This window comes from Stegastes partitus, unplaced genomic scaffold, assembly GCF_000690725.1.
Source record: "Stegastes partitus isolate 25-593 unplaced genomic scaffold, Stegastes_partitus-1.0.2 Scaffold1640, whole genome shotgun sequence".
NCBI lineage: Eukaryota > Metazoa > Chordata > Actinopteri > Pomacentridae > Stegastes > Stegastes partitus.
The window spans coordinates 1-71,478 of NW_007579371.1; the positions used below are offsets into that span (position 1 = coordinate 1).

Sequence of the window (71,478 nt, forward strand, 5' to 3'; positions counted from 1 at the left end):
TGTTTGATACATTCAGAGCTGCAATGATTAACTGATCGATTGATAAACTGTTAAGAATGTTTTAATTTTTTTAAAGAAAACTAACAATTTTTTTTGTTGGTCGGACAAAATTAGAGCTGTAATGATTAACCAATCAACTGAAATTGAACATCTAAAGCTATTGTGGTGATTAATTACTCATTTCAGTTTTTGGTTATCTTTGTTTTTTAAAGAAAAAGACAACAATTTTGTGTTTTGGAGTGTTGGTCAGACAGGAAAGCTGATGATGCCCCCTTGGTCATTCAATTATGTTAGAGAGCAGCAGATTAATCAACAAAAGAAGATAATTGGTAGTTGCAGCGCTATTTACATTATTATCAAGAGGTGGAACAATTATTCGATGAATCGATGAGTTGTCTTTTATTAAATTATTGAAGTATTTCAATAACCAAATAATCTGCTTGAGTATTAAAAAAAATAGAAAATAAAGAAGTTCTTTGATTCTAGTGTCTTAGACTAGAATAATTTTTTGAGGGTAATTTCTACCTCTACAACAGTAAACTGAATATCTATGGGTTGTGGACAAAAAAAAAAACAAAAACATTTGACGATGTCATCTTGGGCACTGATCACTGATTACACAGATCTGACATGTGTCACCACTGACTTTTTATAGTCACAACAGTGGATTAACTGGGGAAATACATCAACAGCTTTATTGACAATGAAAAAACATTATTTGCAGCCCTAATGTAAAGTAAAAATGAGATACAAAGTTACGCGAATGAATTAGACAGCAGGTTACACAGTGGACTCAGAATGGACTTATATGACCTCTTTTAAATTCAACCTCCCAGTGAAAAGAAAGACACTTCAGGGATGGATATAAAACACGACCAATAAAAAAAGAAAGAAAGAAGGCCATACTAAGATGTAAATCGATATCGGTCACCACATTGTTTAACATAAATCATAACCTCTCCAGCATTTATAAATCATATTACATATTTTCTTTTTAACTGTCACTGCTGACACTCATTAACAGAAACCAAATCTACCCTTCAAAGGTGATTTCAGCAATTTCTAGATGCTAAATACAGACTGCCCTTATTTGCCCTTGCAAATCAATTAAATTCACAGTCAAAACACATAGACATTATCTAGACAGTTTACCGTAGCCTGTGATTTACAATAAATAATTTACATAAACAAAACTACTCAATAAAGGAATGAACATTACAAGCGAGAAGCTAACTGTTTTGAAGTTATGCAGGTCAGAGGTTCGGGCAAAGACATCTTGTTAAAATAATCGACAATTAACAAAGCTACTTTAAATGGAATAACTAGGATAATTTACGACATAACATTCAAGATATGCAATTTTACGATTAACAGTATTTTATCACATATTTTGTCTCCTCAGGGAGATGCTAATGTTAGCTGGCTAACGGCAGACTGTGAATGCTAGCAGGCTAACCGCGGTCACCGACCACGCAGACTTTTGGACTTTCCACAGACTAATAACAAATTGTCGCCTGCTGCAAACGAACGCAGACAAAACAAACTGACAAGAAAAACTGCTTCCTTACTGCTGACGTTGACTGCAACTTTAGCAAACCGGTACATGTTGTCTCGCCTGGTGTCTTCAGTTACCCTTGACGAACGGAAAAGTAATATGGCCGCTGCACGTAGGCAAAACCGGAAGTTATGTTGCGTTCAATTTCAATAGTAAAAAAGTTATTACGAGAACTAGAAAAAAAGGAATTGGAGAAAGACATGACAAATGTATTGGCAAACCGTTGGCAAAATCGATGGAAACTCAGCACTACTGATAGTTACGTTAAATAAAAAGAGCTAGGCCTAGTAACCATGAAATAATACAACAATGTCTCTCAAACGTGAGAGTAATGGGTGTGCTTGTTACTCTTCCCACGTTTCATAAATGTACCACCTTTATGATTGCCAATGTGAGCATGCGCCGACTGAACGTTAAGGGTAAAAAATGGAGAATAAATTCACACTTTCAGACACTATAAAATCAAATACAAAATACACAGATAGCAATTAATATCAATTTTCAACATATGTCGAACAGCTTTCAAAATATCAGATATCAGTTTAGCGTGTACAATTTGTTACGTATAAAACCCCAACTGATTTCCCGCTCTAGCACCGTGTCAGGATGGCCGAGTGGTCTAAGGCGCCAGACTCAAGGATAAACTCCTTCCGCTGAAACGGGACTTCTGGTCTCCAAATGGAGGCGTGGGTTCGAATCCCACTTCTGACACATAACTTTTTCTGCCTCAACAGTAATAACGAACTAAAAAAATGGCAAACAAATAACTGCAATATAAACTGTGGCAGTATTAGTCATCCCAATACGACTGGGGTTGGGATTCGCAGGAACAATGTATTAGTGTGGCTAAACAAGCTGTTACTAGTTTGGGCTTCTTTTAGAATTTATTTTAAATTGAATGACACTCATTCTTTTGTTTATCTGAAATTTGGGGCTGTTTTCTGTTTCAGTTCACAGATTTTTAAGGTAATATGTCATAAAATTAAAATCTGAAAATAACTATAAAAAAAATAAATAAATTGGAGAATAAAACCGTTAACAAAATTTTGCATGCAAGACCTTACATTTCGCATTCAACAAATCAAATACCTAATTACACATAAACAAAATATTTTGCGTAGCAGCTTTCATGCAAACAGAATCTAAGGGCTTGAAACTAAAAATAGGTGACACCAAGATCATTAGGAGTTTTATAAAATATCAATGCTAAATGAGACAGATGACCATAAACTGTACATACAAGTAAAAATAAGTAAGGGATAATGCCCGACGAGGTGTCCATTATCAGAAATTAATGGACGACGCGGAGGCGTGAACCGTCCGACGCGAAGGACGGTTCACGCCTCCGCGTCGTCCATTAATTTCTGATAATGGACACCTCGTCGGGCATTATCCCTTACATATATTATGTGACGTATAGACTTTAAAACTGGTGTCATGTGTGCTCTTTTTCTGTTCTTAGTCACACACATGCAGCAGAGTTTTAGTTTTGTCTTAGTTTCAGTTGGGCAATATTTAATATTTTTTTATGAACCTTTTTACTGATTCTATCAACTCCAAAACTAAAACATTAAAGCAAATAGAGGCAAAACAATGAAATCAACTGTACACGAATGTGTTTTTTCAGACAGTTAAAATAAAAGGCTCCATACTTTTTTATAGTCCACATTAGCTTCTTATTTATATATAAAACAGGTCACATTATTATTATTTCTATAGTGGTCTCAGTCAATAATAATCTTCGAATGATATGAAAATAAAGAAATGCTCAAGTCCTTGTTTTGTTGTACTTTTTATTTAATCAAAATATCATTTGAGGATTACAACAGTATGACAGTATTATGAGTATTATGTACATGCATACTGAAAATGTTCCCTCGCTGAATCTGTTTATATGGAAAGTTACACAGATGATGGTGGCAAAGAATGAAAAATATTAGCAGAGCATATTTTTCTACAGTCAGAAAAACACCATCTTCTTCCATTTTAACTTCTGGATTATAAATTAACTGCTTATTTCTGCAGGAAGTGACTGACATAATCAGGAAGAATAGCATAACATTTAGCATTTATGCTGAAAAAATGTGGTGGACAAAGTTGGAAAATGGCTTCAAACAGAACCAGAATTTAACCGTTGACTTGCTGTTGAAGGGTCCACTGAGCCTCTTTGGCCTCTTTGCCATCGATTAGTGTTAACAAGAATGTAAACAAATGATCAGCTGAAAGGGGGAAATAATTAAATACGACTTCTTGTGTTTTCTTATTTAAAACAGCAGTTAACTGGCAGCATTTGGCCTCACTAGTGTTTAAAGATGAAGCCATGTCTTCAACACTTTGCTCTGCACCATGTGATAAACTACAGTGATCAACATTAGAAACACAAGAGTGTGCGAACGAGGGCTTCGTGTTTTAGCATTTTTTCTGTTTGTTTTTTTTCACAGAATCATTGCACCTTACTTGTTTTGTCTGACCTACAGTCCAAAACCTGAAAGAAATTGCAAAGAAAAGCAGCAAATCTGTATATTTTGAGAAGCTGAAACCAAAGAATGCTTTAAAAATTTGCTTTACAGACGACTGAACTGCTTTGTTGACTGACTTTTAATGAGATTACACAAACCGCTGAGAAACAGACAACCTCTGCAGGTTGAGAAAACAAAGCAAATATGCTGCTGGATGCAACAGCTAGATTGTCACGGTGAATATTACAGTCAAAGCAGATTAAAACCTGTGAAAACTTGCATAAACCAATGTGAGGGAACGTCACAAACATCCGTGCATTGTCGTCCTGTTATAGTTTGAGGAGCTGACAAAAGAAAAGGCAGCAAACATTTCTTGCACATTCCGAAATCAAGTAATGATCCACTTGGCTGTTTGATGAAAATGAAATGTGATTCAGCACAAAGAAGGAGTTAAAGCAGATCTGTAGCTGTGTTTATCTTTAATGTCTAAAAATATTCACTTCGGTTCATCAATGTTCGGCCCACTTGGCTGCATTCACTCTCCTCTTAAAGGATAATTCTGATTGTGGGTCCTCCTTTCTTTGTATACGAGCCACTTAAAGCTTTTATTTTGAAAAGCTTAAACAATCTTGTTAAAAGCAAATGATTGGTAGATTGGAGCTTTTTAGAGGGAAGCACATTTGTGAAGTTTCAGGAGGCTTGTAATCCAGAAGATGTTTTAAACAACTGTGAGAAAAGCATTCAAACATACTGTGATTTTCCTTTAAACTTGCTCTCTAGCTGCAGACCATCAATGTATTTTTATGAATTTAATATGAAAACTGATTCCTGACATCCTTACATGAAACCTGCAATAAAAGTGCGGTTCATCACCATCCAGCAGAGGCTTTAAAAAAGGCTGGAACTGGTCCAAGGATCAATATTATTCCTGAAAGATGATTTTTTTTTTTCAGGTTTAATTACCAAAAAAACAACAGCAGAGAGACAAGGAGGGGAGGGAATGCAGCAAAGGGCCCAGGCTGGTTTACAACAACTACTATAAACTCTAACAAACTACACAGCTCTACATCAGAACACAGTTATTCAGCTGTTAATGCCTTCAGTGAGGATAAATTGAGATAAACGGAATTCAGTCGACGTAGAAAATCCAGGATTGGTCCAAAAGTGTTTTCTCTGAATGGTCCTAAAAGGAGGCAACAGGAATCAAATTACAAACATTAAGGCATTTCTCTTTTTTTTTTTTCCCCCTTTTGAGTTACTTTTCTAGTCCGCCTTCTTGTCCTTTGTTTCCTCATCGTCGGTGTACTCGGTGGGCTCCTCTCCTGGCTTCAGCAGCTTGCCGATGTAATCGTACTTAACTGGAACGGAGGATAAAAGGAAGTTAATCACAGAAGGCCTCAGTCGAGTGGAAACAGTGAAGTCTTTTTATATGTTCTGCAGCTCTCCCACTTTTTTTAGGGTAAATTTGGTGTTTGTTAAGGACTAAGTTGTTGGAAATGGAGCAGAAAATAGTGTTTATGGTCACTTTAATGGGATCAATTGATTGTTGAGTTTGAAAAATCTCAAAAAACTGCTCACATTTAGACATAATTCTAACCAGTAACACTCACTACTAATAGGAGGCACAGGTAAATTAAACAAGTAACATGCTTGAGTTCATACATTTTGTGTTTTTAACTGGATGTTTCCGCTACATATCAGTTTTAAAAATGACACAACGAATAAACATGATTTTTTTGTTTTTTTTAAAACTTTGGTCACATATCTGCACTCACAGGTGAACTGAGTCTCCCACTCAGACAGACTCTCCTGCTGCATAGCGTTCAGGTCTGACAGGTCGTCGTGTTCGTCTTTCAGGGCATCTTTCTCCAGACAGAAGGTAGCCAAACCTCTGGATGCATCTCTGCCTGCAAACACTCCATACGGTCCCTCTGCAAGACAGTGAAGACACATGATGAGGTGGATGCAAACAGTGAATTTATGATATTCACCAAAACCAACAATGATCTGATTCATCTCCATCTCAGAGCTCCATTTATCTAAAGGTAATTGGATTTGTTAGAGTCACTTGGAGAGGTTTCACCTCATCTTTAGTTGTGTGGAGTCTCATAAGCTTCTGTAGCTAATAAGAAACAATCCACGGATAAATGCAGAGTGAGTTGCATCTAAGTCTAATTGTAACTCATATAACAAATGTTAACTTGGCATGCTGCAATGGAAATATATCTTAGAATCTCCACTTATTTGTGTGCATTGCTTCTGTGCTGTTTACACAAAATCCACTAATGCAGGAAGAACAACACTTATCAAATGTCACATTATTCATGTCTAAGTTTTGAGCAATTTGTATTTGTACATCTAATTTATAATTCAATAATCAAAATGTGCATATTAGCTTTGCATTTTTCAACTGAAATATATTTGTGAATGATGTTTGTGGATCCAGACTGGTGACCTGTCCAGGGTGTCCCCTGCCTTCACCCTAAGTCAGCTGGGATAGACTCCAGCCCCCCACGACCCTAGTGAGGATTAAGCGGTGTATAGATAATAGATGGATGGATGTTTGTGGATCCCTTTGGGACCAGTCTGACACTCTGTTTGTCTCACAAAATTCACAAATGTAGAGAAAAGCCATCGTTTTCCAGCAGGTGGCTGTAACGCAACATTTACAGATGCTGACTATCAGAGTCGTGCTGCTGGGATCAGTGATGAAAGAGTTCAACATGTTAGTCATGTCAAGCTAACTTTGCCCCCATTTAGTCATCAAGCTAACCATTAGCGTAGCAACAGTTGGCTGAGATGCTAATAGAGTGTCGACACCCAGTCATTGTCTGAGTAGCTAGAGACCCTAAAACAAGGTGTGATCTGGAGTAAAGGTGATCTAAATAGAGATCTCAGGACTGCATAGTAAGTAGCTGGTGAGTGGCATCGAAGCTCTTCTCCTCGGTTTAATGATGGTTAGAGTTTTATCGTGGTCCAAAAATGATTCAAACACATCCCTGAGTCACAGTTTACTTTGAGCCAAACCCCAACACACTGTCCTGCTGCTGGAAACACTAACCAGAACACCCAAATGTGTATCAATCCGCAGCTGAAAATAGTCCCCAACAAAGGCTTTATTTCCTCCTGTTGTAGTGAAGTTATCTAAAAGCTGTTTCAGGAAAGAACAGAGTCAATTTACAAAGTCAAAGCATGTATTTGTGAGGCGTTAGCAAAGATTTACATCTTTAGTAGAAGCCAACAGACCAAGTCGTGGCTTTTTAATGGATTTGTTAAATTATGACGAACTATATTATTTATTTTCCTCAGACATTTCTCTAATTATGTGGGTGGAAATAACATTTATTCACTCTTCTGACCAACAAAAAAGATTATGAACTGCCTCCGATAATCGACTGTTTCCAACACTGATAAATAGAAATGAAATCTCTCTTTTTAGTATAAAAAATATATGATGTAAGTAAAGGGTGACTATTTTCAGGATATAATTAGTAATTATTGTATTCATTTGTTTTGAATTTACTGATAATTGTTTTAACCTGCAAAATGACAGTCAGCACAGAAACAATATTTTACTCTTTTTTTTGGATAAGATGTGTCCTGATTTCAATTTTTTTATTTAAACTTCTTGCACAGCTGCTTGTGTCTGATTAAAACCTATAGGCCATTTCTTTTTCTTATGTTAATGGTAAAGTTCTTTCATGAAAAGTCATTACTGTGGCATTTTATATCTGCATCAAAACTAAGCTGTAGCATCCACACCCAACACTTTCAGACAATAGGCCGTAACATTCAGGAAGTTACACATTTAACAGGCCCGAGTGTTGCCAACGTGCCAACGCTCTGAGTCTAACCTGAAAGCCTGAGCAGCCGCCTGAGGTGGACAAAAGTTAAGATCAGCTCCAGCTGAAACAAAACGGAGTATTTTAGGCTTGAGGGCTGGGTGCACAGTGCACTGGGAATGTTTGCATGTCAGGGAGCTATCATGTTGGGCAGAGGTTACACGCAACAGAGGTTACACTCTGAGATAAGATAAAAACACAGAGGTCCAACTCTGTTTCCGTTTCCAGATGACGGAAAAGTCAATGTGAAGCTTCGCAGAGAAGATTCCTACTTTAGAGAAACTGAAAATCCTCAGAGCTGCAGGTCAGGACTTCTCCAGCACAGTTGTTGGAATCAGAAAGTATCACTAATTTCCAGCCTGACTGTGTTCATACTGTTATTAGTTTACTTGTATCCACTCATGTGCGTCTGAGTTTTATTTGACCTTTCATTTCAGTGTCCTGAAAAGCACTTGGCCTGTGTTTTTACACACAATGACCTGATGTGACTTTGCCGACAACAGGATCAACACTTGCAAAAGAGTTTCTAGACAACTGTGCCGGTTATTTTGGGCTATTACAGGATCACATAAAGACAAGGCGACGGCAACAGAAAACATAGTTTACTTCTGGACAAGGGACATCATTTAATGTTGTTTTTAAACTGAGTTAATCGGTGGGATTTTTCTTTAGGGCACAATTTTTGCTGCAACAATTAATCGACAGAAAATTAACTTGCAACAATTTTCCAGACAAAAAAGTCAAACATCTGATGTTCCAGCCGCTCAGATCGGACAGTTTCACAGATTAAAGGATCAATCAAGAATCATTGTGATAACTGACACCTGAAATAATTGTCAATTGCAACCTTATTTGGTAAAAAAAATACCCCAAGAGTTGCAATGGTGCAATGATTAACTGATCAATTTAAATTTAATCTTTTTTATAAATAAATACTAGTTTGAATCACTTTTACAGCAAAAATGCTAAATGGAAGCAAAAATAAACCGTGAAATGAATCACATTTCTTCCATTTTTGGACCAATGAGCACCAAAACACAAACACATTTCAGGACAACACCTTGGCCTCAATTGACAAATTGAAGAATAATCTTTATCAATCTATAATAAAAATAACTGCTTATTTTACACAATAGGCTAAAATACAAATCAGGCAGCAGCCCCAGCTTGATTCATCACAAAATAGCACACCACTAAGGAGCGGTATTTTGGATCTTATGGTTCAGGTCTCGGGGAGAAGCTGTGACAAAATCTATTTTTAAAAACTAAAATGCATTAGTTCAAATTGCAGCCATCTGTTGTACAGTTATTGTTGTTTTTAAATCTGTAAATTAACAGATTAAAATAACACATTTACATGTCTTGTTTTGTCTGACCAGTTGACAAAAAAAGAATGAATTGAGATGAACGTCACACAAAACTAGAAAAATTAAATAGTCGCTTTTGAGAAGATGTTAAGATTAAAGTCTTTTTTGCAAAAAAATTTAAATAAAAATGTAAGTGGGGTATTGACTGTAGTTTTAAAGTTAGTTATTAGTTAGGTATACTTGTATTTTATGGATTAAAATATTATAGTAATATTTAAGGTAATAAGGTAGCTTTTTGTGTCTTAAATCCAATATTTAAAATGTATATACACAACTGATAATACATTACTCCAAACACATTATTTGCATTATATCGCATATAATATTGTCGGGTCATAACCTTGATATTTAAGTTAGTTTTGTAAATGTATAAGTGTAACATTCTAGGATTTTAACCTTAACATTAAAATAATCAGATTAAATTGAATAATATATAACATTATAGGTTCTACTTCATATAGACTAAGTCATATTTGTTTGCAATATATTGTGTCCAATCTTGTAGGGTCTTAGCCTTAATATTTCAGTTAATCCGATAAATGTGTGTAAGCAATAATAATGTAACACTTGAACTTCGATTTATATAGATTTCAGTCAGGGTTAGTTTGTTTTGCATATACTATTGTAGTATCACAACAACAATAATTATATATATATGTATAGATTTTTTTGTTTTACTTATTAGGTAAGTTTTTAACGTCACTATTAACGGTGAGTCGACACTTTAATGTGAAAATAAACTATTTTAAAATCAATGACTGCGATCTTTAGAGCCTCCACAGTGACTGAGACACTTTGTGGTGTGAAAACATGGCGGCGGTCGAGTTATTTTCCCGGAGAGCTGCACTTCTCCAGAGACGATCTCTGGCTCCAAGGCTACCGCAGCCCCTCTGTTATGAAACGGGATCTGAGGAGACTGAAGGGGGTGTGGCGGCCGCGTCCACCGGACTGAGCAGGACCGGAGCCACAAACTACTCACTTCAGCTCGTAATGTCAGTGAACTGCTGTTAGTCGCTTCACTCCAAACTAACGGTGACTTGTTTCTGGCTGTTTGGACGCTGTGTTCGCAGCGGGAGCAGCAGAACCGAACCGTCCGTCAAAACCGCCGGCTCCGGTAACGTTACCTGGTCCGTAGAACTTCTTCCCCCGGGTCACGTCGAACACTTTGCCGTTAACGGCCATGAGGATCCGCGGATCCTGTAGTCCATCGTAGGGCTTCAGCTCCGCCAGGGTGAAGTCCCTCTTCTTCAGCTTGGGCAGCGGCTTCTCCGCCTCGCTGAGCTCCGGCGGTTTGTCGCCGCGGAAGATCTTGTAGAGCAGGAAGAGGCAGAGGCTGAGCAGCGTCAGGTTGAGCGGGGACGTGAAGATCTCCTGAAAGATCCCTCCTGAAGTTAACTCGCTTCCCTCCGCTTCAGCCATGTTGGTCTCTCTAACCCGTGTGTGAGTGTGTTGGATGAGATTGGTAGCGTTCAGGAGTACTCGGCCAACCAGCGGTCAGCGTCACTACCGGGTTCCGTTTGGACCAATCAGCTTCTTAGAACTGCGTGATGCGTTTAGTGACGTGACACATGATTAATTTGTTTGTTGTTTTAACTGGATTATTTGATACAAATATCAAATCTAAATAGTAAAACAAGTTAAGTGCCTGTCAAATTTGTGTATTGATTTTGTTGGTTGACTAATCAATCATTTCAGCACTTGACTCAGTTGCCAGTGAAATAGTCACACCTAACTAATGCGGTGAACTCCAGCCTACATTGTTCTTGTTTGAACTCTGGTAGACTTAGATAAACTTTAATGACCCACAAGGGAAAGTGTTTTATCACAGTAGCAAGCGCACAAAATGAACTGTCATTGATGAAAGTCTCTTTAGGTGATCCAATCAAAAGCCCTTAGTCACTGACACTGGTCTAATCAATGATCACAGACTGACAACAATGGCCACCGATCCACACAAAGTAACCCCAAAGTGATTAAATCAAACAAACAAACAAAAAAAACACATACAAAGTCAACACAAAATAACCAGGAAGTGACATAAGGATTAACACAAAATGACAAAACAAACAAAAACAAACAAACACAACTAGCCACAAAGTAACAACAAAAACTACAGATGGTCAAAATGTTAACAAAGCGATGAAAAACCACAGGCACACACAAAATAACCACAAAGAGACAAATAATAGTCACAAACAACAACAAAGTGACAAAAATAAGAACCCCAAAGAGGCACAAAGGGACCACAAAGTGATATAAATTAACTGCAGAGACTGGAAACATCCACAAAATCATGACATATTACCACACAGAGACAGAATGTGACTACAAAGTGACCCCAGTCACACAAGTCAAACACAAAATAGTGACATAAAATAACTACAGAGAGACACAAAATGGTCGCAAACAACAACAAAAGCACCCTGTGGTCATTTCAAGTACATTTTTGGTAATTTTTGTGTCTCTGCAGCTGTTTTGTGTGTTTTTTGACACGTTGATTCTCTTTGTGGTTGTTTTGAGTAGTTTGTGGTTATTTTAATACTGTTTTTTTTGGTTGTGTTGTATATATTTGCTGTTATTTCGTGGCTGCTTTTGGTAATTTTTAGTTTCTTTATGGTTGTTCTGTGTCTCTTTGGTGTTTTGCTATTGAAGGCCTGCTGTTTGTGGTTTTGTATTGATTACATTTTTTTTTTTACTAAATACTTTTGTTTATTTTGCTTTAAGTTGATTATTTATTGTATTAATAGTTGACGTGTCCTGAGTTGAGCTGTGATGAAGTAATGTCTCGGATGACATGAACTTTATCCAACATAGTGAGGAAAAAAATATCCGGTTCCCAACATCCGGTGATTGCCTCATGTAATTCAGTCCCCTCCTCCTGCTGGAAACAGCTCCTGCGACTCTTCGGTTCCACCCAAACAAACAAAGCTCAGCTGGAGGGTTCTCCCCACAGAAACGTTGCACTGCTCGGCGTCCGGCCGGCCGATCCCCCGGCAGTAAAACCGGACCAGCTCTCAGAGGACAGACCTCCCGTGTACCGGAGACGATGCCAGTCGGTCTTCGTTTCTAACTGACGACTCGCATGTAATTTCGGTCGTTGCGCAACATTGGCAGCAACGTTAACGGAGCTAGCTGCTGCCTTCACAGTCCGGAGATGACAAGCGAGCTGCCGGTTACCGTGTCCGCCTCACAGCAGCTTCGGTAGGCGGGTGTCGGTCCCGGTTTGTCTGCTGCTCGGAGAAGAGCGATTTGTTGAGTCAAGCAAGTTACTCGGTGAGTTTTCAGTGTTTGTGAGCGAAGCTGGAGGCAGCTAAGCTAACTGAGCTCCCCAACCCCAGTTAGGACTATTTGTACCGGACTGCTGCTGCTTTTGGCTGTGTCATGTTGGTCCCGGAGAGCTAACGGAACGATTTCTAGCCTCATGTCATTTAAGTAAACCTAATTTTGTTTCTTTATTGGGAGAAAACACACCAATCTGCAGGCACAACAATAAAACTAAAATACAAGCTCCCTCTTAAAAAGTGTCAAAGTTTTGGAGAGCTCAAGCAGGATTAAAAATACCCTTTTTAACTTTTTGTTTTCATTAAAACATTTTTTTAAAATCCAGTGCAGTTTTAGATTATATAGTGAAAGCTAGTGCTTGTTGCTTAGTAGTTAAATAGTAGTTAGTTAACCCTTGAACAATGGTGGTAAACCCCCCAAACTGGCCCGATTAAGCTGATCAGTGGCTCTTTTATTTTATCAGGTCATTGTCAATACCAAGTACAAACACCTGCTCTTGTCATAATTGTGTGTTTTTAAAGGGAATATTCTGGATGTTGTACTGTACTTGTTCTGGACTGGTTTTATGGAATGTTATGACTCATTTATTACAGTGTGGTTTCACTTAGAAGCCTAAAAGTATTATGAAGTAGCTGCAGCTAGTCGTTGTTTACCTCCTGGTTAATACTGAAACAGTTAAACAGGTTAACGTGTGTTTCAGTAGTGACATAGTGTAATGCTATTAATACTGCTGTAAGTGACTTTTTTTTTCCATCCGGAAAATTGGAAAACATAATCTGGTTCCAGCTTTTTTAATGTGAGAATTTCTATTTTCTATTTTTAAAACTACCTAAATATATTTTTGTTTCGACTGATAATGTAATAAAAAGAACCATGTAACTGCGTCACTTGAGTGAGGAATTACAGGCATTTTTATTTATATTTTTAAAAAATTTTTTACTTACATTTAAGTTTTTAAAACTATATAATTAGTGGCTGCCTTAAATACTGTATTGTCTCACCATCACAGACCAAATAAAGAAGGAAACTATATTAAGTGTGCAAAAATGTACCATTATGTGTCTGTAGTTAAGTGTGTAAGATAAACTGTATTCAAGGACTGTAGGTGGCGATTATTTTCATTGTCCATCTGCTGATTATCTTCTTGATCATCTGGTGTAAAAAATGTCAGGAAATGGTGAACAGTGCTGATTATTGTTTCCTATAGCTCATAACAATATCCTCAAATGCCTTGTTCTGTCCACAACCCAAACATATTCAACATACTCCCATAGAGGAGCAAAAAACACGAGGAAATATTCAAATTTAAGGAGCTGGATTTTGCCATTTTTTTCCCTTAAGAAACTTATCAAAATGTTTTATTAACTGTCAGAATAGTTGGTAATAAATTGAATAGTTGACATCTAATTCAATTTATCATTGCAGCTCGCTTACGAAGCGTCTGTTGCATTAATGGACACATCGAGAAGAATTTTAGATATTAAGAGGAAGTAAAAAGGTTCGAGTTTAGTATTTAGTTCAGTTTCTCATGTAGGATGGTTATAACTCATCTGTTGTGTGTCCTGTGTTTCCACCACTCAGCATCCTGCCTTGTAAATCACCTCCCCCCCTCCTGCTTGCTGTGCTGCCGTCTCTTCCTGGGCTTTTCCAGTCACTATGAGTGCGATGCGCGTGGACGCCAAAGTGGTGATGCTGGGAAAGGAGAGCGTTGGGAAGACCAGCCTGGTGGAGAGATACGTTCATCACCGCTTCCTGGTCGGCCCGTACCAGAACGTGAGTGTCAGCTGCTTCCCTTCAATTTCCACGATGCTGATTCCCTCCCTGCCTGCAATGAAAGGCATTGTTTTTGTATTTAGCCTTCAGGGAGGTTGTGCTAATAGAGGCTCAAGTATGTAATCATCCAAAAGCATAAAACCTCTGATTGAATCTCGGGTTGCAGTAATGTTTTTGTCAGTTTCTTTAAGTAGATACTGCATTAAACAAGCATTTGAGGATGAATTTTAACATGGATTCTCACACGTCTGTCTTGTGTCCTGTTTACGAAGACACCATGATAATCTTTAGAAACTGAACTGTTGCGTAAAATGTTCAGACTGCTTGACCTTTTACACAGTTTATGTTGTTAGAAATATCAATCAGGCCACTTAAAACAATCCACAATGAGAAAGTTAAAACACACTTTCAGAATTCTTGTCAGATATCAAATACTTGACTTAGTGACATACAATAAATCAAATCAAATCAAGTTTATTGTCATTTTGCTGTACATACACAGTAGTACAGGCAAGATGAGAGAGCGTTTCTTCAGGATTATTCAACCAGCAAGTTTTGCGGAATGCACGTCTGGGATAAGACACTAAACGTTCACTGTCGCTGAAACCAAAAAATAAGAAGTTGTGGCTTTAGATTATCTGGAGGTCATGTATGAAAGTGTTTTTCACATATATATGGGTTTTATGCCTGTGATTTTAAAATTTCAAGTTAAAAAATGAAATGCATTTTGGGCTAGGTCACTAACATCTCACACCCTTTTTACTGAAAATGTAAAAGAAAACAACTTAACTGCATGCATCATGTCAACAGCTGATTTTAACAAAGATATCCAGTCCAACGTGGTTTTATCCAAGCTCCCATTAGTGTCCATTTATACTGTGGTCTGTGAGCGTTCAGACTGAGAGCACGCTGAGCCCACAGGAGCATTTCCATCCATAAGTGTCTAATGTTTAACTCCTCTCGTTTTCTCTTCCTGACAGACTATCGGTGCTGCTTTTGTAGCCAAACCAATCCAAGTGGGAGAGAAGGTGATCACGCTGGGAATATGGGTGAGTTAGAGGACACCTGTAGTACACGTGTGCAGGAAGGTCTTCAAGCTCACTGCTCCAAAATCGAAAATAAATCAGGAAATTAGCAGCACAGTAATATCTGGAATATACTGAAGTGTATTACTATACCACTTAACTGAACTAATTTACATGTCGGGAAAGACTAAGCTCCTTAGCATTTATCCAATATTTATGTATCTTTGCATTATTTTTAAAAGTCACATCAGTCTACTGTTAGGATGCCACAGAGAACTCAGTGTAATAGTCCTGCAGACACAACAGAATTTTCTTCAATTATTCAGAGAAATGCTGGTTTGGAGGTCTGCCAGAGTTAGACGCTAATAGATGATCTCATTGTATAAATGTGGAACCTGTGTAGGAAAGACAACAGCGTGAGGATATAAATAATTATGGTATAGATAGAGTGTTGAGTGCTCAGTCATTGTTATGTGCTCTACTTCTCTATATCTGTGTCTGGAATAGGCGTGGAATGAGAAGAAATGTGAGAAAATAAACAATCATTGTGAATTTGAGTTGTGGAATCACAGCGTGTGATAGTTCTGAGGGGAAAGTGGCCGTTGGAGCTTTTCATGCTGGGGATTACACAGCATTTAAAGCCTGCATTGGGGGTTGTAGGAATGTTGACTGTGTACCATTGTAAAGTCAGATCTGAAGCCCTTTTCAGACCCGTAACACTGCTGCTTCATCAATCTGTTACAGTGACGGCATTCTGTCATTCAGATGTAGGTCACTTTTCTGTTATGCAATATTTGTAATGCTCATAATATTGGACAGTACATCAAGTGACATACAATGCAAACCTGTCTGAGGTGAAGAAAAGAACACAATGTGACGTCCTGTCTGATCCTGTCTCCATATAGGGGATCATTTATACATTTTAGTGTTTAATGATCGTGCAAACACCTCTTTCTCTTTGAAGACGCTCATATGGATCCTGCTGTTGTCTGATGGTGCAGGTATTTATTAAACTCAGAGAAAAGACGAACAGCTGGGAGCAACAATCTAAATATCAGCTTGTGTTAATGTTTTGTCAAACCCTGGATTACATTTATTATTATCGTTGAGTCCTAAAATCCAAATTATTCTGTCTCATTGCGGTTAAGTTGTATTTTTATGGACTTTTCAGCTTGTAATAGAAGTGAAATTGTCGTGAATGAGTGAATAATAATTGCGTCCTGGACTCTGACGTTTTTTTGACCAATGTTGTTGCCAAATTGTGGAAGAACCAAATCACTTTACACAGCTCTTAGTATGTCACTTGTGCTTGCCTCTGCAGTAATGCGACGGCACGCGGTTCAGATTTGTCAAGTGTTGAAATTGACACGGAAATGTTTCAAGGTCTGACCTAGACAGATTGTTAGATATTTTATGCCAACGGTACCGGGATGCTCATTCAGACTCGAAGCCGACGTGCTCAGATGCCATTGGATGAACAGACAGGAGCCAAGTTTACACAGTTTAACATAATGCAGGTGCTTCTGTTCCACGTTATGTCTCCATTTAGACTGATCTCAGTTTTTTTTTTTCTTCTCTCATTCAGGACACGGCCGGATCAGAGCGTTACGAAGCCATGAGCAGAATCTACTACAGAGGAGCTCGAGCTGCTATAGTCTGCTACGGTAAGCTGTTTTAATATATGGGTGACAACAGCTGGGTGCTTTTCTAAACTAAACATCCACCACATATAGAACATAAAGAACTGAATGCACAAGGTTGCAGTCTGTGCTGTGAACTCTGTGTCCCTGAAGGTCATCCGAGCTGTTTCATTTTATATGGTAGAGACTGTCAACTTGTTAGAGAGCTAAAAGGAGTCTTGGTTTTGGCTTGTAGTTACGGTTGACTTATCTTAAGCTGAAGAGTGCAGAGTGTTATTGTGTTTGCTCTCAGTCAGGTTGAATGCTGCTGCTGTAGTTGGTGCACATCCTCTTTAAAGTTTATCAGAGGTGGCGATCTGGCCAGAAAATCAGATGACGATCTTTTGGGGTCGTGTCGCCATCCATAGATCAAGCTTGTCCTTTCAACTCAAGGCTAAATCTCTCTGTTTGCACTGATTTTTGTTAAAGTTCTGGCCAGAGGTGGTGTTTCGTGGCTCCTTTCAGGTCCGCTTGCTGCTATTATTAACCTGCCATGCTGTCTTCTGTTTACAAAATAAGTTACAGCTCCAAGATGCTTTGAGTCTAACGAGTGTCATTGGTCTTTTGTTACAGCCAAACACTTACTTTGCTTATTTCATGTGGAGTAGAAAAGCTTAAATGGCACTGTTATTTATTTAATCATGAGATCTGTACAATTCCCCTGAAAAGCACATCTTATCTGTCATTTGTCAGATTGCACATTCCCCGCAGTGTGTATCGATTTGTCGGCATCTCCTGGTCAGATGCTGCTTCCCATCTGCAGCTCGCAACCTAAAGAGCCTTTTATTACGCAACACTAGGCCGCTGAGTACATGTCTACAACAACAACAACAACAACAACAAGTGCGATTGGTCAACTCAGACGGCTTTTGTTTTTGATGCTGCTAGAAATTGTTCCGTGAAGTCTTGATGAAGTAATGTGAAGAAAGTCTGCCTCTATTTCTGTAACACACTTCCAAATAACCTGCACTGCAAGCTGCTGCTCGCTGCTATCGGACCTCAGTATACACGTGAAAAGAATGTAAACACAATTTGGACCCAGATCCAAACTGGAAATGAGACAAGCGCACCGTCCTATCAGTGCCGTCTATAACAAAGTCAACAAAAGAATGTAAACACAGTTACAGTGGAGATGAAAATTAAAGCCTGAAACAAGCTGGTGGAGAGATTAGCAAGTTACAATGCAAATCAGATCCAAAGAGCTGCAACAACTAATCATTCGCTGTTCTCTGTTTAAAATCTCTGTAAACTATCTTTGGGATTTTCACTTTTGGTTGGACAGAACAAGACATTTGAAGGCGTAATGCTTTGGGAAATGATGTATCACTCTTTTCTGCTGCTTTATAGACCAAACAATGAATGAACAATTAATGATAAACAACCATGTTTAATTATAAATCCAGCTTTAGTGTAAAGTCAGGACAGTCTACTGTGCTTTATTTTAAAACAAATCTGCTGCAGCTGTGGGTCATTTAAGATTTGTGACAACTTTCCAAAGCTCTTTCAATTCAATTCAATTCAATTCAATTTGATTTGAATAGCACAGTTTATAACACATTATCACACAGCGCTTAACAAAGTAAGGTATAGACCTTACAAATTTAAACAGAGAAACCAACAACCCAAAGTTGCCTCTGGACTTCCTTTGTAGCCTAAAGCAGCATTTCCTCATCAGGAATACTTTTAGTACAGGGATTACTTCTTTAGTTGCCAGACGGTAACCTGAAAGACTCCTAGTACCTCAGCTAATTACCTAGTTCAGTCCTGACATCCCTCCCAAGGCAGAGTTACCACCATTTACACTTGAAGTTGACGAACCATTGAGTAATGACCCACAAGTGGCCCTAAACAGATATGTGTGTGGCCCCATCAGCTTCTTTTACAAGAAGAGAAATATCTTAAAGAATCAAAAAGAAGTCCAGTTACCTTCTAGTGAGGCACCAAGGATGAACTGGTGTGATAAACTTCCATCCAGTACACAGCACTTATACATGTCTCCAGCCAACTTTCTAACACCGTAAACAACTTGCTGTCATTGAAACTGTGTAAAAAGTATAGCTTTAAGTAATAGACACATGATCAAAATGTCTGTCACATTTGTAACACGATGGTGATGTCAGTACAGGCAATCTTGAGCTCATCTGAGGGTTTGTAAAACAAAGCAGTCCATTCATTCACTGATCTCATCACTTTGGGAGAATTACACGTCCAAGGTCTCACAATACCTCAGAGCTGCTCCTCTAAGCTTGATGTGAAACAAGGACAGTCCCTCTTAACGTGAACCAGCCCAGATAAGACCAGCGTGAGGATGAGACGAAGACTTTGACCCCAGACAGGATGAGAAAAATGATGAGAGCAGCTGAAATGTACGACAGTAGAGAGGGTTCATAAAGGAATAAGCAAATAAAATGTTTTTCATGGGGACCTGATTACAACAAATGGATTTTCAAACAGACGGAGCATTTTCTGAACGGTTCTCTGTCTTTGTTTCATTTTGGGGAACTTAGGTGATGGCATTTTCCGGGGGATTACTCACACTGCTGTCATGTTTTATTTAACATCGGCTGCCTTTGCTCTTCTTTAACTTCCATCTTTCTGTAGATTGTATTTCACCTCTGTGTTCAAGCTCCTGACCTGTTTGTCTTCTTAACCATGTTTGCTAAAGATTGTTCCCATTATTTCTACTGTCTGTTTTTAATATTGCACACCTGCACTGTACATCCTGAGGAGAAGGTGGAATACTGAAAAGCCTTGACACACAGAGTCGGTCTGCTTCTGGAGGCTAAACGTGGTGGTTTTTGTAATTTTTGGCTTTCAGATCTGACTGACAGCAGCAGCTTCCAGCGAGCTCGGTTCTGGGTGAAAGAGCTGCAGAACTGCGAGGAGGTAGGAGAGTTTTTCTGTGCTCAAGCTCAATGTAAAACAGTTGCATACCTGTGTTTGTGCTTAATAACCATCATAATATAGCTTTTTACTCGCTCACAAAGCTGTAATTAATAAAAGGAGCAATGAAAGTGTGTGGCCACATTAGGTTTTGTTGTATTGTTTGCTAGTCTGTGCATGCAGTCACTGTGATTTTGATACCTTATTGAAAAAAATATAAAAATGTTTCTCTAAAACAAAGAAGCAACATTTTTTAGATATTAAATGTTGTGTGAACACAAGCAGTCGTAATTTTGCATGAATAAAATGCAGCCTAAAAAGGACAAAATTTAGATTTAACCCCTTGAATCCCATGTTATCTTGAACAAAAGCCAAAATTATACCATTTATCACAGCTGCAAACTGTACTAACGGTTTTCAGCTTTCCGACATGCCCTGAACTACTCGTGCTGAAAACGTGACTAAATTTAAGCTTATATTCGTGATATATCATCAAAACCACTTTATTCTACGTCTAATTTAAACAATTGCCAAAAACGACCATATACTCTCACAGATTCTATAAAAAATGCTAAATAAAAAAAAATTCTGGTATGTTGGTGCCACCTCAAAATCTTTATTAACTCAGTTGTGACAAACGACCACGCAACAAAAAATTCAAGGACTTTTCGGCTGAACTGCAGGCTGTGGAGACCAGTATGTCAACTGATTTAAAATGTGTTTGACATTTAAGACAGATTGATGTTCTGTTTAATTTCTGTTTTAACACAGTCTGTAGATTCTGCAGCTGTGTATTATGTGCATCCCCACGTATGGCTGTTTTATGACTGCACAGATGTTGCATACAGAGGAAACTGCAAGAGCTCAAAGATGTTTGCATTGTGTCCTGCAGCACTGTAAGATCTACCTGTGTGGCACGAAGAACGACCTGGTTGAAGGAGACCGGAGCCTGCGCCAGATCGACTACCACGATGCTCAGGACTTTGCTGAAGGTAAGTTCCAGTCTCGCTTTTATTAAGCTGCTGTAAACATGCAGAAAAGATTCCATGCTAATATTTTCTCTTAATAGTGAGCTGACAAGGAGTCCTGGTCGGAGGTGTGTTGACAGTTGATTATTTTGGTATCATATTTGTATCTGTGCTTGTTTTTTTTTAATAGAATCTGTAAGAAAACAGTGTAGTGATACTAGCTTCCTTTCTTTGGATTTTTTTTTTTATTTCTATGCCAACGAATGACTTCTTTTATCATTGATTTCAGAAAAGGTAAACAATTTCCCTTAATACCGAAACAGACATTTTCACAATCACAACTCTCTAAAACTCAGACATGTTAAACTAAATGTCACACAGGAATACATTACAATTTTAGCTGCCGATAAATTTTCAGCCAGTCAGCTTTGGCTTTTTTGTGTGCGTGAGTAAGCAGTTGGTCAGACATTTCCAGTGTTATTTTAGGGGGATGGGTGCAGCCGGTTTGTTGCTTCGCTCTGTTTGACCGTCACACCACCATCTGTGTTTAATGTCTGACGAAGGCGGCTGAAGACCAGCTCAAAGTGTCAGTCAGAAATAGCTCCCGAAGCTGTAAATCAGTCTCTTTTTTTCTCATTGTGTGTGTGTTTGTTTTTGAGCTTTACATACTGTCTTCAAGTGTGGAAAAATTTCGAGTTTTATTTAGCTTAATCACGCTTTCTTTATGTAATCCAGCAATAAGCTTTGCTTCAATCCTGCTGGGATCCTTTATTCTATAGTCTTTCTCATGCACATTTGCACATGTGAAACCAGTTTGAGAAAAAACAAAATTTCCATTTGCATGATCATTTCTGAAACTGGGGAAAAAGGTTTACGAAAATGCTCGTAAACACTCTGGATGTGACTAGAGGATGTTAAGAAATTTTTGACCTCTTCCAGTGTTTCTGAGTGATTAGCAGGAGTTGCAACAGAGAAAACTCCTCTTACATAAGTTGCCTGACTGATATCTAACCTAACTGTTCTGACCTGTATTCACAGAGATCGGTGCGCAGCATTTCGAGACTTCCAGTAAAACAGGAAATAATGTGGGTGAGTTCCCCCTTCGATCCTCTGCAGACTTCATTTAACACTCTGATCACAGCACAGAAACATGCCGGAGGAATAGAATACAGTCACAAACACAACATGGCAGGTACAGTAAGTTCCTCAAGAAATTCACTGGACATGCAGAAAAGAAGAGCAAGTAATAGTTCAGTATATTTGTAATTATTTACTTTGAGATGTTAGAAAAAAACCCAGCAAACTAGAATGGAAAAAAAGGTCTGTGGGTGTCGCTAAGGAAAATAATAAAACCAAAAAAAGGACTGGAACAGAGGTAACTCCAGAACAAGCAAACAAATACACACAACTAAAGTAAACAAACTCCAACACTCTAGACCTGGCTTATTTAATTGTCTCAATTTGGTAGGTGTCCACAGGTTTAAACTAAGTTTGACCAGGTCCCCAGGGAGTTGAGCAAGTACCTTGTTAAAGTACAATCCAACCCAAAGAGATACAGCAACACGATTAACGGAGAAACTAACCAGAGGCACAGCAGCGAGCAGCGAGCAGCGAACAGCTTACGTCAAACCACTGCCAGCCTGAGGGTGACCCTGCTGTAACCTGCTTCAAGCTTCACATATCAGAAAAGACAAAATTAACACTGGACTGCATTTCACCTGCAACCTAAATATAATAAATGTGTCTTTTAGCGTCCAGCTTCATCAAATTCTTTTTATATTTACACGTTTTTTCTCTTAAGATGTTACAAAGCAAACGAGGGATGTTGTACATCCTGACCCAAACCTGACACATCCTGATCTATAATGTCCGTGTTCTAAAATGTTCTGTGCAATACAGTATTAAGAGCTACAGCTAACAAACAACTGATGTGGAAAGAGAGGTGATTTCTTACAACTCAAGATGCTGCATTCAAATGGATTGTTGTATTGGATGATAGTAAACACCAAAACATATTTAGTTACTTGCTGACAAAGAATAACATGAAATTTTCGCTTTTAAGAAGCTGGAAACAGAGATTTTTTTTTCCAATTTTCTTTCACAGTTGATTACTCTCTGCAGCTCTAACAGTGTGACACTCAAGTACACACTAAGTTGTTTAGTGTTGGATAAAGGCTATTTGGATTTTACATGAGAACTAGCGTGGTGTCTTTGATAAAGCAAAATGGTGGTGTAATAGTAAAAGAGCAGCTGCATAATGGAGGCAGCTTTTGGAGCCTCTCATCAGACTGCTAGGTTGAAATCAGTTGCTGCATGTTGTAAATCAGGTATTACAAATGTGAATGGACCTGTTTTTGAACTGATGGAAACTGACAGGCCTCATTCTTCCTCTGCCTTCCAGATGAGCTGTTCCAGAAAGTTGCAGAGGATTACAACAGCACTGCCTTCCAGTATATGACAGGTGAATGTCATTCACATACCGTTCTGCGTTTGGTTGTACGAGCCTTGTGTTCACGGGTCAGGACGTCAAGACAGAGTTCTCTACACGATGGTGATGACAACATAAACTATTTCAGAGAAAAGCTCAGTGAACTGAAAAAGTGATGGCTGAAACAAGGTCTTATGTTTAGTCCAAACATGTCAGGAAGCAAAAGGGGTTTATAGATGATGGCATCAATAGTCAGACAGGAGTAGTTGTGCGGAGAATTAAAAATAAAAAGTCAGAGAAAGACGTGTAGAGTTGGCCAGTCACTATGTAAAATGGGAGTTATTTTTGCTGTATGTTCCAAAAACCTACATAAAGTTTGAAGCCAAAATTTCAGACACTGGTTGACAAGCCAACAGGTTTGGGTTTGTTTGAAGTTTCCATTCACACACACATGTGGAAAAAGTAACAGAATTTTGGATTCTGGCTGAACTGTTAACATTCAGAGGCAATCGTGTGTCAAGATTGAAAAGACGTGATAGGATTTGGGTTGTATTATACATTAGAAGTCTAAAAATGACAAGGTTGTTGTTAGATTTTTTTGTTATATCTATCCCAGCGATGCGTTTGATTTTGGTTGCTTAACAATTGCGTCATATCCCCATTATCTCCTTTAACTGGTAAACATGGTAAACAGCAGACGATGCATTAGAGAGATGGAAGAAGTGGAAGTCAGTACATAAGCTAGCCAGTCTGTAGTGTTTTTTCATTCTATTGTTTGAATTGAAAACTTACGATGATTTGCAGTTATTTTAGGGATTATTTTGGTTATTTTGGGATAACCCCTGAAGGGAGTCTCCGCACAATGTCGTTTGTCTCATATTGGTAAATTAGACAACAAATTAAAAATGTTGTCTAAATATGTGGTAACTGGAAGCAGTTCATACACAAAAATAGCAGTGGTCCTAACATCAATCCCTGAGGAACGCCACAGGGGAGATTTCGCAGATGTGGTAGAAGCTACTCTGACCAATAATAGTTCAGAACTAGAAATGTAAAGAAATATTTAGACATTTGGGGAAATATGCTTATTCATTTTGTTGCAGAAAGTTGGATTAGAAGATCAAAACCATCCTCATCCTAAATACGAAGCTTAGTTTAGCACAAAGATTGAAAAGCCTGGCTCTGTTCAGGGGTAACTAATGTCTATAAAAACCTGTAAAGCTCACAAAGTAACACGTTTTATCTGGTTTGTTTAAAATTTGTAGAAACCAAAGTGTTTAAAGTAACATGTAAATGTCCTGAAACTGATCTCAAAGCTGCCACATTCAAGATTTTACATGCAAAGGTTTCATGTTGCTTTCTTTGTTGCAGCGGAGGAAACAGGTGTCGACTTGGGCCAGAAGAAAGACTCATATTTCTACTCCTGTTGCCATAACAACTGATGCTGAGCAACAGGAAGGGAAACAGAAGTGGTCACCTTCCCTCAGCTGGAGTCAAACCTGGATATGCTGGATGGCTGTGACTCATCTCTGGATGTGTTCTCCGAATCACAGAAAAAGAAATCAAATAGCACTGTTTATACCTTCTTACATATGTTAGTTTCTTTTGTGCCATAAAGAACCGAGGGCCTGCAAGACTTTATGGAAGATTTCTGGAGGATTTATTACAACTGCAACTGGGTGGAGAGGGATTTAAAGACTTTTCACTCGTGTTTTATCCCCATATCAAATGGTCACTGTTCTGTAGCTCACAGGGAAGCTGCAGTGTGAAACAATCGGAAGCTGTGCTGTGGTTGAAAGACGACCTGCAGCGGTGAAGAGTTTTAAACAGTGCTGGCAGAAAAGAGGGATCCCACCGAACCCGGACTGGCAGAGAAAACTTGATAGATGCTATTCAGGAGGATGAATCGTTTGTTTACAGCTGTTAATTTTGTTTACCTCCATTTATATTTAACCTTGTTGTGGAATCCCACTACATGTCTGATGGAGACAAACCGGGATATGTGTCAAAGAACAAAACACTCCCACTCACAGTTTAAGCGAAAGTAACCCTAATGAAACATTTGCAAAGCTGGTACAACACATGAATGAAATCACAGCAATTATCTTCATAGAGGCCTTTATACCAACAGGACAAATGGCAGGACTGTGTGTGTTTACGTTCTGGAGCTTCAGCTCTTTAGTGTTTACTATGACTTTTGCTGTGTGACAGCCATGGATGTGTTAGGAGAGATACGCCGCCACCACTCAGCCTTGCTCTGACCACAGACTGTATATGAAAAGACAGACGTAATCTGACAAATGAAGCCAATCTGGAACTGGTTTAAACTTGCATTTTTTTCCCCAACAGCCAGCAGGAGACGACTCCTCTGGCTGCAAAATGGAGTTTGATTGTATAGACATCTATGAGAAAATGACCCTACTTCTCATTTGATTAGTTACCTCAGTAAAAAAAAAAAAAAATCCTCATGAGTTAATGGTCTCAATGGCTAGTTTCAAGCTTCCTTCAATACAGCACCATGTTCGTTTGGTAAATTATGGTCCCATTTAGAGGAGAATAGGTAATAAAGCAAGATCTGCTATCAGTGTCCTTCAGTTCTCAGTCAGAGCAGCAGCTCACTTGTTTCTTGAGTTCACCAAATGCCAAACTCAAGCCTTCAAAACGTTAGTCCACAAACCATTACATGATGTCACAGTCGCTACGTTCATCTTTTATATACAGTCTTTGGAATTTCTCCCAGTGGCCACTTGTGTTACTGCAACAAAAAAACAACAACCCTGGAAAGCATTTTCCCCAAAGACGTAAAAGGTGACGTATAACTTGTGTTATGAATTTTTAAAATGTGAATATTTAATATTCTTCAAGCTTTCCCAGAGCCTAGAAAACCTGTTTTTATGCACATAACATCATACAAATGTAAATTCTACTTGCAGACTGGTAACATACTGGTGGCACAGCAGGAGTAACACTAATGCACATGTGCAGAACAGGTCAGATATCTGGTTCTTACAATACATCCATGGCAACAGCCCGTATCTAATGCGCTCCGTTTTGCACCATAAGCTATGAGTTTGTCAACAGGTAGAAAAATTAGCTGGTTCTAAGGTGGTGATGACCAAAATGCCCAGATCTGTGTGATTATTAAATTGCTAAGCTGTCTGAAAGAAAATTTTAGGGAAAACTACTTTTCTACATTTAATTTTCTGTTTTGTTCTCCTAAATGCATTATGAAAATCTGACTGTCATTTTTTTTTCTTTCAGTCATTTCTAGAATGTTGAGCATTTGAAGGTTTTCAGGAAAAATTTGACTTCTGCAGAAGGTTCATCAAAGTTCCCTTTCGCTGTGGTGACAAAAGGATTTCACCAACACAGGAAAAAGCCTTGTGGGCAAATGTTGTAATGTGAGTCAAACTGTCATCTCTCAATGTTCTCAGAACAATATTTACAACTATATTTAAGACTTGAGTCACTAATTTATTGCCTTTAAAGTTTTGCTGCCAGATGGACATGCGGGGAAATAATCGGACATAAACCACGCTTCCTCCATGTCGCCGCTTTGATGTGTTGACGTTTAATGTGTTGATATTTCGATGCACAATATTTTTATCAAGGCTGTTAACGAGAGGTTGGTGTCCAAATGTTCTGTAAAATAAAAGAGCTTGTTCCAAGAATGTTTGAAAACTGATAGATCTTGAATTGTATTATGTTTGATCCACAGTATTTTGACTTTGTGTGTAATATTTGACCTTTTTATGCATTCAAGGGAAAAATGGCAATATTATGTTAAATTATAAAATCCAAGTGTGTCAAAAATCATGACGATCCTCGGGATGCTTTGTGAAAGGTATTTTCCTTTACATACTCACTTGTAGTTATTACAAGTATATTTTCAGAAGCCTAAAAGCTAATTGTAACCACCATTATGGGCTCAAAACAGAAGTTTGAAGATTTTAAGAGTCCTGAACAGTAATCTACCGTTCCTCCATAAAAGCCAATCTCCTGTCATGCCAAAACCTGATTGACTTGTTAAAGCTGTATCGTCCAGTTTATATACAGCTGCTTTTATATGGATCAGATAGTCATAAAGAAATTATCCCTGGAACAAAGTCTTGAATTACCTTCTCTGAGCCCTAGATTACAACCAATGCAGCTGTTTTTAGCAGCTGAAATAGCTGTAAAGGACCAACTGAACTCATATAATGCAGTTTTACACTGCCTTAAAAAGAACACTGCCTCTAAATCGTCATGTTATTATTGCATCTAAATGGCTTGATTCCATTCATGTCGGTTATTTTATAAAGACTGTAGCACATAGCATCATTACAAGAAATCATATATTTATTTTTATATATAAAGCCCATCTGTCAGTTAACTGCAGTGTAGTTTCTAAATATAAATGTGGATATTAGACAAACTAAACACATACAGCCTAAAAATGAAACCATGCCATTGTTATGCCTATAATGTGAAGATTGTGGTTGATTATGACACAAATGTTTCCCTGGTCACAAATGTTCAGTTACATGAAGCATTACATTATGTGTAGTTGTATATGTGTATTTGCTATGGCTTTTAAATCCAGTTAAATGCAGCTCTAGATGACATATATATAAAGTAGGAGCTACAAACTGCTACAGACAGCCACCAATTTTGGAAACAACAGCAGAAAACTTCCAAAAATGATTTTTCAGTGTTATTTTGGGGCAAAGTCACCAGATTAAAGTTTTTGTTTGTTTTTTGTTGTTGTTTTTTTTGTAAATCATATTTGTATGGTAATTTCTTTTAACATGCAGTTTTCGTATCCCAGTGACCATGAAAATTGCAGTTTTGTCCCTCAAAATTAATTTAGATAGGAGCCTGGTCTTGTTGAAGTAACTACAGGAGTGATACCAAGATGGCTGCTGGGTGGCAAAAACCAGACTGTTTATAAACCCTACATAAATGTACTGTGAGAGCTAAAAACATCAAAAACACACACAAAAAAAGAAAGTATGTTGGAAATCAGCTTAGCCACATCAGAGCAGAAAATGTACATCCTACTAAACTCCTCAAAATGAGGTTTTAAAGCCAAGTGACAACCAGGTGAAACAGCTGAGCTAGCAACAGAGCTAGCAACATACAACTTGAACACCACGGCAGCAGTGTGAAATTAAACAAACCCTGGTCGAGATTTTTTCAGCCGACTCATTTGTGTTGTCTGTCACAAAACTCTACATACCAGAGGTTTACATTTTCATATTTCTCTACATCACCTTCTAAAAACTGGGGGCTACACAGCTGGCTAGTTAGCTTAAGCTAACTACTGACCTACCTAAACAAGCGACAAAAATTTCATACCTTTCTTGAAATTTATTCATTATTATTTGAATGAGTTTTAAGCTGATCTTACCTCTAGTTCAGAAGTGCCTTTGTACTTAATGTCCCCTTTTCCAAATGTCTCCTTGGCTCTGCATGACTCCCACAGCTGACCTACTTTAAACTCAAAATGGCAAGAAATTTATGCTCCTCTGCATCATAAGCCAAATAAACATTACTTAAGCTCCGTAAAACTGTTGCTGGAATAAAACATGATGACTTCACCTGAGAGTGAATACAGCAAAACGTTAGCAGATTTAAATGAATTTAACAATAATGTTGTTTGCATTTAGCAGCAACCTATCCACTGTGGCTAATTAGCATTTTGCATGCTAATCAGTCATTCTGATAACCTGAAACAGGCAACTTTCTGTTCACATGATTACCTATGTGAGAGTTTACTGTACTGGCCAAACAACATGACATAATTTCAACCATGATAAAACAATGTTATTGCTAGAATTTAGCAGTACCTTACCCACTGTGGCTAATTAGCATTTTGCATGCTAATTAACTATTCTGAAGAGCTAAAACTTGAGTATTCTGCCCATATTCTAAACTACACTTGTATTTACTTCTTTATAGTATAATTAAATATGAACATTACATCATTTCAGCCATGATAAACCAGAATTGTTTTTGCCTACATTTACCCACAACTCATTCTGAGTGGCTAATTAGCATTTTGCATGCTAATCAGCTGTTGTAAATGCTCAACATATTTCTGGATTTTGCCATCCACTCAGAGCTAAATTAGTTTCTACTTAATTACTGGCAGGTTAATGCAAACACCACATAATTCTATCATGTTTTTGCAAAACAATGAGTATTTTGTAAGCATTTAGTAACAACCTACAACCAGCGAGGCTAATTAGCGTTTGATCTGCAATAAGTTGCTCCAAAAGCTGAACATCTTTCTGCAATTTTCTGTTCATATTCTGAAGCAAATAGGTTGTTACTGCTACATTGGTCGACATTACATCATTTCAGCATTGATAAAAGAATAAAGTTTGTTAGTGTTTAGCAGCAAACTTATCCAGCGATGCTACTTAGAATTTGGCATGCTAATCAGGGCAAATGTTTCTGGAGTTTTATTACTGTAGTAACCAGTGAAATGTGAACACCACATCATTTTAATATTTTATCATTAGTATTTAACAGCGACTTATGAAGTGAGGCTAACAGGAATTCTATAATTTCTGTATGTGTTGTTGGAAAAGCACTGTTTCCTAAATAATGCATTTTAAAGTGCAGGGAAATTAAAAAAACAAAACTTTGGAGTGTTGAATTATGTAATGTCTTTTAATTATATGAATTAAAAGACACATTGTCAGATTTAAAAGTGTCTTTGTGGCTTTAATTTTAGCAGCTCACAGATGTTTTCTATGTGGCTTCATGTTAGACTAAAATAAATAAAGATACCAGTACAAGGTGCTTATTTCATAACTTCTTCTTCTTATATATTTATATAGCAGTTGTTTTAACAGGTCAATGGTTGAGATCTAACAGGTCATAATTACACTGGAATGAAACATTACTTGTTTGGGCAACTGTAAAAAGGCATTAGTAGGGAAACTTGGCTCTCACAGGCGCCAAACCATTCCTTAAAAATATCTCCAAAGAAATACACTCTAAGGCATTGGCAGATAACACACAGACAATATTAAGCTTGAAGACAGAGCGAAACACATGTGGCAAGAACACATACTGAAGTGCAAGCATCATTGCAGGAGTCCGTTGTTTCAAGCGTCTCACTTCCAATCAGAGACTTTAGTTTCCCCCCTCGATGGAGAGCCCAGAACGAGGAGAGGGAGCGCCGACACAGCCGCAGCTCTCCCTCCTAATCATTTGTGCGTCACAGAACAGCATATAAATAATGACCACAGAGCACAGAATACACACTGGAGCCGACCGAGTGCTACGTCTGCATTCACACCGCCACAGACCGAGAGGCCGAGGCCGAGTGTCCATTTCGTGTTGCCCCACGTTAGATAACGGAGGACGTGACCTTCAGGAGAGTCGGTCTGTAAAAACTGCAGACAGGCTGACTCATGGAGCTGCTAAACAACCTATGAGATTGTCCTACGATGGCATCAATGCTTTCTTTGTGTCTATGCCACCCTGACACGAAGACCACTACGAGCACAACACCAAATCCTCGTCAGTTTGGGGTCTTTTTTGGCATGAAATGTTCAAACCTAGAGTTATCCTGTGAATCACTAGTAGCAGCTGCAACCCAAAACTATCTCTATCTAGTGAAAATGAATTATTTTCATTAAACTGAATGACTTCAACGGTTGAGATCAACGGAGAGAAAGTTGCCGTGGTGGAGTCTGTCCCAGGCAGCCACTCGTCTAGCATATTTTCACTGATCTTGAAGCACCAACAAACGATGTGAGGCGTCAAGAAGAACTGGAAACGGGAGGAGAGACGGGATTTAACGGAAGCAGCGACTCCTGTGTTTCAGGTCGTCAAGTCCTGGATGGAAGTTTGAGTCTGGCGGCCAAGGCAGGTGATGCCACGAACCAGCAGTGTGTGTCCTGTTTAATTCATAGTACTGAAATCCAGTGGAGGCCTGTGTTTCATTCATCATAAACAAACTTATAAAGGATACAGAGAACCTCAACTGGTTGAATTACGAACAAATACAAATATTGTTTCTGGTACTAATCACAGCCACCCTCCAACTGCAGCGATGTAAACATGATTTAATTCAAATGTAACCCAGTCGAAGTCCTAAGCTGAGCACCACCACGACTCTGTTGGTCCTAAAGTCCCGAACCTGTGAGCTGAAGAGTGACCGGAGGCTGTAGGTTTTTTTCTAGCATAAAACAACTGGAGCAGCCTCCCACACGTCCACTTTATGACACCTGAAATACAAACCAAGCAGGTGAATTTGGATGACGTGAGAAAACAAGCGTATCGAAGTGAAATGTGTTTGAAGTTTTATGTGGCAGTTCTGGATAATTGTCTTTGCACTCACAGCAAGTGTGTAACGAGGTCAGGGAGCGATTACTAGGACAAAACGCAAGCATAAATAAACTGTGAATTTGTTGAATATGTGTCAGTGTGTCTATATATATTTATATATAAATCTATACAGGATGCTGCCTATTTTTTGTTTTTTTTAAACCTCACAATTTATTTACGTTTTGTCCTACAAATCTCTCCGTACATCCAGCTGATGACTGAATACGAACAGTGACCGACTCTGACTCATTCATCTCCATGTGCTTCCCCACTGTAGTGACTCTGTTGATTCTGTTTAGAATAATTCACTGTGCATCACTCTTCCTCCTCCTCCTCCTCTTCTTCTTCCTCTTCCTCCTCCTCCTCCTCCTCGTCCTCGTCATCATCATCATCGTCTTCCTCCTCTTCGTCTTTGAGCTCCAGGTATTCCAGCCCCTCTTCCTCCATCTCTGCCTCTCCATCCTCTTGGTTAGTGTCTGATTTCTGCCTCCCTACTTCGCCCTCTTCCACTAGCTCCTCCTCTTCCTCCTCCTCCTCATCATCATCTTCAGCCAACAGCTCCTCCTCGTCCTCCTCTAAGACGTCCCTCTCCTCCTCATATGAGGAGATAGGCGAGTAGTGCGGGAGGTCGAACACGTGTGGGCTGCTGGGAGCGTCAGAGCTGCTGGGCGGAGGCGAGGCGGCGGGAGCGGCGACGGGGATGGTGATGGGAACCGGGATGGAAAAGGCGGGAAACGGCTCGGAAGCACACACGTTGGCCCCGGAGCTGCTCTCCTGGGTCCTCCTGGAGGTCGGGGTCGCACTGCTGCTGGTGGTGGTGGTGGAGGAGTTGGCAGGGGGGATGACGGCCATCCCCAGCCCAGAGGGGAGAGCTCTGGGCTCAGGTGCGTACTCCCGGATCTCCCCCGGTTCCAGCGGCTCCGGCCCACAGGGGTCGTGTTCGCTGCAGGACAACTTGCCATCCAGCTTGGAGATGAAGAGCAGGCCGTCGCGGTGCTGGGCGCAGTAGGAGCTGGGACACATCTCGCAGAAGGACGCCGCCTCCTTACCGCATATGTCGCACTGGTGCCACGGACATTCCCACCGACCTGCAGCAAGCACACAGACAAGAAGGAAAGCAGCAGATATATATTAGTAAACTTTAAAATAGAACAGAAGATGTATGAAGAATCAGAACATTTAGCCACATAGAGCAAGTAAACTATGAGAAAGTTCATATAAAACAACAGCATAAAAGTAAGTGTGACAAAAGACTGGGCTTTGTTTTCACGTTTGGAACTTCAATGTGTGAAAGTAAGAATGAAATATTAGATCATGAAATGTCAAAAAATGAAGAAAAAAAAATGTTCTTTGGATGTGCAGCTAGGTGGAAAATTTAATGTGCCAAATGTAGTAGTAAAAAGCACTGTACTTACAGCAAGGGCACGTCTGAAGTGTGTGTACAGGGTATTTCTACTTCACAATTTAAATGTTGATCCAGATATCTCAATAGCAGGACAAAAAACTACAGGCCATTACAGAATTAAAATATATGGGATTAAATTTAGACTCAAACCTCAGCTTCAAATCGCATATTAGAAAAACTTGTAATAAGGTCAAATTCAGTTTATCAAATTTTCAGTTCATTAGAGACTGTCTATCAAATGAAGCTGCAAAAACAGACTTTTTTTTTTTGCCATGATTCTCTCCCATATTGTATCATAACTTGGTCTAATTCACGTGCTACAATAATCAGTCCCATAAAATCATTATATAAACAAGCTCTAAAAACATTGGATAAAAAAACCATACAGTTATCATCATTACCACATTCTACAGAAATAGAAACTTCTGAGCTGGGATAATCTGGTAAAATGTAAAAATATTTGTTTAATGTACAGAATTAAAACTGCTTCTGCTCCCCCTTCACTGAATGACTTTATTCATTTTAGATCGAGTACAGGCAGAGAAACCAGGGGGGCAGTGAGGGAGGACTGCATTCTCCCCCACAGAAAACCTGTGTTTGGCCAGGCTGTCTTTTCATTTAGAGCGTCCCAACTGTGGAATACAGTGCCTGAAGGGATAAGAGAGTCTCCATCATTGTTTTCATTCAAAAAGAACGCCAAAAGGTGGCTGCTAGAGACACAGACCTGTGAGCACTAACTGTCACAGGAAATGTAAAAATACTGGTTGCATGTTTTTCCTCTGTATTTTTATTGTATGTGTAAATTGTTATGTGATGTAAATTTCTTAAAATTTTTTTAGGCTGGCTTTGACAACTGCCAAAGGATCTACCGATGAAAACTAGCTTAATCGAGGTAACTCGGGCACGCTTACATTGTACAATGTTGATTAATGTGCATTGTCACTTGTCAAACAAATAAATAAATAAATAAAATAAATATTAAATCAGCCAAAAGTACAGAAAGCAGTTAAAATTAACTTTACTTTGACCAACTACAACATAAGGGGAGTTTTTTCCCCCTTCCTACCAAGTGCTTGCTAAAACAGACTTAAAAGGAAACTAGTTTTGTTGGTTTTTCTGTATAAAAATCCTTCAGGTGATATGTTATGGATTGGTGCTATAGAAATAAAATTCAGTTGAAGTGAAAATGCCTCAAACACACCAGTGCATCAGTAACTTTTTCCCCAGACTGGCTCATGGACTGCAACATAATGTGAAGTTTACAAAAGTAAGAGTTGTATGATGATGAATAGGTACCTTAAGGTAAAGTCTAGAGGATAAAGTGCATAAACATGAGCAGCCAGCAGAGCACTGTGTAGTAACAGTGTGGTGACAATGAAAGACTGTTAACTTAAACCTTTTCTCCAATTAAGACAATTAAGCTCACAAACCACCCAAAAACTGTGCACCAGGAATACGGTTCCTCATGAAGGAACACCGTGCTGCCTATTGAGTCCCACCAACACAAGCTGAACTAGACAACAGGACTCTGCTGGTTGCAGCCACTGACCTGCAGGCCTCTTGGTGAGGTTCAGACAGTCTGCATGGTAAACTTTGGGACATCCGGGTCTCTTACAGGAAACCATCTGACCTCCGTCACCGCAGCTGAAACACTCGTCCTCCCTTTCTTTGGTCAAAACCACCTTTTTCTTCTTCTTGCCGTGGCCTCTCCGCTTCAGCTTGCGGCCTTTGTCTTCAGATGGAGGGTTGTTCTGGTTTGGAATAAAGAGAGAAGTCAAATAATGACGGTAAAAATGTATGTTTTTGTACATTGTGACGTTAAAATTACATGTAAAGTCTTCCTCTTTCAGTCAAATGTTGCTCGTCCACTGAAACCTCTCAGAAATCTCTTAAAATCATGTTTTCAAAGCCTTTTAGTTGCTCTTAGTGGTCTTAATATTGTTGTATTTTTTTAATTTTATTCTGTCTTAACAGATCTCACAAATTTTTACCCTGTTTTCTGTTTCTCTGCGTTTTGCACATATTTTTGTTAAAACATGTTCAGCACTTTGGTCGGCGCAGGTTGTTGTAAAACGTGCTCTATGATTAAACTTACTGACGAGCATCATTTGTGTCACTCGCCTCACCTTTGGCCTGACGCCTAAGAAGCCGCTGCAGTTTGGTGCTCCACATTTACAGACCGTCTTCCCGTTTCCCAAACACTCCAGGTTGTAGTTGAAGGTGAGTTCTGTGCCTGAACGAATAAAAACATACGACTTGGAGGAGATGCAGCACTCGGTTTGTCAGTTGGGGTTCAGGGTTAGCACTTTGGATAAAGAGGCCAGATCAAGTGATTTAAAAAAAAATGCTTTAGAAAGCACTTTTATACAAACGTGGACTGTAGATTATAAAATGGTATGACAAATTGATCAGCAGTTCCACAACTACACTGACAAAAACAGTTCTCAGTGTAGAAAAGTGCATGTGAAGTCAAAAACTTCATATTTATCCTTTAAATTCCAATGTGTCTTTTACCACTATACCACAAAACATGCAAAAAGAAGAAAAAATGATAAAATATCAGCATACAAGACTACATTATTTACATTTTCCCTTCCTGATAACATCTCACATGACAACTAAAACAGTTACAGACAGCTGCTGATGTAACAAACTGCATGATTTAAGCGGCTGTTTTTATTTTCTGTTTGAAAAGAAGCGGCGTACCTGCAGAGATGTCAACCAGAGCGAACAGTCCCACTCTGGTGTCTCCGCTCACCGTCCACTTCTGGGTCTCACAGTTTGGCTGACAGCAGTGGTTCATGAAGCGAGCCTCGTTCCCCTTCGGCCCGGCATCGATGATCCGGTCCTGACAAACACACAAACGTACCCCAATAAAAGCTTCTAGCTACGTTTCTGCTTTGTATTCTAACCATTTACTGGAGGATGTAGATACAAAGAATACAGTACGACACAGTCTTAACATTTACAGCCTCTAGCTTTACTGGTGTGAGCAGCATGTTGCTTTGCTGGTCTGTTTGAAAATACAGTTCTCAGTGCAGCATGATGTTGTCAACAAACGACACCACCTCTGGATACAAGTTAAAGACTGTTTTGGTGATCATTTTGGGGCACAAGAGACTCTAACCAAGGGCTTGCATTCATGGTTGGTGTCTTAACCTTTACTCTGGTAACCATTTCAGGTGCAAATTACATTCAGTGTAATTGAGAACTGTCTCATTTTGCTGCCACAAATTTCCTGTCTGTTTAGGTTAACCACGTTTTAGATTGAGTCCAATCATTCTCAGGTCTTTTTGAGTCGGCTCTGACTCTGCTTTTGTCCCTGTCGAGTCTCTCTGGAGTCTAAAATGACCTCAGATCAAGATGAAAATAGGTAGCCACAGTTATTTTCCATGCCAGATGCTCAAATAAAAAACAAGAGACTGACATTGAATGAATGAGCATGAATTAATAAAAAATCTGTTGCGAATATAGTAAAATTCTACAGTTGAGGCTCAGAGCGGCACCTTGTCCAGAGTTAACATGTAGAAGTTACAGATGTCGTTCTCCTGAGCGTGTCTGATCCTCGACCTGCACTCCTCCTCATCGATCACCTCCCCGACGTACTCGCTCACAAAGTGACCCTGAGAGAAAACACAGGGAACATGCATCATTCAGACACACCTTCTGGCAAAGAGGCAGGCAGTGCAGTGGTAATACCAGCATCAGCAGTCTGCAGCAGCACCGCAGTTACCTTCTTGATGTCGTGGACGCAGCGAAGCCCCCAGCCTCGAGACAGCGTCCTGAAGATCTCCACCTGGCTGTACTGACGCTTGGTGAACGCCTGGTTGAGGCAGCGCTCACCAGCTGGGCAAACCTGGAAGTTCACAGGGTCGTTTTGTTTTAAAACGAGGGAGCATGTGTCACAATAAATGTCAGAATCTAAGCTTAAAACTTGTGATATTTCATCAAAAATCCCCCCATTCTTCATGTTTCATTCAAAAAGAAATTAGCAAAAGTAAGCCGTATGCAAAAGATACGGTAAGAAACAAAAAACCATGAGTGACGACGCTACAACCAGCAGTTATGTCACAAAAAAATCAGCGACTTTTTAGCTGAACTGCAGGCTGTGTTTAGACTGAGTAGATGGGGAGGACAAGGGAGACTGAATGGAACATAATATATTCTTAATCAATAAAATCAATACAGCACAATTCAAAAATGTCACACAGAGGAGCAAGTTGTCAGCAAGTTGTTAGAACATACATTCATCACAGTGAAACATCTTTCTGGAGTTAATGTGCAGAGTGGTGGGAGAAATGCCTCATTTGAAAATGTCAATAGCATGTAGAGCCTCCATTTTTCCAATAAAAACAACACCAGTGAACAAGTGGTTTTAAAGATTTTAAACAAGTTTTAAAAAAAATTCAGTAAAATAATCAAAGAAAATCAACTTTTTCTGATTTATGTCACTAAAACCGACTACAAAAAGACATTTTAAAGTTCTGTCTCTTCTAGTCATGGTTGCTCTGTTTTCTAAAAGGTGCAGGACTTTATATTGGAGTGAAAAAAGAGCCCACAGTGAGTTTAAAATGTCACAGGAGCAAAAAATGATAAAAAAAAAAAATTTAAAAAAAGATTTAGAATTCAAAGGGTTAAACTCATCGGGACATCAAAATGCGTCTGAATTGAATTATCTAAAGCTTATATCATTAGGAGGGAAACGTTTTCCAGGAACAGTGGAGGAGGCCAGATGCCAGTTTGACCATTAGTGTTTCAGCGTTGACAGAGTTGCAACAGCAGCAAGAGTAGGCAGAATTACTTACTTAAGGTCATGTTTATTGGGATTTACACACTTACATTTTAATCCTACAAACTGTTTGGATCTAAACCAGAATGCGAAACCAAACATTTTTGCTGGAAAGCCACATTTGGCACATTTGGTTGCTTTTGTGTTTCAGCATATTTCAACTAGCTTTGTTTTTTTGATTTCTTTTCCCTGCCTCGGTTTAACTTTTCGTGGCTGTAATTGAGCATTTTAGCAGTTAAAAAACTCATATCTTCTCAGGGGTCAGTAGAGACCAAAGACAAAGCAACTAGAGAGTGAATATTGGGCTTAGATTCATGAGGTAGACAGAGAGACAATAAATGTTGTGTTGTATCTGCTAAATGTGCAACTTCTTGCCAACAAGTTGCTGAAATCAACTGTAAAAGTGAAGATTTGTCAAGATTTCTTCTGTTCCCAGATGGAAATTAATCTGGTGTAATCCAATTGCTCAAATGATGTGACGCCATGTGTTGTGGACATGCAACAGGATCGTACTTTGGCACAAGGAGAAGGACACGGCTTGTACAAGTTAACCTCAAAACGCCACTTTTTGAAAGAAGCGTGAGAGTTTTCTCAGAAGAATAAGAAAGCAACACAATGCTGACATTTGCAGCTATATTTTCTGAACGTATCAAAAGACCTTTGATGAGGACGGACAATAAAACAATGAAAAAGACTGCTATGAAGTGTTTTTTCCTCAAAAGAATGGATCATTAAAGCAACTACCTCTGCCATGAACACGCAAGCTGGAAGGACAAGGACAAGATTCCACTACGGGACTTTGTGAACCCCGATAAAGAAACTTGGAAGGTTTTAAGGCCATTTTTATTTTGGCCTGAAAAAAGAAACTAATTTAGTCAGTGCCAAACCCACAACTGTAAAACCAAACTAAATGACATTTGGCTCTATAGAAAAGAGATACTTAGAGAGAATTTTGAAATGCTGGCTCCAATATAAGCCTGCATAAAAACTGAAGGACTCCAGTAAAAAGCAAAATTAATTCTTACTTTAGCCTTATCAAAATCCTAAATTAGATAATAAAAAACAGCATTATGGCTCCGTAGACTGTGATGCTTTTGAACGAGTTCTAAAAATTCTCATCTTTATAAATTTTGATACAAGAGGAATGAAAACACAACAACTGCTGCATCCATTGTAACCACACAACCAACTGATTCATCTTTTTCTGTTTAAGAAGCCTAAAATCTTGGAAAAGAAATGTAAAAATTTGGTGTAGCACTTTTCCGATATGAACAGATGAAATCTAAAAATATTTGGGTTGAGGTGACGCCATCCATTATCTGTACACCGCTTAATCCTCACCAGGGTCGCGGGGGGGCTGGAGTCTATCCCAGCTGACTTAGGGAAAAGGCAGGGGACACCCTGGACAGGTCACCAGTCTATCACAGGGCTACACTTAGAGACAGACAACCAAGCACACTCACATTCACACCTACAGACAATTTAGAATCACCAATTAACCTCAACATGTTTTTGGACCTTGTGGGAGGAAGCCGGAGAACCCGGAGAGAACCCACGATGCACTGGGAGAACATGCAAACTCCACACAGAAAGATGCCGGGTGTCCTCACCGGGATGCGAAGAGGTGACCTTCTTACTGCGAGTCAACGGTGCTAACCACCGCTCCACCTTGCAGCCCGGCTGAAGTGTCTCTCACAAAATAAATTCAATACATGTAAACTTTGTAATTTTCTGTGTGAGTGTGATGGATTTGTTTTGGTACCTGCGGATGGCATTCGTATAGCAGCATTCGGTTGATGCACTCGGAGTCCATCCCACACGGACTCTCATCGGTCGCCTTGCAGTTGCATCGCGGGATCTCCGATAAGTCGGCCGTGAAGATCTGAACCTTTCCGATTGGTCGATTCACCTGAATGAGTCAGAAAGGTGTATGTCAAGATTCAAGATCCGCTGTTTGTCACATGCTCACACAGAATGTGCAGTAAAACGCAAAGTGACTGCTCCTCAAAGCTGTGAAAATATCTAATTAGCACGTTAGCAGTGAAAAAGCTAAAACATTGAAAGCTACAAGTTGTCTTTAAATTCCCTTAAACTCTAAAAATGAAGGCAGAAAATAAATGAAAGAAGTTCATTCTAAAGTTTTTGCTGATCTACATGCTTCTGATTTGTTTTTCATAATTAATACTTTAATATATGGACTTAAATACATGTACATTTTGTAACACAGACAAAAGAACATCTGGATTACACCTGTATGGTATCCAGGATTGTCTGGTTAAAGGTAACACAGATAGTTGACCAACAACAGTGTTGCTAACTTTCAATATAACATCACATTTTTTGTTTGTAGTGACAAAAGTAAAATTCCTTATATATGTATGTGTACATATATATGCTATGTTTACATTTTTTTTCAATTTCTTAAAAAACTACAATGGAAAAAAGCTTTAAGATGGTTTTAGGGTGATTATTCATTTCTTTCTTTCTTTGTTTTATTGTACTTTTGCTTGGATTAAATTGCATTAAAATCTTGATAAATTCAAAGCATGTAGTTTATGCACTCTTCATTCTCGTAGTTTAATCGTAGCAACTGGACTTGCTTGAGTGTCTTGAAGATGTTTCACCTCTCATCCAAGAGGCTTCATCAGTTCTGACTGACTAGTAGGAATCTTCACAGACATGTAGTCTTCATGTGCCAGAGTTTTAATATTAGCTGTTTACAGGAGCTACTGTAGCTACAGGTTGTAAAAACTGAAAATGACTCTGTTGTGTACAAACAGAATTAATCCCGTAACATTTACATGACACTAAATACATCATATGAGCTGGCTGTTGATGGAGAGATTGGCCATTATTTTAATACCAGCTTTTATATGACACCTTACGATTTTTAGTTTAATAATAGACATGAATGAACTTCGATGAATAAAAAGGAGGACAACAGCCTCACAGTGCTGGACAGCAGCTCTTCAGAGGAGATGTTCCAGTTTAAATGCAGCCAACTGGCCTGTTTGGATGGATTTCAATAAGCCTTGGGAAAAAACCCAGCTATGTGTCTTGAAAGCTAAAGCTATAATTAAAGATCGAAATTGGAACTCGGCAGACACCGCTTCACTTTTGAGGAAACCTGCAGAACAAAGCATTTTGGACCAAACAAAGACATGAAGCAAAAGTCTTCTCCCTGACCTTAATGTGTTTGTATGGAGGTGGCTTCCTGTCGTTCTTTCTGTCTTCTTGAAGCTGTCGAAGCTCCTTCTCTGCTTGCAGCTCACGAAATCGCACAGCCGCCTCCTCCAAAGCTGAGGAGCGACACCAATAGTCAGAAACTCAACAATGTCAAGGCATCATAACCAGTGGAGACACTGAATGGTGTAAAACAACATTAAATAGATTAAAAGTGAAATTTTTCTCTCAGAATCTGTTCTAAAAGTCACCATACCTTTCTTGTACGTTGCATCAACACCTTTCCCCATCTTTTCTTTGCTGTTGGCGTCCACATCCATGTAGGGGAAGACTCTGGCCTGGTACGTCCACAGGTAGTCGTTGGAGCCGAAGAAGTGAACCGGGAACTCCCCGACATCGTGCCTCATTCGCTGGATGTTTTCTGGGATTGTTTTGGGATGGCTGACCTCTGCAGGCCACCACCTTTAAGGAGCAGGGAAAAAAAGACACACACATAAGGAACAGAACAACAGGAGAGGAAGAATTTGTCCCTCTGAATCCCAAAGTACCAGCACCAAACATGAAAATGTTAAAATATAGACAATCATTACATTTACAAATTTCTGACAGTCCTTGAACTACTCATTTGTGACGTGTTGTTCTATTGTAGAACTTTACACTTAAAATCAGGGTATTTTATACCTATTTTACCATGCTCACTTTAAAATTGCCAAAAATAAGGCATTTGACCCAGATCCTGTGAAAAACAAGATATTGTTCAACTCTGTGAGGAATTAGTGACTCAACTGCATCCAATCGCCACATGACAAAAATTCAGGGACTATTCGGCTGAACTGCAGGCTGTGTTTACTTTTTAAAAACATTTCCTTTTAATTTGTTTTTTTAATGTTTTTATTGTTTGTTTACTGTGAATGCTTGTGTAAGCTGCTGCATAACAAATCGCCCTTCAAGGGACAAATAATAAAGTTGAAATATTTTACAAAGAGCAAAGAGCACAGCAGATACTTGGCCATGAACTGAAGTAGACAAATTTAAATTTTGCTCTGATGCTGGTGTTAAGTCAGAAACACCAGAGTTATTACAGTTAATCCTGAGAGGAACATGATTATCTACATTATGTGTTATGGGACTAAATCCAGTAGTTTTTGAGACATTTCACTCAAAAGCACAAACCTCAGAAAAGTCAGAGAACACACAGATTAAGAAAAAATAAATAAAAAAACTATCTTATATTGTGAAAAGAATCTTGTTAAAAAGAAATAATACAACAGAAGACTGCAGAAATGTGCTACAGTGGCTCTGAGAGGACTTCTTATTTGACTTGGTTTGCCGTCAGCAGTTTCTCATCCCTGACCTGTAGCGGCCGACCTTCACCCAGAGGATGTCTTTGTATCGAGGTTTCTTCCCGGCCTTGCAGTCGTTGCAGTACCAGCTGCCTTTAGGCATCTCGATGTTCAGACACTCGCGGTGAAACGCAGCTGGACAGGACTCGCAGCACAGCAGGCTGCCACCTGCAGCACAGGACCAGGAACACTGTTGGTTTCACTGTTCAGGGTGCAACTTTGGCTCGCTAACGTTTGGCGAGAGCCACGTTCACTGTTATATTCAGCAGTTTTCAGACTTAAATCAACATTAAAAGCCCATTTTCAGTTAGGAAACTATATGTGACATCACTTCATTACTCTATTAGAGCCTCTTCTAGCTTGTCTTTTTGTTTTAACACAATGTCAGGTTCAGTCGGCATCACCTGCTCAGCATAAGAGACAGAGTTAAAATATAGTTTCAGTTTTATCAACAAACAGGAAAAAAAATTGGGTTTCAAATGGGACATTTAAAAAAATGATTGTATTCAACACAAAAAAAGTACCTTTGTGCAAAAATTCACGTGAAATTGCTTCATAAAAGACTATTTTAAGTTCAGAGAGTTCAATGGGAGTAACAACTCTGAGGGACTAAAGTGTGATGAGTTCTAACAACTTCAACTTTAAAAAGACCCATAATCGGAGCATTCAATCTCAAATCATCACATTTTTAGAACAATCTCTGCTCAAACCATCCCTGATTTGTCCAACATCTTCATAGCTCAAAATATGGACTTGCATACCTCGCAATATTCTTGTAGTTGTGGCACAACTTGTCATACCTACTCAATCAGTTCTGAAAGTTCCACAAAAAGAACGTTTTTCTCCATATTTGTGACCAAGTATTTTACATTGAAAAGCAGTCTGTATGTTTTGCTTTTCTTTTTCATATTTCAACTCAGTCCTAATTGGAGATTATTTGATTCTGCTCCGTTTTGGACTTTGTGGTGCTTTTTACAGAACTGAGCTACAGGATCCTGTACCGTGGACTAGAATCATCTCAGGAGTGTTTGGGAATTTGGGCCAAACAACTAACTTAGGAATTTTTTCAACAGTTAAAAAAATAGAAAAGTGAAACATTTAGCAGCTTCTGAGTCAAGATCAAACTTTAGCTAAAAGAAGAGTGAGTATTACACAGTGACAGCAAGACTCCAAATTACTGCTAATGTCCACACAGGTTGCCTGAATGAGTAACTGCTTTCTAGCTCATTAGCTGTGAAAACTACATGCAATGTTTGTTTCAACTTACTGCAGCTCTTTCCTGTCATAGGCAGAAAAATCAAATAATGAAGAAGCAACTCAACACTAAAACGCTCAGTTTTGCTTAGAAAATTAGATCCTAACAAACAGTACTGAACCCGTCGTACCCACTTTGTAACAGTTTGTCCTCAGACTTTACAGTGTTCCAGAATTGTATAAAAATTTTGGCTCAAGAGAAAACCGAGGGTGCTATCCATCAGCTGTCTTTTTTATGTTACTATTCAGCCTTTTTACATTATTATTTAATGTTGTCCAGGACCCTGTCTCTGGTCCGATGCCAGCTAGGAGAGGCTGCAGCCACCCGCGACCGATAAAGTGGGAATGTCTAACTGATGGATGGATTTTCATACAATAAATGTCATATACAAATGGGAAAATAAAATCTTAATCTCGGATGAAAGCAAGTCAGTCAGACTTCACTACCTCCAGCTAAAAAAAAAAAGAAAAAGTTTGGAGTTTAACTAAACTGGATCCAGTACCTTCGGTGCAGACGAAGCACCAGCTGACGTTGACGTGCTCGTGGTTCTTGACGCCGCGTCGAGGGGTGAAATGGTTTGGACAGATGATGCTGTTGTTGGAGAGCACGACGCTGCCGGCTGCCATGCAGAGGTCTGTGGCGTGGTAAGCTACCGGGCAGCGCACACACCGAACCAGACGACCTGCAGACAAACGAAAAGTCAGACCACACAGGTAACTACGGGGCAGGTGTTTCCCCAAGCGTCCTCTGTTCACCTTTAGAGATGTTGGAGCCGTTGGGGTTGGCGATGAAGCAGGTGAGGCAGACGTGGATCGAGCAGCGGAAGCCTCGGTTCACCGGCGCAGTCGGAGCGTAGTTGGCGATGCACTCTCCGTGATAGAACTTCCCACAGACAGGAATCATGCAGCGCCGCACATCCTCACTGCGCTTTTTACACACAAAGCAGGTGTGGACGCCTGAACACAGCAGAGGTTTGACATTATTAGTATAAATCATCACTTATCAGATGGATTATCATTCAGTGTTATATCGATTTCACATTTCTTTAAATATTCTTAAAGGATGACAAACCATTAACTCCTTCATTCAGCCCTCTAACAACATAAAATACCAACAATAAGAATAATTATGTGCTCACACTGACGGTTGGTTTTTTCTCTTTATGCAGCTCAAGCCCAAATGCTTTCATTCTGAACGCCTGAATATCACTTATTTATACTTTCCTGTTGTGGACTTTAGTTCACTGCTCAAAAGATGAGGATGTGTTTATCAGGAGATTTTCCACTTCAAGAATAAATTAAATTACATGAATGTATTTTTGTCTTTATTAAATAAATACTAACTTAACATGTGTCACTTTGTTTATTTTCTACCTTAAAATTGGCAAATTAAAACAATGTTTGCTCCTGATTTGTCAGTCTTACGATTCTCACACACAAACAATTGCTAAAACATTAAAAACATATTAATAAAAGGTGATTTTTTTACATTTTTTTTAAGTAACAACTTATGTTTAAAGCAAAAACTCCTGAATTGAGATTTTTGTTGACAGTTAAATGATGCTGGAACCAGTTTTGTTGACCTGATTAAGGACTGAAATAAAGTCTCTACAAAATAATGAAAATCTGTTTGATATTTCACAGTTGGAGTTTAAGAGAGACACCTTTGTCTGTAAAACTATCTTTAGTTCTGTGGTTGGAGTTTAAAATAGAAAATCTAAATGAGCATAACCCAGACTGTTGTCCATATTGACAACAATACACGTATTCTTCAGTAGCTGTGGAATTCAGACGCACCTGATTTGCACTCTGGACAGACAAACTTCCCCTTCGGCGCCTCGGCCAGAGAGATGCAGGCCAGGTGGAAAGCTCCACAACACTGACCCTCACAGAGCAGCAGCTCCCCCGTCTTCTCACACACCTGAGACAAAAATACAAGATGCTTTCAGACGTAAAATACAACGAGGGATTCAAAGCAGATTTCCCATTTCTTGTGTGGTTTGATGGAGAGAGCGTAGAAATGAGGGACCAAAAAAAGACGAAGACTGGAAATCAAACATGTACCAAATAAGCAGAACACATGTTACATTACATAATAAAGCTATTTTCTACATGACAGAAAATTAGTTTCATCTCCCAGTTTGTCTCGCTTTACTACAAACCTTATGCATGGTGCTATGTTGCACTAAAACCTACTTTTTCAACAAAATGTTTAGTTAAAAACATTACATTACGTTGAGAAAAGAGGTGAAGATAGAGTGCAGTCGCAATTTTAAGTGCTCAAACCAGGACAACAAACAGCCAGACTGAGTAGTGGGAGGGCAGGAGATGTCAGATTTGATCAGATAACACCTGCGGTAAGTTATAGCCTCGCTGTTGAAAATTACTGATCTAATCTGACACAGATTCACACAACAGTTAAATACATAGGCACACAACACAATACGAAAGCAGGTCTTGGCCATAAAAGCATAAAAACAAGCCGCCACATGTCCAGATGAGCCCTGTTACATGTTTAATCATTGATCATTACATGACCAAGTGGCTGCACAGACTCTTGATGTGTTCAGTTTTTGTCTTAATGAGAAATAATAGAGCCAGGAAGACATGTAACGATGTGAAAAGGATCAATTTCCCATTTCAGGGTTCATGTTATGCTGCCGCAGCACAGAAACTGAATATGAACAATTAACTGTGCAACACTGATGCTCTGAAGCCAGCTGCCCTCCATTGTGCTCCTGAACAAGGACGCTGTATTGGTTTCAACACTCTCTGCAATAAAACGCTGTTTGAATCAAGAGCAGACTCTTGCAGTAAGTAGCTATTTTCTCACAAGTGTTTCTTTGTTATTTCAGCACATTAGTGGTTGGTGAAGTAGTGACAGCAGGCGAGTAACAAACTGTAGTTGATCCACGTACGGATCCTCGTACATGTGAACTGCAGATTAATTTAAAAAGTTTTAACTATCATGGAGTGAAAGACAGTTTTACTGCTGCTGTTCTTATTTAAAGTGACCAGAAGGACACTTGGAGACCACAGTCCTTCAACAAGGCCAATGTTTTATCTCACAATTTTAAACAAAATTATCCACATCTGTGCCTGTCAAGTTTTGCATTAACCTGCTTAGAGAAAAAAGCAGATATTTTATTTTAAAAGAAAATACAACATTGTTATGTTTTTATGGTTTTACCATATTTGTCTTTCAATTTATTCCGTTCTATTTGTTCTTTTTCTTTAATGTGACATGGTATTTTTGGTGCTTTTAAAACGTGTTGCCATTTATTTGATTTATTTATACTGAAATTCTGTATCTTGCATGTTGTATCTTTTACCGTGTTTCACACTGTAAACTTCACAGTTTTAAAGAAAATGATTTGCACCTGTGCCTGGTAATTTCTACATAAACCTGGGTACAGACATTAAAACAGACAAGAGGCACTGTAAACTTTTTCTAATTATTATTAGTGTTTTTTAAAAATGTGACCCTTGTTTTTATGACTTTACAATATTATTACTTCGCCATATTTTTCTTTCTATTTTCTTATATTCTATTTATTGCTTTTCTTGAATGTCATATGGCATTTTTTGGTTCTTTTATTATTATTTTTATTTATGTTTATGGTGCTTGTTGTAGTGATTTATTTATATTTAGATTCTATATGTTGGGTTTTGTATCTTTTATTGTGTTTAACTGTTTTTCTCCACCTATTGCTTGTCTGGTTTGTCTTCCTTTCTGTTTAGCCTTTCTCTGTTTAATGGTCTTCCTGAGTATCTTCCTTTTTTGGCCTCTCTGTAAAGCACTTTGGAAACTCCAAAAGGTGCTATATAAATAAATGTGTTATTATTATTAGGAAAACATACCTCCTCCCCTACAGGGAATAATTCCCTAAATCCTTACACTGAGTTGCACTGACAAGATATAAAGCAGTTTTGTGTTCACCTGAACAGAGCATCTTAAAACTTAAAACTTGACAGGGACACTTATGGCAGCTTTTGTGTCTCCCTTTTGGTTTTGATGATCCAAAATGATCCAAAAAATGATCTAAACTGTGAAACAAAAGCTATGATACAATCTAGACTGGCAGCTTTATGATCTGTTGTGTCGCAAAATGACAGGATAATCTTTCTGAAGAAATCCATCCATCACAAAACAGCTGATTCTCCATTAACAACATGCTCAGTGCCAAACATCAGAGACAAGTTCTCACAAGGACTGAACTATAAAATAAACCCAGAGTGTCACCACTCTTCAAAACTCCATCGCTGCGATGATTAAAAAACCTTCTGGATGCAGCTCTAATACTCTCTTTCCATCAGTAAATTGTGAAAAACTCACCTGACATATGTTCTCCTTCATGGAGGCTGGACCTCCTCGGTCGCCGATGATCTTCCTCGCGGGTAAAAGTGTGTCATCACACAGCGACAACTCGTCCTTCATGGAGGAGAAACTGTGGTCCAGGCTGGACGGTTCACCCTTCAGAGACAAATGAAATGTTGGATAGTGATAAATCACGAACAGGAGAACAACAGTTGTGTGTAAAAAGTAAAGATGTCTGACCTCTGACTCTGCTGAGTCCTTTTTCACCTCCTCAGTTTTACTGTCGTCCGGTTGAGGAGCCCCATCGTCTACTGGTACCGTCTCCACCTGGCTGGGTTCAGGTGAAGCTGGCGGTCCGCTGGCGGGTGCCGGAGTGCTGTGATCCGTCTGAATGGTGGCTGTGGGTGAACTGGTGGAAAGCTCAGAGACTGTAGTCGGTGTGGAGGCTGTGAGTGCTTTATTCTTTATTTTTAAAGGTGGTGCTGCAGAATCTAGGAGTAAGAAAACCGTGTTAGAAGCAGTCACCACAGAGAAGACGGAAAACCAAAGAACGCCAGTGAGATGCAAGTAATTCTCCATTTTAATTCATTTTGAATCACAATTCTTTAATGCACAAACTCCTGCGATTCAACTGGAAGAAAAATGGGTTCAGTTGCACTTTATACAATTTAACTACATTAACATCCAAGTTACATTACAGTCTAAAAACTTGTGCAATGAAAAAAGCAGTGACTAACATCATGATATATACACTGTAGTGTGATGTACACAGCTGTAAGTTGATTCACTGACCAGATTGAGGAGCAGGATTTGAACTGTTCTTCAGTGTTTTGACCTGTGACAAAGAGAAACATTATCAGAAAATATTCACGTTGACCTGACAGAAACCATCTCCGTTTGTGATATTGTGTTGGTCTGTCCAGGAAAGAACATAAATCCAAAAATCTAACTTTTGCTTCAAAGAATTAAAAGCAGTTCAAATCAATTCAAAAGCAAAGGAGAAGAAATATGACGTTCAAGATAAATTTAGAGACTAGCGCACATCGAAGAGATAAATAAACATCAAGAAACAACGATAAACGACCTCCTGAAAGTGTTTTTGTTTTTTTTGGTTTGGTTTCCCTGTTTGCTCAAAGCTGCAGTATTTTCTTTTGTTCATCTTTTACATCCAGACACTTCCGATATCCCTTCCTCAAAAACATCTTAAGGCTAAAGGATCATAAATCCATCTCACTAACCTTCGTAGGTTTAAGAGGTGCTTGATGAAAACACTGGAACTTAAAATGACACTACAGTAGAAGGGCGTTAAGAGCTTTTCAAGAAGAAAGAGCTGCAAACTACACGTGATGAGTCGTTTGTTCATTTCTAGGATGACTGATTCCCACAACTTTTCAACCCGTGACAATAAAAATACGACCCCCTCTGTCCCTGGACGTGGCTGAATGATGTAAATGTCGCTGATCCAAACACAAGCCTGAAGACAACACAAAACAAACACGATAACCTGACAATCATGACATCGTTTCCATCTATAAACTGTAGAACTGAGCAGACAGACAGTCTGTCGGAGCAGCGGCCTCGACTGAACACTCTGAGCTTCACAGACTGGATTCATTAGAGCTTCTGATGTGAATGGAGCTGGACTGTACAAGTCTGAACTGGTCCTTCACAGTATAAATACACACACACGTGACATCACATGAGCTAATGTACACACAACAGACGTCTGTGTTGTACCTTCTTCTTGGGGCCCGTTGACGCCTCGGCCTCCAGGCAGTACTCCAGGATCTTCTGGGTGGGTTTCCTCTTACGCTTCTTCTCCAGCACAGGAGCACTTCCTGTTAACCGAACGTCACAGTCGGGTCAGCACCAAACATAAAAAGCTTCAGCGACGTTTGTTATAAACAGTCCAACTCAGTGGTTTTAGAGACTTTGCACACGAGGCTGGATTAACAATCTGGAAACGCTTAATTTGTTTAATAGTGCATCTGCTGGAAATTACAGTTCAACTAAGATGAGTCCACCACCTTCATCTTGTGGTTCAAAAGGACCTGAGTAGTTTTAGTTCAAACTGTGGTCACTTGTTTTAAACTTACACCATCAAATTGTTCATTGTTGCATTTTATTCTGAACCTAATTACACATCATTTCAAATCACAAAACCACCTGATTCCAACTACATAATAAACAATGTCGTTTTTTTACTCTATAACTGGTGGCTCGCTGTGTGCTGCACACCGTTTTCACCATATGGATCCAACAATCAAAATGATGGCAAACTTTTGGGCCTTTTGGGGCACCGCTATAGCTCACCTGGTTGAGCTGGCGTCCAATGTACAGGGCTACAGTCCCAGTGTGGAGGTCATGGGTTCAAATCCCGCTCATGACCCTTTCCCACATGTCCTCCCCTACCTTCCTGCCACTCTCTCACTAACACTATCCAACAAAGGCCAAAAAAAACAACTTTTGGGCCTTTTTTTTGGTAAAATATGTTAAAAGAGCTAACTGGTGTAGTTATTGTTTGAACAAAGATGGCTGTTTTTGAATGCATAAAAATGAAATGACATTTTCCAATCAAAACAACAATCAGAACTGTACAATATATTAGGAGCAGTTTGTGATTTCTGCTGCTGTCATATATATATATATATATATACCCTTAACATCAAAATCGTCCTATTGTCAGACACTGTGGATAATAATACGACACAGAAAGTGAAATGAGTTTCAGAAAATTGTTCATTGTTTCCTGTTCCGGTGCCGGAAAATCTTCCAACACTGTGGCAGCAGTTTGTAGTTTGTAGAAGGCCCTTTGTTGTTTCAGTGCGTTCATGCCCCTTGTGCACACAATCAGGGCTCTACAGAGGCCTGACCTGCTTTGGGACAAGCTTGAATGCTGACTGTGATCCAGGCTGTATCACCTTACATCAATGGCCAGCCTCACAATAGCGTTTAGCTGATGTTACCACAGGATATTAATGCCCAAAGGTTATGGACTGGCTTGTTTAACAGTCACATGTGCGTCATAATCGGGTGCAAGCTTTATTCTGGTGCTCACATACTTCTGGCCATGAGGTGTAGTGATATTTACCGGGAAGACTTTACTTTGCCCTGTTTTGTGTGATTCTGAATGCGGTTACGTTAACCCACTGAATCTTAAAGCCCGCCAATGGGTTGGAAAGCACACAAAAAAAAAAATCGACAAAATGATATCATTCATCAAAGGCAAAACCTAGTAACAGTAAGAATCGTTGTGTTTTCAACATTTTGACAGTGTGACTTTCAGCTTTGTCTGGAAAATTAACCAAATCTAAGCTTGAAACAGTGAAATTTCACTGAAACTATTTTTACTTGTCTCATTTAATAATTTTCCAATAATAAACTGTACAAATCAGATTATGTAAAAAAGGGAAACTCTGCACTCCTTGGCACAAACCATGAAACAATTATTAACTTTTTGGAGTCATAAGACAAAAATGTAGGGACTTTTCAGGCTGTGCACTGACACAAAGGCACTGGCCTGATAGGACACAAGTCTGGAAACACATAAAAAGTGTAAGTAGCAAAATATCTATACCATGTAGAGTCACTGTCTTCTTTCCAGTGTTGATAACAACTATGGACACTTAGAAAAATGTTGTATTGATTCCATATTTGTACAGTAAAATAAATGTTCTTTTTCTCTGATTTATGGCATTCTAACTTTGTAATGCTTCACAAGACAGACCACAGTTCTCTCCTCTTATAGTCATGGTTGTGCTGTTTCCATAGAGGTGCAGGGCTTTATATTGCAGCCCACAGTGAGTAAAAATGTGACAGGGGAAAAAAAACCCCTCCAAGAACCCGAACAGAGGCACGCAAACTCACCGTTGCCTTTGACGAGGCCATCTGACAGCGAAGGTTCAGCTTCAGGGGGAGGCGTTAATGTGTCGATGGAGAGAACAGGTGCATCTTGGGGAGATGTGTTTTCAGTGCTGGGAATTTGTAGTTCCGCTGGCGTTGGAGCAGCGATTTCCTCAGGAGGCGGCGTCTGTATTTCAGGAAGTAAATTCAAGGACGGATGGTCGTGCGTGTTCTTGTCCGTCCCCGAGGACTCAGACGTGGAGGTAATGGGTTGGGTGGCCTGACAGAACAAACTGAATGAGTATCAAGTGCAGCTACACAAAGTTCTATTGGCTGCTTAATGGCATAGAGTACTATGCACGTACGACGAGATATAATTGCAGAACTACAGCAGAGCTTACTTTGTATGAGTTTTACCTTTCCAATCGACTGGAGAGGCTTTTTGGTTTTCTTCCTCGTGGAGAAAATCTGGTCGTACTCTTCAGTCCATTCAATCAGCCTCTTGCTTGGTTTTCTTATTCGTTTATGTGCTGAGAAAGAAACAGGAAAAGCTGCTATCCTTTGTAAAACGTAAAGTGATGTCAGTATACTTGTTACAGTATTATCAGACTTATACTTCAAAAAGGGAAGCTTTCAAACTGTCAGCATTTTTATTAAAGTTTATCTGTAATAAGTTTAATCCAACAACAGTTTCAGAGGTGAGATTTAGTGAGAAAAATAGCAACAGAAGAAAGTACTGTTGCTATGGATACCTACAGTTTATTATGCACTGATTTGCAGTTGTGGTTGAACTATAAATAGTCCTTCAGAAACACTGATTTTTCCATTACCAGATATGTCATGTCTGTCATAGGGTTGGAATCAAATCCAGTGTGTTACATCAATTTAACTGTTGTTCAAGCAGATTTATGCCATTATTTATCCAGCTGACACCAGTCAGTCGCCTGTTATCTGTATACAACCATAACACGAAGAGAAAGGGGTTGCTTTTGTCTTTACACTGGATTCACTGGGTGATTCAGTCCTTTAAGTGAGGTTCAAACGTACAAATGATTTGTTAATTAGTTTTTTGCTCCTTAGCTGTTGTTCATTCTTGAAATGCAAGTGACTAGTGAGGTGTAATGTGCTGAATGTTTAATCTAGAAAGAATGAGATATTTGTTTTAAGGGACCACGGGGCAACTGGTACAAACACAACTTAGCAGATGGGACCAACATTTACTCTTTGCGTGTGACACAACGAAGCCGACAGTTTGGTTAATTCCACTGAGGATTTCTGTTTGACCACAACAGCAGAACAACCCACTCTGCTCTGTCATGTGTCTTTTCACATTTTGGCAAAGTACCCCAAATGAGCTTTTAGCAGCTTGTTTTTGCATCTATGGATGTACACACAACTGCTCCTGTTTACTATGACGCTGAAGAACATTTAGAAATGTAACGATTCTTAGGGCTGCAAAATAACAGTCCTGAATATTATTGTGATCTCAGTTATTTATCGTGACTATTCATTGATTTTAGAGACATTTTTTTTTTTATTGCACTTTCACATTCAAATAAATACATCACTGCTTTCACTTCCATGTTGTGCTAAATTTGTGCTAAAGTACACATCTTTGTACCAAAATAAGACCTAAAACAAGGTCCTTTTTCACCTGAATTTAGTGAATCTAATAGAGACAAAACGTGGCTGAAAATGTGCTTATCAATATACACTATAATTTACAGATGTTCCCTAAACGCTACAGTGGACACTAGCTTGGCAGCTGTGCACAGAGAAGCTTCTAGTCTCCCCACTCAGTTACTGGAGTGCAGCAGCTCAGACACGTCTCGACTAAAAATTACTTAATTATGTTATATGTTTTTTTTTTTTTGTTTGTTTTTTAAATACTGTTTGCCTCACCATGTGGGTACACCTTAGTTTGAATCCTGTGGTGTAAAGAGTTCATCACTAGACAGCTAAAAAGTGGATCATGCCACAGTATGCTAAAGTCTATCCCATTGTTGCTTACTGCTACATGGTGTCCCCTATGTTAGACATTCAAAACTTTTTAGTGCATGTCTCAGAGGCAAAATCCAAATAAAACTGCACCCAAGCATAGACTGTACAAAAGATAGATGTAGCTACCGTGACGTCACCCGTTGGTTTCTGCACTGAGAAAAAGAAGCCAGGGTTTTACTACTTCCTAGTTGACATCTTGGATTTTTGGAGCCAGTGACGCAAAAATCGTCGGAGGGGGGCGGAACCATAGGAGCAGCGATTGGTTAGACGGATTCAGATGCAGGCCCTCTCTGCCCCCCCACATTTACCGCCTTCTGCTCGCCTCATCTGTATGGTCGCTGCCGACTGTCAATCAAGCCAGCCACGCCCCCTGCCCCGCAAAATTCTGATGATTTTTTAAAAAATTCAGTATTGATTTATTTTCAGATTGGCCACCTGATCTCTGGACTTGACCATGAAAACTAATTTTTTAAAAATCCTGAGCTGTAGGAATGCAATATTTCGGGATCTGTAATCACTTCTTTTCCAATTCATTTCTATGGGAGCCAGGGCTTGCAGATGTTCCCTAAAAGCCTAAAAGCTGCTCGTCTCCTCTTAGTTACTGCAGTACTCTAAAAAAGTGAAATAAGTTTTAACATCAGATTTAAGTTGTAATCAAATGGTCTTATCTACATGGACTGTTTCTATGAACTGAGTTTTTGTAAGTTTATATTTTAAACATAAATATTGCAATTGATTGTGTTTATTTAATTGTGGGGAGCCGGAATTCAAAATTTGACTAACTGCACATAGCTAATTCTCAAGCAACTTCTATAAATATAAAACTGACATAATTTTTATGATTTTTGAGGAGATTTAAGGAAGTTTATGTTGGACTGCATGTCAAAATACATGTCTCGTGTCAGAGTTTTAAGACTTGATTGTGTTGAGTCTTAAAATCAACAGCTGGATATTCCTCTGCCTCCCCAAGTGTGTACTTCTCGGTTTGAATCTTGTGGCAGACAGTATTTAAGTACATGACTAGACAACTAAAAAGTAGACCTTGCTACAGGATGGTAAACTATTCCATTGTTGCTTACTGCTGCATGGTGTCCCTATGCAAGACATTCACAAACTTTTCAGCACATCTCCACAAGCAAAATACAAATAAAATTGCATAACTAACATCTCATTTGCTGTACATCTGTTTATCTATAGACACCATGATATACCGATGTTTCCTATACGCCCCACATGCAGGCTACCATAGACGCCTGCTGGTCAGCTGTGCACAGAGAAGCCTCTAGTCTCCACTCAGTTACAGCAGCACAGTAGGTCACTTAGATCAAAAATGACTTTGGAAAGACTCAAGCAAACTGTTTTAATTGAAGATTTACCCAAGGTAAAACCACAAAATTGTGTTTGTGAGTTTTCTATGAGTAGAGAACACATTTTAACTGTCAATATTGCAGATGTTTACTGTGGGTGCACCTCAGTTTGAATTCTGTGGTCTACAACATATTGGTGTAGCTAGAAAGTGAATCCTACTGCAGGACGCTTAACTATTCAACTGCTGCTTACTGCTGCATGGTGTCTCCTAGATCGGGTGTTGGCAAACCTTTTGAGGCTCTGATCCACAAAATAACAATGACAAACACTTGCTACCTCGACTATCCCCAAAGGTGGCTGAAGCCTTCAAATAAGGTGTGCAGTGGTGCAGTCACACCAACATGCCATCCAAACATGAGCTAACGACAATACAAAAGAATGCATTAGCCTAGCAACCACAATGTTATATCATAGTAATTTATTACAGGCTGCCTTGAGGCAGAATGCATCAGTCAAGGTAATCTCCACGTGTAAATTGTAGTACTGAGTAAACATCCAGTATGTGGGAGCAGCAGACTCGCAGGTGATGTGTGGGTGTATCAAGCAGCATTTAACTACTATTTTACTTCATTTTGGCTAATTATGATATTTATAGTCATTTTTGTTGGTTTTTATTTCTGGAAATCATCTCTTAAGTCTCCACTGCCTCAGAGCAGCCTGCTTGGGTAGAATTTCGTGAATCAAGATTCTGCTTCACTACTCTGGTCAGATCCTATTCAATGCTGTCCTTACCTGTTGGAGCCTTGTCGCCTCCTCCAGCGCCATACGTTAAATTACTCTTAGTGCAGTTTGCAACGAGGCCGTTGGGCTGCTCCAAACCCAGCGTAGTGTCACACTCCCTCTGCTCGAAAGGCACCATGTTCTGTAGATTCTCCTTCACTCTGCTCCATCTCTCCTCCTCCTCCATCCGGACCACTCCACCACCTCCAGACTGCCTCTCCCAGCTGCTGCTCTGTAACCCCAGCACTCTGGACGAGCAATCACCTCTTGATGAAGCGTCCATTGCTGGCAGGGGTTTCATTCCTGACGGGGACTCCAGTCCTGGGAAACCAGGCCCGGACCTGGCAGGACGACAAGGCACTTTGCGGTTGGTTTTCTTTTTCACCCCGGTGGAGCTTCCTCTCCTGTTGTAGGGCCTCTTGGCCGTCTGAATTGTGCCAACTTTACTGTGTGTGATTATATTTTTGTTTAGACTTGAAATTGAATTGCTGTGAACATATTTAATTTGTTGATCTTGCCCTACAGGTGTAGCCTCCCCTGGCATCACTAAAGGCTCCTCCTTCACATGTGCACTCGGTGGCCCGATCTCCAGCTCTAAGGGCGCACCATCTCGCTCTCTAGTGTCATGCAAGTCCTTTAGCATCATGAGGAAAGTGCTGAACTTGTAGTTTGCGTCTGGCTTGAAAGAGATGGGTTTACCATCCCTCTCATTCGTCAGGGACTGAAACGAGACCTCCTCCACATTTTTGAAAGCGTTCATAAAAGAAAACGGTGAGGATGGCGAAGATGAGGCGCGCACGTCAGAGGAATGATCTTCCTTCTCTGCCTTTACTCTAGAAGTGAGGGGTATGAAGTCCATGGGTGGAGTTGAGGATATTGAGAGGTCTTCGTCTTCGCTCTTGACATCAAAGTCATTTGAATCAGAAAAAATCAAAGTGGGGGTGCTACAGCTAGAAAAACTGTCCCGATCATACTCACCGTTGTCTTTACATCGGGATTTCAGAGATTTTATTTTAGTGCAAAAGTCCACTTTGGCTTCAGGATTCCACACAGGGTCCTCAGATTTTCTGAAAGGACTCAAGAGTTGTTTCTGTTCAGCCCCCTTTCGTTTCTTTTCACGCTTCTTCTGCTCCGCCTCGTGCATGGCCTTCAGTGCTCTGGTCATCAGCCGGTTGCTGGCCGGGAGGTGGGCAGGCGGCTCAAGTAGGACTTTATTCACTTCAGCTGGAACCTGCTTTGATTTGTGGACAACTTTCTTGGATTTCTCAGGAGACGGGCCTTCAGGCACCAGAGGATTCTTACACACTGAGCTCTCATGCCGCTGAGATGGCAGAGCAGTTGTAGTACAAGCTGTGACAGATGTAATTTTTTGCTCTGAAGTGCCTCGCTGGTCAGAGGAGTTGTTTGATAGATCAGAGGCAGAAATCTTCTGACCTTCTGACCGATCTGACTGGTTACAGGATGAGTAAGTCGCACTGCTTGGGCTTACATTTGGTTTACTTTCTGTTTCTGGGCTACCTGATTCATCAGCAGACGCAGTGGAAGCCACAATATTATTTCCATGTGATGATTCTGACGAGAGATGCAGCAACTCAGACCCAGCACTCGCCTTTAACTTCTTAACTGAGACCTTTATGGATTCTAAACTGACTATGGAGGTGCTTTTCTTGCCATCTGTCCACTCTAACTGTTTGGAGGATATTTTAGTTGCATTCGTATCTGGTGTTTTCTCTTTCTTTGTGCATACAGATTGTTCAGTGGGACGAATAGTTACCGTAGCGTTTAGGAACTTCCTATCTTTGATGTCCTTGCGTATTAATTTCACAAAGGGAAGCCTACACTTGGAGACGAGACTTTTTTGCTTTTCTAGCCTTGCTAATGAGTCAGTAGTGTCAGCTTTTAGAGTGGATGTTGAAGTTTTGCTGCTTTCTTTTTCTTTGCAAGTTGTATGAACCTTTTCAGTGGCTGGCAGGTCAGAATGCTCAATTTGACTGACACTCTTAACGCTTTCTAAACACAGACTCTGGTCACTGATACTGACTTCTACGCTGGGCTCTGAGGCCTTTTTAACATCTGAGCTACCTAATTGACCAGACAACGAGCCAGAAACGTTATCAGTGGAATTTCCGACTGTCTGCCGAACCTTTGAACATCCACTTTCAATAGAGACCAGAGACTGCTGGTCAGCAGTACTGCTATTTGTACCAAAAGACCTATTAGCAGCTGCTGCGATTTTACACTTCAAATGTCCTGACGGTTCAGATGGCACATTGCTTTCAGCTGGTACCAGAGGCTTATGCTTGTCTGACAACCCTGACTGGTCACTGGCCCCGCTACTGGACGAGGAAGAGGCACAAGGAACCAGCGTCTTTTTACTAACAACAGATGAGTTCTTTTTCTTACAGGGCACCTTGCCGAAGAGAGTGCGGTCCGGCATTGGACTGGTTGTTTTAGGTCGCCTGTCTTTGCCTGATTTGCTAAACCAGAGCCCACTCTGAATCTCTGGCTGCTTCTTCACCTCTTTGACAACCGTGACAGTCGGAACTAACTTCGGCTGACGTTCAAGTGCTTTAGGACACAAAATCTTCGGGACTGAGTCGAGGTCAGAGTACGGGCACTCTCCATTGTCTCTATCTGATTGGTCAGGGCTATTGCGCAGCGGATTTTTAGAGTGTTTACTATTCGTGTCCTTTGATGATTTACTCTGTTTCTTCTTGCCGGAAGATTTCCTTAAAGTGCTTGGCTTTGTTGGAGTTGTAAGTGGGGATGAGATTGCTGGGGATGAGAAGGATCCATTAGTTATGTGCGATTTTTCAGGAAGGGTGGGAACAGGTGAGGTGGGAGGAGGAAAGGTTGGATGGGCCTTGTTTTCTCTCTCCAGTGTGGAACTGTCATGGAAACCATCATCTATTGAAATAGAAAGGGAGGAAGCCATTTTGGTTCTGTCCCGGAGAACAGCTTCAGCTTCTGCCACACTGGATTTCCAAGAGTCCTGAAAACGCTTCGCAATCTACAGAAAGATTAAAAAAACAAACAAAAAAAAAACACAACTGAAACACTTCACACATTTCAGTTTAGCTAATAATTTGTGATTTCTGTATGCAAAGTTTCTTATATTGTCAAACAAGATGATACCCCACAAAACAATGATGTTATAGACCAACCTTTTTTATGATTGGCATGCAAGTATCATCTTGTTATTCATAAAACAATAGTTACGGTGTATTTGTTGTTCTGCTCCCTTTGCTTCCCCCTCCGGTGCAGTAGGAGGATCTGTTCGAATTGAAAGCCTCCATAAAAAGCGTGAGTTGATTTTTCCTCCACCCAGACCAGCTCCACAGGCTCCCCGAAGGTCCTGACGTGGTAGAGTCGACAGGGCCGGTCGCTGGGCTCTGATACAACAAGACAACATTAGTGTGAGTTTCATATCAAACTAATTCCAACTATGTACGGGAAGTTGGAAGTCAAGAGGTACTCCAGTGCAACAACTAAGTAAAGAAAGATTTTAATATAACACTGCTGAACCTTTTACAAAACTACAATCAAATGTGACTATTGGTGTGAGAATTTTTCACATGACATGTTGCAACATGGTGAAAAGATTTATAATCAGCTCTAAGAAATGGCTCCAGACGGAATTTGTTCTTAGTAGGAACATCAAGAATACCAATAATTCTCACCAATGACTCAGAAAACGTAATGGCATTTCTTTTTCTGGAGTCAAAGTCGCTAAATGGTTTAGCTACTGAAGCTACGAGACAATAACAACATATGGGATGGCAGCGTCCAGTAAAGCAACAGGTTCACTGTGACTTGCACATGGGGATACTTCATGTTAGACTCTGACAATCAGGTACAAGGACAAGAGACAAGCACAAGTCAGAATGCAAACAATGTCAGAGAGCATTTGGAAAGAAAAGAGGAAACACCTCAAACTTATCAAAGCACTTTAAAGACTCTTGAAAATTACTTTAGATCCTGAAATATTAGTTATTGTTTGGGAATTGCTTAAAGGTCCTACAACAGCTGCATCTGTTGGAGCAGTGCTTTCTTCACAACGTGCAGAAACATTAGCATGGACTTGTTAAGGCTAACATCAGCATAATGTGAGCTTATAACTTAGTATGTTATTCTCTTTACTATTCAGTCTGTTAAGATGTGGCATTAGATAACGTTAGATGCTGAAAAACATTTATTTTTGTGTGAAATTAGCAAATTGTAAAGGCTGTACAATGTCTGGCTATTGAATAATAAGACTAATTCTGGAATTTAATTTTATTTAATTAGAGTGGATTGCAACTTTCAAAGGTTGTTTATGCTGCTCAACATGCCGGGATGGTTCAGCTGACATGAACTCGTCTCTGTATTTAATAGCCACACACGCAAAATGATGACTTTACAGCAAATCTGACCCAGGATCAAAACTGTTGTGTTCATAGTTTTACAAATTACTGCCGTCCTCAGTGTGTGGCAGTCATGGTTGATAGCATCTCATGTTACAATGCTCCATCACATTCATTTTAAAATCTATTACACAGTGAAAACTGAAACGAATACCTGTCAGAAAAATAGCAATCAGATAACTGCTTCAAATCATTCAGCCCAATCAACGGTTCTGGTATAAACTACCAAATAAATGCTTTAGTCCTGTTCCTAGTTCTTAATTATATATGTATGATTTTTAAGACAGTAGAAACAGAAAAATGCACGGGTAAAAACTTGACATACATTTCTATATGTATTTTTCAGCAAATGTCAAAATTTATTATGTCAACATCCCCTTTTTGAAGTTTTGTTAATCACCATTCATCATACAAGCCGGTTAGAGCGGCGACAATTCATCAATTAGTTATCAAATATTAAATTTATTACCTACAGTTTTGTTAACTGATGATACAGTTTAACTGTGAATAGTTTCTAGTCTCTGAAAAACTCCTCGACATTTGTCACCATTTCCTGACATTTTATAGAGCAAACAAATACTCAATGAATCTAGAAAATAACTGACAATGAAAATAATCATTAGCTGCAGCTCTGTTGTCAATTAACTGGCGACCAAAACAATCCATAGAACACATCACACAATTAAAGGTTACTCATCTACAGCGCATTGGTCTAGTTTATCACAGTGAGTCAACAGTGTTTCGGGCCCACCTTTCACTCTGTGGTAGATTCCCTGTACGGGGTCAACAGTCACCTCACAGGGCCACCAAGGTCTCCGGTTGAACTTTGCCCAAACAACTTCTCCCTCTACAAACTTCACAGGCGGCAGCGACTTTTTCTTGACACTGTTCTGCTGCTAAAAACAGGACAATGAAGAAAACAACTATGATGATTAAAAAAATAAAAAAATTCACTCAATTGAACAGTTCAAAAAGGATAAATAAGCAGACAAAATGAGAATGTCAAGTTCTGTAACACAACTGCATAAAAAGAGGGTTCACTACTTTTTACATTATGGGTTGAAGGTTTGTGACCAACAATGAGCTCTTCTGACTTTTCCTGCAGTTACATTTTAGTTTGCTGTCTCTTGTTCAACGGCAGGTTTCAACCACAAGACAAAGCCACAGCACACAAATATCACAATCTAAAAGCACTAGTGGCTACTACACTCTGTGTAGATGGGAGGAGGCTGCGTGGAGCGGCAGCTACATGAGCAGGCCTGAGTTATGCCTGGCATGTATCCGGACTGGCCAGAGGGCCGACGCTGGCTGCTGCTATGAGGTAACCCAGCCTGGGCATTTTAAAGGAATCGTTCAACACTTTGGAAAGTACACTTATTTGCTTTATTGAAGAGCTATATATTAAAATGAATGGCACTCGTGTGAAGGAAACCGATGCTGATTAAGATCAAAGTCTGTCAACAGGTCTTGGGAAGCACAACGGCAGATGTGGAAAAGATTGTATAAAAGCCTTTTAGTGGCTCAAGAGAAGCTGCGTGATCACATAAACGGTTACTGCCGAAGACAACCGGCTTAGTTATGAAGACGTGAAAGTATCAGATCTAGCTGGCTTGAGGCTACATTAGCCGCAACTATTGCAACACACATTAATCTCTTACTGAGTTGTCTGTGATTGAGGTGTATTGAGAAAGAAATCCCATCTATTATGTTTATCATAAGCTCGACAGTGTTACAGAAGCGCAATGCTAAAGCCAGGTGACGATTAGCCAAGCTTAAGAAAAAGACTGAAAGCAAAGGGGGAGAAGCTTAATTGGCCCTGCCCAAAGCTTAAAAACTAGCACATCTAAAGTCATAAACACACAATATCTTTTTTGTGTAGAATAAACAAACAAAAACGTAACAATAAGAGGTTGTGGTTTTACTGTGAATTAAAAACAAGTCAGGTTCTTCCCAGGTAGCTGTTTGAGGTCAGGAAGACCTACAGGAGGCTGAACTGGATTTGTGACTAACATGCTGTTCTTGTGAGCTTGCCATCAATGCCTGTGAATGTCTAATAAAATGCTAATTGCCTCCTTGCAGTTCTACATCTACATGTGGACGTGTGGGCGGTATGAATGAAAGGTCCCATTTTGTGGCCCTTTTCAGCAAATTAATCAAAGTCTCAGATGTTTCTAGAATGTGTCTTCTAATTTTTCAGCTCGAAAACACTGCAAAAATGGTTCGTTTCACCATGACTGTATAATCGCTGCTTTTAGTACTGTTCTAAATGAGCTGTTTCAGTGTCTGTAGCTTTAAATGCAGCTAAACTACTGTTGTCCTTGCCCCCTTCAGGAAAAAGACTCTCTCTCCGTCCGTGACTGACAGGGTTAAGTAAAACAGACCACATGACAGCTGAAATCGACACAAATGAGCGTGTGATACCAGGACCTGGTTCTAACTTTCTCTCTAAATGATAATTTTAGATTGAAATATTGCCAAACTCAGAGGACAACTGTTTTAAACTTATGTTGAAGAGCAATGTTGCAGCCACTATTTAATACTTACTCTGTCGTCTGACAACAGAAACTGAAAAATATGCAAATGAGAAAAGCTTTATTGGGAATTCAGCCATATTAAATGCAGTGTATGTGAGCACAGACAGCAGAAGAGAAGCTAACGGATGCAAACAGCAGCTGAGTTAAGAGCTGAAGCACAACATACATAAAAACACAGTAATGCACTTGATTAGCTTCAAATGAAAGTTTTAACATTAGCCACATTAGCAGCACAATGCACCATCACCAAGGATTTGTCTAATGATGTGATGATATCGCCATTAAAAAGAAAGTAATCCACTGGGTTTTGAGTTCCTCAGATGCTAGGAGTGCATTAAGACGCTTGTGTTCACTCTTGCAGCCAACAGCAGAACATTTGATGTGCTTTGCTCGTGGCTGAGACATTTTAGAGTTAGCAGAAGCAGCTCTAAAAAGTAAATAAAGCTTACGGACTGCAAGATGGTTGCGGTTTTTAAAATGTTTCACCTTGAAGTAGGCAGTGAGGGGGAAGGAATATGCAGATTTTTAGCTCAAGAAGTACTTGTTACCTAGTTTCTATGTAGGCACTGAATAAAACTTTCCTGTCCTGTAGAGCTAGGAGACCATCTGGTTGTGAGGGGTGTAGAGGAATGACAGTAGTAAGTGACTTTATATTCTCACAGCTTTTACTTTACACCTTCACGCTTTTGTAAACACGCCAAAACATAATAAAATGGATGGTTTACCATGACAGATGTCGAAACCACCGCTTACCACAGACTTCTCCCAGGTAGCTGAAGAACACGGTGTTCTTGTGAGCTTATTATCAATGCCTATAAATGTCCAACAAACTGCTCATTGCTTCCCTGTATTGACATGAATGACCTTTCTAAGACTCGATGAAACTGATATTCACAAGCTATTTTAATCACAATAGGAACACCATAAGTGCAAACAATAAAATTATTGGTGGCTCACCAGCACACTGCTGGGGTTTACTGCTGGTGTTAAAATTAACACTTGTGCTTATTATCCTATCGCGTAACTGCCTGTGGTTGACATGTTTTGTGGGTAACATGCCATCAGTAATGCTCATCTTGAGAGCCAACACTGTTAAAGAAGTGCAATGCTAATTTGCAGGGTATGAAACTAATGCCAAGACATGATTAGCCTAGCTTAGCATACTGACTGAAAGCAGGGGTAAACCGCGAGCCTGGCTCTGCCCCAAAGTTGAAATATAATTCAGCTAAGGGCACTTTAAAAACTGTAAACACATTATATCTTCTTTGTTTAATCCATAAAAAACAAAAATGACAAGTTATGGTTTTGCTGTGAGTCAACAACAACCACAGGCCTCCAGCTAATTTCTTAACACAGGTTTTTGGCAGCGAGCTATCTGAGGTGAGGATGCTAAATTGAAGCGATATTAATAAGCACCATTGTGTTCTTGTGAGCTTGCCATCAATTCTTATAAATGTCCAATACGTTTGCTTCCTTGGTGACCTACATATACACAAATTACTCCCCTTACATGGTTCAAGGAGTACATTGCTAATTTGCAGGGAACAAAGTTAAAGCTGTGAGATGACTAGCTTAGCTTAGCATGCTGACTGAAAGCAGAGGTAAACAGCTACCCTTGCTCTTTTTAAAAATCCAGCTAACAGCACTTCTAAAACTGTAAACACATTATATCTTGTCTGTTTAATCCATAAACAAACAAAAAAATTGGCATTGTGGTTTAACTGTGAATCAAAAACAACCACAGGCATCCAGCTAACATGTTAAGACAGTTTTTTGTTGCAGCCAGTGGATTGAGGTGAGGAGACACATTCAGCTGTAGGAAGCTAAACTGAAGCTAAATTATTACCAAGCACCATTGTGTTATTGTAATTCCTATAAATGTCCAATAAATGTGTTTTTTAGTGACCTACATTTACACAAATTACCTTACTAAGACTTTATAAACTATTTTCAACAGAAGACACGAGACAATAGACACAGCATGGGTGCAAACAATGAAATTAATGCTAGCTCACCGTCACACTGTTCTGGCTTACTGGGACAGAACTGAGACATAGCAGTTGCTAAAATTAACACTTATTCATCCTATTACTGAACTGTCTCTGGCTGACTTGTATTGTAGGTAACACAACAATCTATTATGTTCATCTTGAGCCTGACGCTGCTAAAGGGGTGCATGAATAATTTGCAGGGTGTGAAGCTAAAGCCAGGACACGATTAGCCTAGCTTAGCATACTGACTGAAAGCAGACATAAACAGCTACCCTGGCTCTGCCCCAAAGTTTTTTTTTTAAAATCCAGCTAATGGCACTTCTAAAGCTGTAAACACAATATATCCTGTTTGTTTAATCCATAAACAAACAAAAATTAGCACATGTGGTTCCACTGTGAGTCAAAAACAACCACAGGCCTCTTAACACAAGTTTTTTTGCAGGTAGCTATTTGGGGTGAGGACGAGACTTTCAGCAGTAAGAAGCTAAATTGAAGCTAAATTTGTATGCAACATGGTGCTAATGTGATCTAGCCATTTCTGTCTATAAATGTCCAGTAAATTTGCTTCTTTGGTGACCTACATTTACACAAAAAACCATCCTAAGAGGCTATAAACTATTTTCCACAAAATACATTTTGACATGTGACAATACAAACAGCATGGGTGCAAATAATCAGATTAATGCTGGCTCGCTGTCACACACTGTTAATGTCACAAGCAACACGTGTTATTCCTGCTACAACAAGTCAAAATGTCTGCTGTGTTTACTGGGTTCATGTCACCTGTACTGTGAGCTCACTGATTTGACTCGCCTGTCCCACAATGAGATAATCATCCTGAACAAGGTCATACATGTAGATTCATAGAAGTAAATCCAGAATGACTGCATCACCTCACTTCATGAGCAGTATCTAAAAGCTAATTTCTGGATTGTGTTTCCAAAGCAAGCAGAGAAAAATGTAAAAAAAAAAAAAAAAAACAGGAGCGTGTATCAATAAATAAGCATTCGTTTACAGAGCCTTAAGTTTCAATTGATGGTATATTATTTTCTACAGTTTCCACAATGCTTCTGAAGATATAAACAGGAAGTATAATGGGCTGTGTTCCAGATCACATACTGTCTTTTCTACTTTCAGGACATACTACAGCTGCCCTTACAGAGTGCGTACCATTTGATACGGTATGCACACAATTAAGACGTAATAGTTTGTCATAATACTGAGTCCTCCTCATGTATCTGTTACAGTCTGTGGTGGGAAATGGGAAATCATCTGTCTGCGCTAAGCAGTTCAAGCTTGTTTATGCTTGCACGAGACACCGCCATATGTGACGTAACTGCGCAGGGGACTGTGGGTCAGAAGGGCCAATAAAGCATGCTGTCTGACATACTGCAACATGAGACTGGATGTCGTAAGACCTCCTGGTATTTTAGTATTCTGTGTTTCACATAAAATGTATTGGGACATATGAAACAACCTTCTGGCACGTGGTATATTATGGTGGTATGAATTCAGCACCTCAATCTCAATCTCCATCTAAAATGCATAAGTAGTAAACCTTTAGAAACGTAACTGACGTCACAACTGTAGTGCTGAGTGTGAGTTTGTGCACAATGGTTGGAAACAACACATCCACACTGACAAAGGTGTTTGAGTTTGACCAGCTGCTTGGTTGAGCACTCCCTGTTTTAGCAACCTACCAATATTCAAGGAAGCCATGAACATCTGTAAATCATATGTGGATGTTTGACTGAAAGTAGACACAACTGTACAAATGTGCAATAAATAACACTGACAATGTGCAGCCAGATGCTGTCACTTAATAAACTTCTTCGCACATTTCTTCTCTTCACCATCAATGCTTGGTTTGTGTGCATTTTGTGGGGAGCAGGACAACCAGGCCAGCAGTTTTGGTGAGAAGTACATCAAGTCCCTCAGCAAAGTCTGCAGTTGGACAATAGTATTGAAAACTCTTCAATAGAGGCCTTGCACACCTAGTGATCTGAGAGTAGGACAGCCCTAAACCCTCATGTACTTAACAGGATTGTGCATCAAAGTACGCGAGTATTAAGACTGGGATTGGGCCAGAGAGTTAGCTGTAGGCTACAGTTTAAGCTCCCTTTCTTTAGTTTTTTTTCCTTTGTTTAAATTTTTTGAAACATATGTGATCAAAACTATGCCTGATTACCTATTAGTGGGTCCTGCTAGCAATATACCCACTGATGTACTGACAACTGCCATAGCACTACTTGAGATTTAAATAAAACTTAAAGACTAGATGATGATGATGATGATCAGGAAAGTTCTGGAGTTACAAGGGTTACATATTTTTTCCATGATTTCTGAGCAGATTTATAAACATTTAACTCACTCAGAAAAGTGATTTCTGACATAAATTGCAACACTCAAACACTAAGGTTTTTAAGAGTACTTCATCTCCATGGGCAGTAAATCGCGGCCTTTGCTGCAGCTGGAACTGCAGACTATCTAAACAAGCAAGGCAAATCAGTTAGCCGCCGGCATGCACTAGCCCCTTTCACCTCATGCAGTATTTTAGTTTCATATTACTCCCTCCATGACCCTCCCTTAAACTCGCCTAACAGTTAGAGGTTTCCTTGAAACCGAAACAACTAGATGACTAACAACTGAACGACAGTTTGCAGAGCTGTGTCTTTGTCTGTGTCAACCTAATATTAACAATGACCAGTCTTTTGCTATGACAGGTCTGTGGCAGTGAGGTGTTCAGTATGCTGTCTCGTGCTCTTGGGTTGTATGTTGAGAAGCCAATAAAAAAACCTAAGGAAGTATTTCCTAGCCAGGTGAAAGTCAGTCCTTCTTGGGCCATTTTTGACTATATTGCGTGTCCACAGCAAAAACAAAACTGTAGACATGATGCTGTCATGGCTGAAAAGAGAAGAACCTGAAGAGCTAGCTTAAGTTAATGAGGGTAAAACTTGCCACCGAAGGCCTTGAGAGACTATCTTCAAACAGCAACAGCTCGCTGCCGCTCTCCCACTCGTCCTCCGAACCGTCCCAGTATCTCCTGCGCTGCCCTGAGGACTGGGAGCGGGTGACGACCTTGGCCGACGACTGGTTAGCATCCTTGGAGTCCAAATTTCCATTTCCGGGTGTGGACTGGAGAACATTCCTGGATTCGTGTTGATCCTGCACGCCTCCGATGGGCGACGCTGTCCCTCGCTCTTCGTCGTTGTCGTCATCCTCAAATAAAGAGGACTCAAAGTGCAGCAAGCCGTTGGCAAAGGGGCTGTTGCTGTCGAGAGAGAAGGCCGGGCTGGGCGGGCCCGAGAAACAACCTTCAGTCTTTTTCTCTGAAGCAGTGGCATTGCTTCGATTGGCTGCAGGTGTGTCTCTACTTCCAGTTTGGACCTCGGGTGGTTTCTGTGCAGGAGAGGAGCCACTGAAGCTCTCCTCTCGGCTTGTAATCTGGCTGCCAGAATAATCCCTGCCAGTGCGATCCGCCCAGGAGTCCCTGTCCTTCTTGTGCGACCCCCAGTCCCAGCTCCTCTCCGGCTCCCTCACCGGCAGCACCAGGTCCGGCTGGCTCACCATGGTGGTGAGATGCTGCAGCCTCCTGAGAGGACTGTATGAGGAAGAGGAGGACGATGAAGAGGAGGAGTGGTCCCTTTGTGTGAACCCATAGACGGATGTATGCTTGAGGGAGGAGGCGGCTGCAGACATGGTTAGGCCGATCCTGTGATCATGTCGTCTGGAGGGGCAGGAGTGGGAGGAGAGGTCACGGCCAGGGGTCAAAGGGCAGCTGGACTGATGGGTCTCCCTGCCAGGGCCTGCATAAGGCCCACTCATGCTGGCATGGTTCCTCCCTGAAGCATAAAGAGAAGACAATCAGCAAATCATAAACACTGTCATAACATGATTTTTTTAAATATTACATTCAATCCTGCAAAAAAGAAATCCCAATTAGAAATCACACGTTTCTGCCACAGCATGTTTCTACAACCTTCCTTTCATTCAATAAAATGTCATAGCACCGCTGCAGCTTATCTAAAGTTATCCCAGGCAGCTGGTAATGAGATATTTTTAAAAGTGACAGAGGAAAAAAAGCACAGCTTAGACGGCAGAATCGCACAGACAAACACAACCTGCCTTCATATGGTGTCAAAATAAAAACAGACTCACTGGCGACGAGCGGATCGACCTAATGTGACATTTTTGGGGAGAGATTCTGCGCAAACGCCGCAGCCGAGGCTGTAAATCCTTTCAGGAATGTTATCGCGATATGATGAAAATGACATCAAGCAACGTTAAGGTCAGCCTGTAAACTCAGCACACATGCATATAAATAAATATATATGAATGCAGCCAATAAAGCGAGCGGCGGCGGCGGCTCGGCGCGTCATGTTAACATCAAACACGCCGGCGCTGAAAATTAAAATGGACCCGCTCGTGCGTGCGCGCGCGTGTCCAACGCGCGTGTGCACAGGCGGGAGTGTGTGTGTAAAGGTGTGTGCAGCTGCATGTGTGTGCGTGTTATGTCTTCAAATGACTGCACGAGACCGCAACACAAACGCCACCGTAGCATGCAGAAGACGAGGACACACAACAAGTTCACGGACACACAACACGCAGACACACAGTGACACACACACACACACTTCCACGGGCTTCCCTCCGACAGATGCAGCCTGTGTGCATCAAACAACAAAAAATCACGGAGAAAACGCCACATGACACGGGATCTGTCGCGAGAATCTTACCATTCCGGTGTCGCCCACCGCAAACATGACCCTCAACCTGCTCATTTTGGCGTTTAAATGTGCCAATTTCCAATTTTTTGAAAGCGGATGAGGAGAGTCCCAGCGGCAACACTACTAGGCCTGGATCCTGTGAAACGTACTCACTCTCTCCCCCCCTCCACCTCCACCACCGCCTCCCTCCTCCTCCTCCTCCCTCCCTCCCTGCTCTCTACATGCGCTAAAAGCCTGGTCCAGCGGCCCCTGGAATAGAAATCCAGGCGTGTTGTGCTCCTCCAACGACACTCCCCCTCCTGCTTTGTGATCACTACAACTTTATAATTCCCCGTCTGTGCGTGTTTGCTCTGTTGCACGCCTGTTTCCCGCCTGCACACTCTTGCCTGCCCCTTGAAAGAAGAAAAAAAAGTCTCTTTTCTGTGCTGTGCGCACTGCCAGGCGTCACCACTGCGTCCACCACAGAGGGGGCCGTGGATCTCTCTTTAAGAATATAAAAAAAAAATTTGGAGCTGACAGCCACCACAAAAACGCACCGGATGACCACACGACACCTCCAAATAAAACGCCCCGCCCTTCTGCTTAATTACAAGCATCAATTATTCCCCAAAGCTGCCATCACCACTGACATGTCACATGCCAAACTTGTGCCAACAACTGGCATCATCCTCCTTCCTCCCCCACCGAGACGCACAGTGTGTGTGTGGAGGGGGGTGGGCAAGAGCAGCGCCTGGACGATAATAATTCAAAAAAATGTCCACTACCACGTCTGAGAAGCAGTGAAATGCTGGTACCCGGAAAAAAACAGATGGGTTTCCTTCCCTGAGACGAGTTGCTGTGCAGTCTCTCTCTCTCTCTTGCTGCTCACCCGGTCCCTTCAAAATGGAGTCCTCCAGCCTTTAGAGGAGGAAAGAAAAAAAAAAAAAAAACAGGCCACAAAGTGTTAATATATGTTCGATATAAAGTTCATCCAGCCACGGAGAAACTGAGCCACAAAGCGCACCTCTGCTCAGCTGTGGAGGTGTTTCTGGACGCAGGAACATTTGTCTTTTACATGTTGTTCCTCCCAAAGTCACTGTCTTCTTGTATGAGCGTTTTCTGCCACGACAGGGGGGAGACTGAGGCACTCTTATCCTCTAGTGCATGTGTGTGTGCGTGTGTGTGTGTGTGTGTGTGTATGCCAAACGCACGTCTGATTGCAAGAAAACACAACATCTAAATGCACTTTAACCGTCGACCGGTTTTGTGTGAAGGGAGGTTTAAAAACACGGTTTGTTGTGTGAGAAAAGCGGAGGGTGAAAGCTGGAAAACAACTGCAGCTCTGTGTCGGCCGGTGAGCTCAGCTGCGAGATCTCTGCGTTTTTTTTTTTCTTGAAGCATTTAGTGCGTTCAGATTTGGAGCCGATGTGTCAGTGAGGATAAAGAGGGCGATCATGGGGGCTGTTTCAGGTGGTAAAAAATATCCCCCCTCCCCACCACCCCGTAACACAATGCATGTACACACACATGCACAGACACACATTAGTGCAGGCACCGGGCGGAGATGTGGGAAACAGCGTTCAACCGACATGGCCGCAAAACTGCAAAGCTCCTCCGGAAAACACTGGGTGGATTCATTAATGAAGTGAAAGAACAGCGGCACGGAGCTCGATGGGGTCATTGTTGAGCCCACAGAGAGGGGAAAAAAACACGAGCGTGGATATTTTCTGCAGCCAGACACACTCTCTTGAATATCAGCTGCTCACTTTCCTTTTTCAGAGGAAGAAACACGGAGGATTTCTGATGCTGCTTTTTTTTTTTTTTGCCTTTTCTGCCTCGATCTTGGCAGGAGGGGTTTGGTAGGAAAGAAAGAGAGACTTGGAGACAGACAGGATAGAAGACGGAGAGACAGACAGGCGGACAGGACGGGGCCTGCTGCGGGTTTGCGCAGCGCAAAACAGCGCCGCGCGTCGGCAGCGCTGCGCATGTGCGGACATCTTTACCATTAACGGTGGTTTCATTATCATGTAGGGT

At 40.1% G+C, this 71,478-nt stretch overlaps 3 protein-coding genes and 1 non-coding gene across 5 annotated transcripts; 2 read left to right on the plus strand and 2 right to left on the minus strand.

The window, feature by feature from the left end:
• The first annotated feature begins 2,155 nt into the window (after positions 1 to 2,155).
• Positions 2,156 to 2,266, plus strand: trnal-caa (transfer RNA leucine (anticodon CAA)). Its single transcript has 2 exons — positions 2,156 to 2,193; positions 2,221 to 2,266. It is a non-coding gene; the product is annotated as a tRNA-Leu (tRNA).
• A 1,065-nt stretch (positions 2,267 to 3,331) lies between these two features.
• Positions 3,332 to 28,013, minus strand: LOC103371758 (membrane-associated progesterone receptor component 1). 2 transcript variants are annotated; one of them, XM_008301190.1, is made up of 4 exons: positions 28,000 to 28,013; positions 10,348 to 10,653; positions 5,790 to 5,945; positions 3,332 to 5,372 (listed from the first exon to the last, which is right to left on the minus strand). In XM_008301190.1, the coding sequence occupies exons 2-4, from the start codon at positions 10,640 to 10,642 to the stop codon at positions 5,278 to 5,280; spliced, it is 546 nt and encodes a 181-aa protein (XP_008299412.1). In that variant the 5' UTR covers positions 10,643 to 10,653; positions 28,000 to 28,013; the 3' UTR covers positions 3,332 to 5,277. The 2 variants fall into 2 exon arrangements, with proteins under 2 accessions (XP_008299412.1, XP_008299411.1); XM_008301189.1 differs by lacking the exon at positions 28,000 to 28,013 and having other exon boundaries at positions 10,348 to 10,815.
• On the plus strand, positions 11,999 to 24,795 carry rab24 (RAB24, member RAS oncogene family). Its single transcript, XM_008301188.1, has 9 exons — positions 11,999 to 12,496; positions 14,087 to 14,278; positions 15,259 to 15,327; positions 16,889 to 16,967; positions 19,801 to 19,868; positions 20,758 to 20,857; positions 21,872 to 21,922; positions 23,235 to 23,294; positions 24,633 to 24,795. The coding sequence occupies exons 2-9, from the start codon at positions 14,162 to 14,164 to the stop codon at positions 24,701 to 24,703; spliced, it is 615 nt and encodes a 204-aa protein (XP_008299410.1). The 5' UTR covers positions 11,999 to 12,496; positions 14,087 to 14,161; the 3' UTR covers positions 24,704 to 24,795.
• A 2,038-nt stretch (positions 28,014 to 30,051) lies between the features above and the next one.
• LOC103371759 (histone-lysine N-methyltransferase, H3 lysine-36 and H4 lysine-20 specific) lies at positions 30,052 to 69,628 on the minus strand. Its single transcript, XM_008301191.1, has 24 exons — positions 69,475 to 69,628; positions 67,697 to 68,580; positions 60,965 to 61,109; positions 59,030 to 59,202; positions 55,823 to 58,820; positions 52,139 to 52,251; positions 51,746 to 52,001; positions 49,616 to 49,716; positions 48,671 to 48,713; positions 48,119 to 48,369; positions 47,897 to 48,034; positions 45,358 to 45,481; positions 44,317 to 44,517; positions 44,064 to 44,243; positions 42,318 to 42,474; positions 41,220 to 41,425; positions 40,967 to 41,079; positions 39,543 to 39,689; positions 36,725 to 36,847; positions 36,498 to 36,614; positions 35,698 to 35,839; positions 35,118 to 35,224; positions 34,541 to 34,742; positions 30,052 to 32,674 (listed from the first exon to the last, which is right to left on the minus strand). The coding sequence occupies exons 2-24, from the start codon at positions 68,561 to 68,563 to the stop codon at positions 31,902 to 31,904; spliced, it is 7,677 nt and encodes a 2,558-aa protein (XP_008299413.1). The 5' UTR covers positions 68,564 to 68,580; positions 69,475 to 69,628; the 3' UTR covers positions 30,052 to 31,901.
• Positions 69,629 to 71,478: the final 1,850 nt, after the last annotated feature.

Excerpts from the sequence above, each read along its gene's own strand:
- rab24 (XM_008301188.1), top strand. The coding sequence starts at position 14,162 with ATGAGTGCGATGCGCGTGGACGCCAAAGTGGTGATGCTGGGAAAGGAG. Across the intron at positions 19,869-20,757 it reads AGCTGCAGAACTGCGAGGAG|CACTGTAAGATCTACCTGTG; the intron begins GTAGGAGAGTTT and ends TGTGTCCTGCAG. Across the intron at positions 21,923-23,234 it reads TAAAACAGGAAATAATGTGG|ATGAGCTGTTCCAGAAAGTT; the intron begins GTGAGTTCCCCC and ends TCTGCCTTCCAG.
- LOC103371759 (XM_008301191.1), bottom strand. The coding sequence starts at position 68,563 with ATGAGTGGGCCTTATGCAGGCCCTGGCAGGGAGACCCATCAGTCCAGC. Across the intron at positions 41,080-41,219 it reads TGATGCAACGTACAAGAAAG|CTTTGGAGGAGGCGGCTGTG; the intron begins GTATGGTGACTT and ends GTCGCTCCTCAG. Across the intron at positions 32,675-34,540 it reads CCTCACCAAGAGGCCTGCAG|GTCGGTGGGAATGTCCGTGG; the intron begins GTCAGTGGCTGC and ends TGCTTGCTGCAG.
- LOC103371758 (XM_008301190.1), bottom strand. The coding sequence starts at position 10,642 with ATGGCTGAAGCGGAGGGAAGCGAGTTAACTTCAGGAGGGATCTTTCAG. Across the intron at positions 5,946-10,347 it reads GAAGAAGTTCTACGGACCAG|AGGGACCGTATGGAGTGTTT; the intron begins GTAACGTTACCG and ends ACTGTCTTGCAG. Across the intron at positions 5,373-5,789 it reads GTGGGAGACTCAGTTCACCT|TTAAGTACGATTACATCGGC; the intron begins GTGAGTGCAGAT and ends CCTCCGTTCCAG.